This window comes from Miniopterus schreibersii, assembly GCF_964146895.1.
Source record: "Miniopterus schreibersii genome assembly, chromosome: 9".
In the NCBI taxonomy this organism is placed as follows: Eukaryota; Metazoa; Chordata; class Mammalia; order Chiroptera; family Miniopteridae; genus Miniopterus; species Miniopterus schreibersii.
Genome location: NC_138118.1, coordinates 53534810 through 53606898, shown reverse-complemented (window position 1 = coordinate 53606898; position 72089 = coordinate 53534810). Strand labels below are relative to the sequence as shown.

General features: G+C 35.8%; 1 pseudogene across 1 annotated transcript; it reads left to right on the top strand.

Moving 5' to 3' along the window:
* Positions 1 to 45423: 45423 nt before the first annotated feature.
* LOC308561613 (keratin, type I cytoskeletal 18 pseudogene) lies at positions 45424 to 51648 on the top strand (annotated as a pseudogene). The gene is made up of 2 exons: positions 45424 to 45456; positions 50389 to 51648. The product of its transcript is annotated as a keratin, type I cytoskeletal 18 pseudogene (transcript).
* Positions 51649 to 72089: the final 20441 nt, after the last annotated feature.

Sequence of the window (72089 nt, the reverse complement as noted above, 5' to 3'; positions counted from 1 at the left end):
AACAAATAATTTATTATTATTATTATTACTATTACTGCTAATTGTTTTTGATAGAAAATTAAATTTTAACAATAACAAATTTTACTCTTTTGGTTTTTATATATAATTAACAGGTTTTTTAAACTCCTAACCTGTACTTAATTTTAAAATAAAGTATATAGGTAGTATTTTAAATATAGCATACATAGTTAAAATAGAATTCTGGAATTAAGGATTAAAAATTTTGGCATGTTAGTTGTTACCACTCTTTCATTTCTGATTTTATTTATTTGGGTACACTCTCTTTTTTTCTTGATGAGTCTGGTTAAAAGTTTGTCAATCTTGTTTATCTTTTCAGAGAATGAGGTCTTAGTTTCATTGATCTTTTGTGTTGGTTTTTTTAGAGTCTATTTTGTTTATTTCTGCTCTGATCTTTATAATTTCCTTTTTTCTACCCACCTTGGGCTTTGTTCGTTTTCTTTTTCTAGTTTTTTTAAGTTTAAAGTTAGATTGTTTATTTGAGGTTTTTCTCCTTTTTGAGATAGGCTGTAACGCTATGAATTTCCCTCCTAGGACTGCTTTCACTGTGTCCCATAGGTTTTGAATGCTGTGTTCTCATTTTTATTAGTTTCAGGGTATCCTTTATTTCATCCTTGATCTTGTTGTTAACTCGTTCATTATTTAGTAACAGGTTATTTAGCCTACATGTTTTTGTGTGTTTTTCAGTTTTTTTACTTGTGATTGATTTCTAGTTTTATACCATTATAGTCAGAGAAGATGCTTGATATGATTTCAATCTTCTTAAATGTATTGAGACTTGTTTGGTTTCCTAACATGTGATTTAGCCTCAAAAATGTTCTATGTGCATTTGAAAAGAATGTATATTCTACTGCTTTGGGGTGAAATGCTCTGAAGATGTCTATTAAATCCATTTGATACTGCGTGTCATTTAAGGCCCTGTTTCCTTGTTGATTTTCTGTCTGGAAGATCTATACATTGAAGGCAAGGGGTTTTTAAATCCCCTACTATGACTCTTACTGTCTATACCTGCCTTTATGTCCATCAAGGTTTGCTTTATATATTTAGGTGCTTCTATGTTGTGTTCATAAATGTTTACAAGGTTTATATCCTCTTGTTAGATTGATCCCTTTAGCATTATGTTGTATCCTTCTTTGTGTCTTATCTTAGCCTTCGCTTTAAAGTCTACTTTGTCACATATAAGTATTGCTACCCCAGCTTTCTTTCATCTTTCAAAATGGATGTACCATTTTACACTCATTTCAGAAATAAATGAGTTTGTGTTGCTAGACATTCTCCTCAACATCTGGTGGTGTCAGTGTTTTGAATTCTGGGCATTCTCATAGGTGTGTAACAACCTTCCTATAATTGTTTATTATTTTTAGGAGTTTGTTGGTGTTGTTGATTCATGCAGATTTTCTATAAAGACAATAACATTATCTGCAAATTAAGACCATTTTATTTTCTTCTTTCTTCTATGTACCTTTTTTTTCTTGTTTGATTGCATTAGCTAGAATTTCTTGCACTATATTGAAAGGAAGTGTTGGGAGAGGATATCCTTGCCTTGTTCTATTCTTAGCAGAAAATATTCTAGTTTCTCACCATTTAGTACAATGTTAGGGTAATGATGGCCTCATAGAATGAGTTGGGATATATATCCTCTCATTCTATTCTCTGAAAGTCACTTTAGAGAATTCACATAATTTCTTGCTTAAATGGTAAAATTCACTAATGAACACATCTGGTGTAGTGTCTACTGTTTTGAAAAGTTATTAATTATTGAATCAATTTATTTAATAGATATAGGATTATTCAGATTGTTTATTTCTCTTTGTGTGAATTTTCAAATTGTCTTTCAAAAAATTTGTTCCTTTGTATCTAGATTCTTAATTTTGTGAGTGTAGACTTGCTCATTGTATTTCCATATTATACTTTTAATAACCATGGATATATAGTGATATCCTCTTTCATTTCTGATATTAGCAATTTGTTATCTCCCTACTTTTTAAATTAGTTTGGCTAGAGGTTATTTTTTTATTTTATTGATATTTTGAAGAGTCAACTTTTGGTTTGGTTGATTTTCTCTATTAAGTTTTTTAATTTATTGTTTTTTGCTCTAATTTTTACTATTTCTTTTTTTCTGCTTATGTTGAATTGAAATTGACCTTCTTTTTTGGTTTCCTAAGGTAGAAACTTAAACAATTGATTTTAGATTCTTATTCTGTTCTGATGTATTCATTCAATGCTATAAATGTCTTTCTAGCACTGCTTTCATTGTATCCCACACATTTTAATATGTTCTCATTTTAATTTAGTTTAAAATATTCCAGAATTTCTCTTAAGACATTTTTCCTTGGCCGATACATTATTTAGAGGTGCATTGTTTAGTCTCCAACTATTTGGGAATTTTCTGGCTTTTTGTTATTTATTTCTGGTTTAGTCCTTGTGGTCTGAAACATTATATAATTTCTGTTGTTTTACATTTGGTAAGTTGTGTTTTATAGTCCAGAATGTGTTCTATCTTGGTGTATATTCTATGTGATCTTGAGACAATACCTACTTTTCTTTTGTTAGATGAAGTAGTCTATGGATGTTTATTATATCCATTCAGTTGATGATGTTTTTAAATTCAGTTATGTCCTTACTGATTCTCTGCCTGTTGGATCTACCCATTTATGATAAAGGGTTGTAGAAATCTCCAACTACGATAGTGGATTTCTCTCTTTCTCTTTCAAGTTTTATCAGTTTTTGTCTTATGTATTTTGGTGTGCATACACATTAGGAGTTATTATGGCCCTGGTCGGATGGCTCAGTTGGTTCGGGCATTGTCCCGTACACCAAAAGGTGGCAGGTTTGATTCCTGGTCAGGGCACATACCTAGACTGCAGGTTCAATCCCTGGTAGAGGTGCATATGGGAGGCAACTGATTAACATTTCTCTCTCTAAAATTCAATAAAGAACAAACATCCTTGGATGAGGAATTAAAAGATAAAATTGTTATGTCATTTTGGAAAATTGACCCCTTTACCATTATGTAATGCTCCTCTTTGTGCCTGATAATTTTCCTTGCTCTGAAGTCTGCTCTGTCTGAAATTAATATAGCTACTCAAACTTTCTTTTGGTTAGTACTAGCATGGCCTGTCTTTCTTCATCTCTTTACTTTAACCTATGTCTTTTTATATTTAAAGTAGATTTCTTTCAGTTGGGTCTTGTTTTTTGATCTGCCTTGATAATCCCTGCCTTTTAATTAGTGTATTTAAACCATTAATACTTAAAATGTATGGCTTAAAATATAGTCAGGTTAATATCTACCATATTTGTTACTGTTTTAAGTTATTTGCTATTGTTCTTTGTTCCTATTTTTAAATTCCATTTTTTCCTGCCATTTGTGGTTTTAATCAAGCATTTTATATGATTCCATCTTTTCTCCCTTGAAAATTCAGACATGATATACTTGGAAAAATTAACTGGAGTAAATAGGCCTTTACTGATATACTGTTATGTTGTGGGGAAGATGGAATCCATTTGCTGATATTAATTAGAAGTTATGGTCCTAAAAGAAATGTGCCTCTACTTATGTTTTGTATATACACCGGCACACACACACACACACACACATATATATATAAATTTTTTATATGTCGTTATTGATTTCAGAGAGAAGAAGGGAGAAGGAGAGAGATAGAAACATCAGTGATTAGAGAGTCATTAATCAGCTACCTTCTACATGCCCTTCACTGGGGATAGAGCTGCAGCCTGGACATGTGCCCTGACTGGGAATCAAACCGCGATATCCTGGATCATAGGTCAGTGCCCAACCATTGAGCAATGCCAGCTGGGATATATATTTATTATATCTGATTTTTGTATTAGGGCTCTTCTAGCTTTTTTAATGAATTGGAAAACAACTGTTGTCTTTCCAAGGTGTAGATCTTTGATTATATTTTCTAATTTCAGATGGCAATTTAAATTTTCTACTCAAATCATGAGTCAATTTTGGTTCATCCATTTCATCTACATTTTCAAATGTTTTGGAATAAAGTAAGCATTTATTCTTTTTCTTGTTTTAGAAATATAAATGCTTTATAGCTAATCACATCTGAATCATATTTGCCAAATATTGCTTATTTTAATGGTGTTTTAAACAACAGTCTTCATTTTTATCTATCGGTTTACTGCTTTTCTTCTCTGTTTTGCTTTTTCTCTTTATTTTCTTCTTCTACTCTTTTATATTTACCTTGTTCTTTTTCTATGTCCAATGTCCAATTTCTGTAGCTCCAAGAGCCATTTTCAACAAGTCAAACAGCCCTGCCCACTGTCATTTCCATTTCCTCAATGCCATTAAAACTTAATCTTACACACTGAGTGAAGACTCAGAGGCCTTATTTTGCTTTCAAAATTGTTCTAACATTAGCAAAAATTCTAGTGAACCTCTATGCTGCTCATAAAGCTTACCTTTCCCCTAGTTTCACAATAAAAAATCATATTTCCACCTTCTGTGTGTGTGTGTGTGTGTGTGTTGATCAAAAACTTAGCAAGGCTGTTTTGCACTTTATTTAAATCCATAAAAATAAGCAAGTCTTCATTCATATGGGCTCACTGAAATGTCATACTTTTAAACAATGTATAAACTTGAACAGTGATCCTTTCAAACACTATATGGTTCCCTTTCTTTCTAGGCGTTTATAGTTTTTCATCTCTACATATTTTCCACATGGTTGATTTGTGTAATAAACTCTTCCTCCATTCCAATTCTGGGTAGGAAACATAATCTTTATTTGAATAGATATCTGTACTCTCATGTTCATTGCAGCGTTATTAACAATAGCCAAGGTCTGGAAAAACCCAAGTGCCTGTTGACAGACACAAGGATAAAAAAATATGTTAAACAAACAATGGAATAATATTCAATCTTAAAAAAGAAGGAAATTCTATAATTTGCAATAACATGGATGAAACTGGAGGACATTATGCTAAAAGAAATAAGCCAAACAGAAAAAGATAAATACTGCATGGCATCATTTATATGTGGACTCTAAAATAAACAAACAAACAAAAACAAACTGACTCTTCCTCCCCAGACATTTTTTTTCCTCAGGAATATCTAGCAGTCTCTACCATGAATCACATCTCATCCCCTGACCTGACCATGTCATTCTCATGTACATGGTTATCTCATATTTATCTGTTATCTTTTGTACCAGATCACACCACCATAGTGCCCATGTACTTACTGGCATACTTGGATTATAGTTTACCATTCTCTTTTTTCCTCTTTGTTACTCATTCTTTCCACATCTGGCACCAGAACCTCAGTTTTCCTTTGGAAAAGTTCCTTTGCTTCAGGTAAGTTGGCTCTCCTTTTCCAAACTTTGTGATTTGGCCTAGCTCACAAATTTATATATACTCCGTTTGTCTTTAGTATTTATTTCTCTATTTAACATCATTTTCCCCCCAAATTTTAGTCTGGTTATGTTTTTTATTGACTTTAATAAACCTATCTTATGTTTGACTAATGTAATGTACCACTGAAGTAGCCTGTCAAAGGATGCCTAGAGGCTCTAGTTTGTTAACAGAGTAAAGATAATTAGTGAGAGGAACATTGGATTCCCCATCATCTTGGAGAGACCATAAGTCTTCCCTTCTCACGGGACCATGACCTACCTCCTGGAATCCCACCAAAACCCACCCTGAGTCCCCCTCCGAGCTCTTGGCACAAATCCCTTGTTCTCTCTGGGCCTTACCTTCTTCACAGGGGATAAAAGCCCTGCCTCCCACATCTGGGTTAGGGATTATATGAGATAAGATCAGTGCTGGTAACATTGTTTGTTACTTTTTTCCCATCATCTCGCCCCCTAACCTGAACACACTGTCCTCATGTACATAGTTATCTCCTATTTATCTAATTACATTGTCCCCCTTAGGCTAATTGATGGCACAGCCTAGGCCATTCCACTCTCTGGTGATTTCAGTGTCCTCCCACCCAGAAGACAGTCAATACTCCAGGCTCCTGATGCTCAGAAAGAAGGAGGCCAAGGAATCATGGAATCAGACTTAGAGATCAGAAAATGGAGGGAAATCCCTTAAAATAGTGATATCAGGCTTTCTAGCCCAAGATACAAGAGGAAGTCAACAGGATGGTCTTAAGAAGAAACAGGGCAGAAAAGGCAGGCAGAAGCAGACCACTCTCAGCCAAGCGGTGGTCCTTCACTCTGTCTTCACCTCATTTGTGCACACAGAGAACTTTTGCCACCATTTCCAAAACCCCAGGCCTTTCTGCACTCTGTGTCTGGTTCCCCAGTCCTGAGGTTCTAAGAATTGGAAGAGTAGAATTGCTTATGCCCAAGTCTGCAACACCATTCTGTTGCCTAAAGATGTCATGAGCCAAATATGTGCTCAACCCCAACTCTTGCAGGCCTGGAGGACAGAGGTGGGTAGCTGGTGTGAGAGATGGGAAGTTAAATATTAGCACATCCCCAGCCCAGAATCCTTGAGTAAAAGAAGGAAAACCACGAGGACTCCAGGTAGCCTCTTAGCCTTTTCCCTCCTCGTCAGGATCAGGCAATCCCCTCCATTTGCAGGTGTAGAAAGACACTCAGGAACAATAACTTTAGGCTTTCCCTTATGAATATACATATTATTTGCCTTCTTAGGGGCCCAGGGGAACCGCAATAGAAGGAAATCCTTCATCCATGCCACCACCTGGTGGGCAATCCACAGAGATTTTGAAGAGGAGGCCACACACAGGGATGGCCTCAAGCTTCCTCCATGTCGCCTCCTCTCCAGCTCCCAACTCTAAGCTGCTAGGGTAGGGGTGGGATGGAGAGCATCAGATGAATTTAGGGACATTTTCAGGGTCTGGAAGGAACAAGAGAGATTTTCTTAGAGCTCAAACTCTAATACATCTTGAATTCTACAATCTGATGAGAGAGTGGTAAGCATAGGTCTTGCATATATTTTGACCAGTTACTCATGCCCCTCTCCTCTAAAAGAGAGTAATAAATTCCAGGCTATGTCCTAGCATTGTTTCTCTTCATACCCTCCCAGTCCCAGGGCTCCACATATTAGCAGAACAGAGGTCAATGGCTGATGTGATAAATGCACAGAGATTATAACCATGATCACATTTTCTCTTCTTTTGGGGTTACTAGAGTGTGCAGATCCTTTCTGTTTCATTCTTTCACTCATTCATTCACATGTGAATATATATGTCCTGTATAATTCTCCCAGAGAGATTGTTTGAGGACAGGGAGTAGAGAGATATAAGTCATTGTTCTGACCCACCAGCACCTCTCTGGTGAAGGTTCAATGATACCACAATCCTTCCAAGACCCAACAAGGTGCGTGGCCTTTAGGCTTCAAGGGTACAGTAGACCCTTGAATAACATGGGTTTGAACTGTGTGGGTTCACTTAGAAGTGGATTTTTTTCAATTGACCCACTCAGTTCAAGTGACCAGCACAGTTTAATTGGCTCTAGCAGTTGAAATTCACATTGTTCAAGGACCAACTGGCGGATGAGAATCTGCGTATGCCTGTATTTTTTACTGCACCACCTCTGCGTCCTTGACCCCCACACTTCTCAAGGGTCAACTGTACTCACAAGAACCTTGCATAATTGAATTGGATCTTAAAGATAGGAAGCATCTGTGTCCATGCCAGCCTCTCCTCTACCACCTAGCATCCTGGGGCCCCACAGGCAAAGATTCTTGAGACAAAATGCTCCCAAGGAGCCAGGCCTGAAAACACAGCATGTACAGACAGAGGTGCCAAAGACAAGAGGAAAGGGGGAGGGGGAAGGAAAGGATGGAGGGGAGGCTGGGGGAGGGACACAGCTGGGGAGGCCATGGCAGCAGATTCAGGCTTATTTATTCTGCAGCAGCAGGTTCTGTTCATCTCAGCTCTGAGCGCATAACTCTTGTCTCTGGAACCATCTACAGAACTTTCTCCACAGGCAGAGAATGAGCCCCTTCTTCTTGGGCAGCAGCAACTCCATGTCATGTAGGGCAGGCTCCTTATGGGACTGAGGCCAAGACCAGGCCCTGACTGGAGTCAGCCTTTTAACCACATGGGCCTCCCCAATGGACGGCCTGCCCTCTCCCTGTAGAGGTCCCATCTCCTACCCTGGCCCATACAGGAGTCTCTCAGGGAGGTGCCCCAGATAGGCTGAAGAGATGCCTCTGAGTTTGTTACACTTGGCAGAGCTGGGACTCCCTCCCTGAGCCCCTCAGGCAGGAGCTCCTCAGGAGCTATGCAGACATACTCCCTGCCTCCTCCCAAATTACCTGAAATTTAAAGAGCTAGGCCAGCAAAACTGCCTGACCTCTGGGGCCTTGCAGAAACACCTTTACTTTGCTTTCTCTCTCAGCCCCCAGGTCAGTCCAGAAAGGGGAGGCCTTCAAAGAGACTGGAGAAACCTCCCTTGGACTATGGGACACCTGGTGACCTTTTACAGAAAGACCTGGATGGGTCAGACTAGGTTTAGAGACTCCAGGCAGTGAGGGAGAAGGGAGGAGTCAAGCAGGCCCTTGGGGGTTAGGGCCCTTAAGTGAGCCCACCTTTCTCACAGGGCTTTTCCTGTTAGCTTCCCCCCAACCCTTTCCTGTGCCTGCCCCTGATGGGGATTTAGCTTTTCTTGACTCTTCTAGTTTCATCTCCCACCTGGCCCAAATAGGTATACAAATATTGAAAACTCTTAGTCCCCCTCACCAACTGTCGGTCAGCAAACTTTTTTTGTAAAATGCCAAGATAATAAAGGCAAATATTTTAGGCTTTGCAAGCTCAGGAATATAATCTCTGACACACATCCTCCGCCTCCCCCTCCATGGTCTTCTTCCTCTGCTGCCACCGCGTCTTCTTTTTATAGCCATTTAAAGATGTAAAGTCTATTCTTAGCTCATAGGCTAAGACCAAAATGGAGCTGTGGGCAGGATTTGACCCCTGGACAGAGTTTGCAGCCCCCTACTCTTGACCTCTAGAGACCCTCCCCAACATGACATATATGTAGTGGGATGCAAAATAAAAAACAGAATGCCCAGTTCAATTTGTATTTCAGATAAACAACACATAATTTTTTTGGTGTAAGCATGCCCCAAGTATTGCAAATACTTTCTCTGGCAATGTCCAGTGGAGGCAGTGTTTATTCACCCACTCCCTCCTGCCTGCTGGACCCTTAACAAAGTCTTCCCAGGTAGGCTTACATCATACCTGTGAGGCAGGTATTATTTGCATTTTACCAATGGGAGAAAAAAACAAAGCTCAAAGTGGCAAAGTAAATCACCCAGGGCCATACAGCCATGTAGTGGCAGAGGCCAGATTCAGACCTACTCCCGGATGCCAAAGCCCACTGTCTCTGTCCTACTACACTCCCTCATTGAAACTGGCAGAGTTCCAAGGATGTAAAAGGACTTACACAGTCACCATGAAAAAGGACAGCAGAAAGCACAGCCTATGCTGGTCCCACAACAAAGAACTCTGACATGAGTGAGCTGGGAGCCATCCTGAAGATAGTTCAATCTTTACGTTGGGAAAAGACAGAGGCCCTGGCTTATGCAAAGTCCCATGGCAAGCCAGAGATCCAATGGGCCTGGGTGTCTGGGCTCTTAAGAGTCCCAGATGTGTGTGGGGGTCACCCACTAGCTTCAGAGTCAGTTTTTTCCTTGTCTGTCTCTGGTTCAGAGGGCTGGAAAATGCAGAGAAGAGAGAGAGAGAGAGAGAGAGAGAGAGAGAGAGAGAGAGGAGAGAGAGAGAGAGAGAGAGAGAGAATAGGGCAGAAGCAGCTTAGGTGCAGAGTGGGGTGTCTCTGTAGGTGGGGTAGGACCACTCTTAAATCTAAAGGGTAAGCAAGGCTCCTGTTCCTGTTGTCAGGTCCTAGTGCCCTGGACAAACAGCTAAGCTTGATTAGCTGCCTTCCCACCCACCCAGAGGTCATTGGTTTCAGGCTGGGTGGGGAGAAGGCACTAGAACCCTTGAACCAGGACCTTTGTGCCCATTAAGCCAGTGTTTGTCTGCCTGCTGACCCACCCACCTTCTCTGTCCTACTGGGCTCCAGCCAAAGCCCCCAATTCAGTCCTTGGTGGAAGGGACAAGACAATGAGGCATTTGCATGTGGGGGAGAACACAGGAAGACATAGTCATTCCAGTTTCTAGAATTCCCTTCCCTTCCTCAGCTTCCTCCACCTGGTGCTGCTTTTTTATGGGTCATCCGGGCAGACGGGAAATTGAGAACAGACTCAAATGGGTGTGGAGGGCTGGGAATGGATGGGGCAGTTTGCTGGATACAAGCTTCTGCCAACAGCGTCTTTCAGATCTTGGACACTGCATCATGTACTTGCACAGTGGGGGAAGGTGGGCCACTGAGTGGGTGACATTACCTACACTGGAAAGGAAAGAAAGACTAATAAATACTTGGTGATGTGGAAGTCAGCCTTCACATTAAAGTGAAACAAATTGAATGTGACATATTAAAACAAACTTAGACAGTAGCCTATCCAGTTCAAGAATTAGAAATATAATTTAAATGGTACAAAATTTCACTTTTATTATAAACAAGTAACATCGTCCAATTGTTTTATATGCCAAATTGTGAAAAAAAATGACTATTCACCGAAGGGCAATTATTGCTGAAGTGTGATTCTTATTTCTCATGAAGGCAGACTCCTAAATAATTCCATTTTCTCACATCCACTTGCCAAATAACTCTCAAATGTTTTCTGATAAATGTATTTGCTATCTGATTATTCCTGACTTCAAAGTAAGCCTTGACCACCAATTCATCAACGCAATAGAAAATTTGAAATGGTGATTCCAAAACCAGATTTATTAGCAATGATTTCCTAGTCGTCAACCAAACTTCATCTCTTGAGGGTAAGAACTCTGTTTCATTCATCTCTGTATCAGGCTGTAGTCGGTCTATTGTTGAGCACATAATAGTCATTTACATATGATTGTATAATAAAGGAAGGAAGGAAAGAAAGAATAAATGGGTTGTGTAACAAGAACATCTCCACCAGCCTCTGCACTCCCAAACATTGTCAGCTAGAGCCAAGGCACAGAGCAAAAACAAGATGAAATCACTGAAAATAATTGTAGCACAGAGTTAATCATACACTACATGCACATCCTACATTTATGCACTACAGCATTGCCAAGAAAATACAGACCTTAGGCTTGGCTTTTGACAACCTTTACAATTATCTCCAACTGAATAATTTCTAACCTTCTCTGGACTTCCTGCTCCCTATTTTCAATTTTCTACTAGATAAACTATATAGAGAAGTACCTGGGGATTCAAACTCAATAGGGTGAAAGCCAAATTCATTCACATATACCTCAATTTGTGAAAAGCCCAGAGGTGACACTAGACCAAAGTTAATTTTTAGTGTCTTCTATCAAATCTCTCACAATCAGTTAATCATATAATTTCTTCTTCATCAACATATTTTTATTTCCCTTTTTGTTTTTTTTCTCTACCTTATATTATGCTTCTCTAATTCTATCTTCCTCTTTAGTCTTTCCTGAAACCATTGAATTCTAATTAAGACTTCTGATCAATTTTTCTAAATCACATTTAGATCATGTTATTACACTGAAAAAAACTGGCTACCAAATTAAATATAATTTGTTCAAATTGTCATCGAAAATCAAAGCCTGACTTAGTTTCTGGACTTTAATCCTAATAATTGTCTACTTGCATCCAACAGGCCAATCCACCTCTCCTGAAACAAGTGCTCATGATGTTCCTTCTCCCTAAGAAGTCACCTTCATCCTGAGCATTGGAATTCTATAATTTACAAAGCATGGAATCAGTTACTATCTGTATGAAGCCTTACTGACATTTCCAAACAGATGTGGTCCCTTTTTCCTCTAAATCCCCTAAACACTCTTTTAAGATCTTAATTATAATCTGTCTAGTATGTAGCTATGTTTGTACTTTCTTACACTCATCTAATATACCCACGAACTACCTTATAGTAGCAAATCTTCTCTATTCCATTTTCTACCTATTAAGGAGCATAGCTCTGGACCTTACACAGAGTAGTGAAAAAGTCACTAAGTGAAATTTACAAGTCAGCAAACTACATAAAACAGCCGGTCAAATCTCTAAGAGCCTTTAGTTTCTACAAATACCTATGTTAGATCCTACTTGGGGAATCCCTCACCCCAGTGTGTAGTAATTATACTGTGACTCAGTAAACATTTGGATGTCTGACTGGAACCATCTTTGTGGTTTGGCATTTTTTGAAACAATATATTTGAAAGGATGTTATCAGTGAAAAGACAATTTTCATTCTTTTTCCACACAGGTACTAACCACAGAGAGGAGTCCCAAATGACTAAAGTAGTGGAAATATTTATTCTTGCCAAGTTATTTTTTGTCTAAAAGACTGGTGACCATCCTGTCACTCATGCTTGCCGCTGAACCAGGGAAAGGAAATGAAAGGGAACCACGGGTACAGTTGGGCAAGTGGCCCAGACATACACCTACACTTATTGCCAACTATAAGATGATGAAGACATGACCTAAGTCACCAAACTGGATATTTTCCTGGTAAAGATAAACGTAATACTTAGCAGGTTACATATAAAATAACAATAAGTAATTTACTAATAATATATATGCTATAATAAAAGCCATTTGACTTATTTTACAAAAACTTATTTTTAAATAATATTGCTTATCTGAAGGGAAAAACTTATGGTATATCATAACATAAAATATATCAAAAATTTTACTGAACTATATTAAGTAAAACAAACATTTATTATGTTGAATAGCACTAATAATAGCACAAACATTTGGTAGAAATTAAAAATTATAAAACGCAGCACATATTAACAATTTCTGTAAGCTAATTATATCTAAGCATTTACTGTTGTATATTTATAGACAGTTTGCAAAGAAACTACATGAAGTACATCAAGGTTTTACATCATTTTAAGTGAAATTATTAATAAGGCAGATGCTATCTATATCCTCGAAGCAGAACAAAATAAAAAAGAAACCAGATAGATAGCAAGGACATTTTCTTGATACATCATGGACTCTGAGTCAGGGTCTCTATCTTACTTATCCTTGGATTCCTGGACTGAGCAAGGTGCCTGGAAACTGAGAGATACCTAATAAATAACAATTGAATAGAAATTCTTTCTTCTACATTTGAATGTATAACAACCCTGATAGATTTCTTATTTGTCTATAATTATTAGCTCCATAAGAAATTTTTCTTCATTTTTTATTATAAATTACAATTAAAAGCCAGCATTGTTTAGAGTATGCATTCTACTGATAGCAATAATAATTTTACCTTAGTAAAGTTAAATAATATACTTTGTCCAAAGAATTAGAAGCAGCATTTACAATCCACCATGAACAGATTTCAAGATTGATACCTGAAACCAGCCCTAGCACTTGGAATTAAGAAACAAATTTTGTGAAGCTGGAGGAAGAAACTGAATCACTGCATATCCTGAGAAATATAGTAGCACTGAGGATCACTGATGGATATATTTTTAAGAGCATTTCCATTACACCTATTATTTGTATGGTGTTAGAATTTTGTTTTATCCTATATTTTGTAATGCTATGTTTATTTATGTAAATGTACACCAGATACATTTACTGATACATGGCCTAGGGCAAAAGAAACAAAGGAAAAAATACAAATGGGACATCAAAATGAAAAGCTTCTGAACAGCAAAAGAAAACAGCATCAAGATGAAAAGGGAACCCACTGTATGGGAGAACATATTTGACAATGATACATCTGATAAGGGGTTAATTTCCAAAATATATAAAGTACTCATACAACTGAACAAAAGGGAGACAAACAGTCCAATTAAAAAAAAAAAAAAAATGGGCAGAAGACCTGAATAGACGCTTCTCCAAAGAGTACATACAAATTTCCAAGAGACACATGAAAAAATGCTCAACATTACTAATCATCCAAGAGATACAAATGAAATGACAATGAGGTACCACCTTACATCTGCCAGAATGGCTACCATCAATAAATCAACAAACAACAAGTGCTGGAGAGCATGTGGAGTAAAAGGAACCCTAGTACACTGTTAGTGGGAATGCAGACTGGTAGCCACTAAGGAAAACAGTATGGAGTTTCCTCAAAAAATTAAAAATGGAACTATCATTTGACCCAGGAATATATCCTAAGAAGCCTGAAACACCAATCAAAGAATATATGCATCCCATGTTCATAGCAGCACAATTTACAATAGCTAAGATCTGAAAACAGCCCAAATGCCCATCAGCAGGTGAGTGGATAAAAAAGCTGTGGTATATCTACACAATGGAATACTATGCAGCTGTAAAAAAGGAAGGATCTATTACCCTCTGCGACAACATGGAGAGACCTGGAAATCATTATGCTAAGCAAAATAAGCCAATCAGAGAAAGACAAATATTATATGGTTTCACTTATATGTGGAATGTAATGAACAAAATAAACTGACAAGCGAAATAGATCCAGAGGCATGGAAGCATGCAACAGAATGATGAGTCTCAGAGGGGCAGGGGAAGGGGAGAAAGCAGGAGGAGATTAACCGAAGAACTTGTATGCTTATATGCATAACACATGGACACAGACAATAGTGTGGTGAAGGTCTGGGACGGGCTGGGAGTGGGGAGGAGGAGGTCAATGGGGATTGGGGAAGGGGACATCTGTAACAGTTTTAACAACAAAGATAAATTAAAAATAAAATAAAATCAATGCACACCTGATAATCATGCATCTTTATAAATGTCCATACATACATACGCACACAGAGTCTTATATCATCTTTTTGTCTGTCTCAAACACTACACTATGATTTTTTTTACAGGCTGGAAATGAACTGTATTCAACACTTTATCCATCATTTAGGTAATTGCCATACTTTGAGTGAAAGGTTGTGGCACATTGACAAGGTGGTAAATGTAGAGACTGTGAGAGCATCTGGACTTCGTAAACATTGAAATCTAGAGATGACAGAATTTGCTGATGAAATTGATGTATGGTGTAAGATAATGTCAGCTTTGGCTTTCATAATTGGTAGAATGAGTTTGTCATTTACTAAGCTAAGAATGATAGGAAAATAGATACTTAAATAATTTTGCTGATAACATTTATGAATATACTGTCAACAACCATCTTTTCTTGCTATACACTTCCTGTAATCCCAAGAAAACCCAAGGAACAGGATAAATAAAGCATATTATAATCATTCAGGTTCTCCAATTCAGCATTGAGTGATCTGGCATTAATCATGTTATCTCTTGCCTAGAAGACAAAGAAGAATTACCCAGCTCTAAATATTTAGTCTGTTCAATCGATCAACACCTATGAAGAAAAAGTCTAATATTTATTAATTCTGCTGATAATGAAGTTGCATAGACAGCTCTAAGAAATAGATTTGATTGGACTAAAAAAGAAACTGACCCGTGTCATACCTGCCAGACCCTGTTAATATAGTGATGTATAGAAATATGATCTAGTTTGTAATGTTAATACAAGCAAATTTATAAATTCTGTGTCAGTGGCCAAATAGCATAGTAAAATAGTTCCTTCCTTGCTATAGAAGTGGGTGAAACTGACATAGAGTGCGGAGTGCACCCTTACTACATATACTTTGACTTAAGTGACTTCAACAACCATTCACATTTTCTCTCTTGTAGTCTCCATATCATAACTTAGAATACTGCTGACCATCAGAATGCCATAAATACAGATTGCCTATTTTGCTCTGTTTTAGATTTTTATATCAGAACATACTTTTGAGCAAGAACCAACTTATTTTTATAATGGTAATGATAAATTTATACTTTATAATTCTATTCATTCATTTTTGCTTACATTTATGAATACAATCAGTAAAGGGTCAAGTTTATATGTTTAAAACAATTATTCTCACTACAAAATAAATTGATGCATAAAAAAATAGATTCAAACTCAATCTTCTATGAGCATGTTTACCTGGTCTAAGCATTTCTGATTAGACCCATACAATGGAGAAAAGTAAAATTAACATTAAAAAAAGACTTTACACCTAGTAAAAATAGTGAAGGACATTTTCACTTCTAAGAAATAAAACTTTAGAACTACCTCTACATAAGACAAAATAGACTTTATATTCTCTTCTAATATAGATGAATAGGGTATACATTGGCTTATTACAACAGATAAAGAATAAACTATTTCTATGATATATATCCAATATGTTTTGGAATATATTCAGTGTTTCTGAATCATCAATGTATTTATTTGCTTATATTTATGTAGTTTTATATGTATTTTTAAAATAGGTTTGGATGCTGAAGACCATTTATCTAAATAATAAATTGGTATTAAAAAATTAGTTCCAAACTAATCAGTTTGGCTCAGTGGTTAGAGTGTCAGTCTGCAGACTGAAGGGTCCTGGGTTCGATTCCAACCAAAGGCACGTACCTCGGTTGCAGGCTTGATACCCAGCCCTGGTCAGGGCCTGTGTGGGAAGCAACCAATAGATGTGTCTCTCTCACATAGATGTTTCTCTCTCTCCTCCCCTTTCTCTCTCTCTGAAAAGCAATGGAAAAAAATATCCTCAGGTGAGGATTAAAAAAAAAGAAAGATTAGTTCCTAATAATAAAATTAGTACTCTCAAGATAAAGGAAACTTCAAGGAATTCTTAGACTAATATCAAGGGATGTTAAAATCCATTATGGACATTTTTGTAGATTCAGTAAATAGTATTTGTCATATTCATACTTATTTTCAAATTCCTATAGATATTACTGTAATTTTAAAAATATAAATTTATTTTAAAATATTATCATGATAGTTTTTGATTATTACACGTTTTCCTGATCAGAGTTTACTAAAAGTATCACTACTACTTTGTGAATATATACAAAACATTGACATTAAAAACCACATCTTTCAGACTGAAAAAGTTTAGGTACTAATTACTCCATCTTAATGAAGTAACTGTTCTTAACTGATGAAATCTAATCTTCTGCCCTTTTGTCTGTAGTTAGTGGATAAAGATTGAAAACATCTGGTTGTGATCAAATATTCATAATCCTCTCATTTAAAGTTACATGAGTCAGACTTTTTTTTTTTTTTAACATGTTTGGAAAGAACTAAATATGCACTAAGAAAAAGTAGACAGAAGGTCATGCTAACCCTAGATAGTTTTTATTTTTTTTCAAGCTTCTTCAGAAATACCAGTGCCCTATCATAGTTCTTTATCCTTATTGTACTTGAAAGATGCTGGTATTTTACACTTCAACCTAAATTAGGCTAGCATTGCACCAAATGCTGTATTTAGTTCATTATTAGTGTATAGTTGCCATTTAACACATGTCAAATACAAGTAATTAAAACTATAATGCCCCCAAGTAAAACATTAAAATTTTTGCATTCCAAAGGGCCTCATTAAAACCAGATGGCTAGTTTGGCTTCTAGAAAGACTTGGCTTAAACATAACCACTTCAAATCCATACTGTCTTATTTGCTTACATCACAGAATCACTGACTCAAGAACCTGAAGGGTCCTCCAAAGTTTATCTAACATCTTTCCAAGTAGAGTTTTATGTTAAATATCTTAGAGGGAAGCTGCCTTACATCTCTTACAGATTCGCATGCAAAAATATTCCAAGAAGCCTTCTATCATTAATTTGTATAATGTGTCAGTGAGTAAAAAAACAAACAAAAAGGCTTTTCTATTTTATTTGCTAAAATTTCTTCATCACAGACTTAGCCCATTAATTTTTGGCCTCCCTTTTGTGAAATAAAATGAGACTACTTTTAACACTTGTTGAATCAAGCCTCACCTGACATTATCTTCAATATACAGTAAATTTTTATAAGTAAAATTTACAATATAATTTATAAAGCCCACATTTGGCTAATATGCATTTTTACTATGAGCAATTTGTAATTGAGTCAATTATTTAACCACTCATTATTGAAAAGAATTTAAGAAAATTAATATCATATTTCTTAAAGTATATCCATTTAAAAAAAATAGTATATTATATAGATAATAAGCCCCTCATTACGGATATTTTGATGAGTTAATAAGTAAATAATCTTAAGTAGTTTATAAATCAAGCATTGAAAATATTTGTACTGTGTTGAAAATAATCTCATCAGATTAGATCAGTTAGTAAACAGGCTTACAATTTTTCAAACCCTCAATGATTTATCATTTGGCATGTAATCCTAAAAGCTTGCAAACTACACTGCTTAAGCAAGCATTTTTTTTCCTTCCATTTAACAGTGTACCAAAAAATAATCAGTGCATATCCTTTCCTTTCTGCCACTGTATCACAGGTCAACATAACTAAGCAGTTTAAAACACAGTCAACTTTATGACATAACACATCCGAATTTAATGGCACATAAAGGAAAGGACTGTCCTTTGAAGTCCAGGTAAATATTGAATTACATTCTATTTCCTCCCACACCTGTTTGCTCTGGGCACAGTCTATTAGCTGAGCCAGGATGCTGCTGATTATAACTCAAAACATGGACCCAAAAGACTCATTTTGTCATTTTAGCTGAGAACATGAAAACAGCAATATGATGAAGTCATTGGATCATTAGCATGCTTCATATTACATACCATCATTCAGGCAGCATAATATCTATTTCCTCAATACAACATTTGAAAAATATGATATATTTACTATACAACATTGTTTTTACCTGCTAAACTGCCTTAATACAGTAGAAATTAAATTCACACTCCTAGCACTAAGCTCAGTTTTGATGTTGTTATTGTTTTTACAATGTGAACATTTTATTTTAGTTTTTTATTTTTTGCTTTGCATTATTTATTACAGGAAGTGGGTTAAACCGAGACTATAAGTGAGAATTTTATCACCATTGTCCAGGAAGGTGGGGTACAAATACATCAGATTCATATTAGAAAATACCACTTGATTGGCTTGAAAATGGATCCAAGCACCTTAGTGCCTCTTCCTCCTATGTAGTTTTCTCCCAGCAGCTCTCCAAGACTCCACAAAGACTGATTTATTTTCACCTGCACCCCCAGGCATCTACCTGGTGGCCATTAGGGATTAGTCTGAAGGTCTATACTCTCTGACTTTTCTGTTCACTCAGGCTCGGTTCAAGTTCATCTTGCAAGTGTCCTTTGTGTGAAACTTTATGGCAGTGCCAGTTTTCAGCCAGTATGGCCAAGAGAGCCATGAGGATCAGAACAGCCACGCCTATTTGGATCAAACTCTGCATCCTATAGTCTTTTCTTTTTCCTTATCTTTATTGTTGAGAGTATTACAGATGTTCCCCTTTTTTCCCCCATTGCCCCCCTCTACTGGGTTCCCACCCCACCCCAGGCCTTCACTATGCTATTTTCTGTGATCATGGGCAATGCACATATGCATATAAGTTCTCTGGTTAATCTTTTCCCAGCCCCCTACCCCCTTCCCTCCATTTTTAATATCAATATAAGATCCAATCTTCAGTAAAATACAAAATTATGTGTTTAGAGAAGCAGAACATAAATCATTTTCCTCCTGGTGTTTATCTTTCTACCTATGTTATTATGTGGTGCTGAATGCCTGACAAGAGAGCATATTTCTGCTCTACCTGTAACAATCATAACCACTAATTATGAATAATATGGATATCCTATTTTCTTAATTTAACACTTGTCTCCATGAAAAAGCAGTGATATATCTAATAGATTCTTTCTTATTAATTTTAAGTATTTATTAATTATTCAATTATTCAATCTCCTCTTAAACTATGTGTGATTCATAAGCCAAAGACAAACTAGATAGAAAACTATATATCAAGCAACATATAAAGTTCTATATCTACTTACATAAATGTTCATCTTTAAGTAATGGAGACATGCATTTTAGTATGTAACAAGCTAACACCTTTCTCTTTACATAAAAAAAATTGCAGATTTATCATGACATGATTTTCTCAATGACCAGGACACACTGCCAAAATGCACTTGATTCAAGTTGAATCAGAGAGAAGTTTCCATCACTTAATTACTTTGCCTCTCATCAGTGATTTCTTTATTTGATGAGTTCTTCTTTGCTCTGCCATTGCAGATGGTTCTAACGCAGAGGGTACTTAGAGGCTACATGGGCTTCAGAGACTATGTTCTTAGCTCAACTTTTCAGTTCAAATTTTTGTTCTCAGCTCAACTTTTTCTTGGTGTTGGTCATTTGGTTTTGCCATAGGTAAGATTTCTTCATGTAAGAGAAGATCATAATAAAATGTCCGCATGTGGCTCTGAATGGTTTTAGCAAAATTTAATGAACTCATAGGAATGTGCTATTCTCCTCTCTAGCATCTGTATGTTAAATACCAGAAAAAAGAATTTTGGTTGCCATCACTGGGCCAATGATTGTTGTTAACATAGTGGGTAATATAATAAGTCTGAACTAAGTCAGACACTTCTTTGGCTGCAGAGAGAAAAGAAAGGTGAGAGGGCAAGCACAAGATTGGTCCCACTGGAGTCACATGCAGTAGACCAGACATGATTCCCCCAAAAAGGATGGAATTGGCAATTAATATATGAAATATGGAAAAACAATGGTTTTAAAATTCTATCTACTTCATTTCACCTCTTAGCTGCTCATGTAACACACATACACACACACACACACACACACACACACACACATACACATATACACATTTCAGCGAATAACTTCACCAAACATAATTATTTCACTCACAATAAAAATGTACTCATCCTCTCCCCAAAGAGCACAACCCAAAGACAAGTTAAGTCATCCTGCTCCAAGACCGCCTCTCTGGGTAAAATACACTTCTCCTAATCAAGTCCAGATGTGAGTCCTCACGATACCACAGCAAAATTATAATTATAAATGTAACCATTCCCATCTTACCCAACAGACAATGTTAGGAAAAACAGAAACAGTATAATAAATATTCATATTTGAAAAGTAGATATGAATAATCTCAAGGTCTACTTTTCTGTTAGTGGCATAAATTCACTTGCTTTGACCCAGTGTGAAGCTCTCCTTGTCCTTTGATCCCCATAGCCACACTCGAGGACATCAGGAACACACTGTCCCTCTAGTCAAGCCTCTGCAACCTGAACAGTCCATAAGAATAGTAGTAGATTGGGCCTGTAGATTCTTGGGCAATCTCGGGTAGCTAATTTCCAAGCATGGATTTTCCTAACAATGTAATTCTCTCTAAACCCTAGTCATCTATCAGTGGAATAATTCAGGGTAATTCTATTCACTAGGAATAAAAATAAAATCTTGTGTTATTTTTCTTAAAACTATACCTTACCTTGCATTTTCTATCTCTCAATAACTCTGGGAGTTCTGGTCAAGTCCCTATATTCCAGCATAATGGCTTTTCTCTTGGCCTCCCGCTCAGATAAGTATGAATTTATAGGCAATAATGAGGGAGGCAGAGACATACATTCTAGTCCACACCTCTTGGCTGGATCCCCTGGGATGGTACATATATCTTACAGCATCTGTAATCAGGTAAAAGAGAGAGCAGAAAGTGATATTTTGGAGGGCCCTGGATATTTGGCTCTTCAAGTTCCACCAGGGATTCAGTCTTATTTCCTGATCTGTTTCCCATCTCCCTGATCTGTCTACAACAGCTTAAAGATAGGCAAAAAAGTTTAGCACTTTATACTTCCATGAGAGACATGACTGTCCTGCTGGTGGCCCTAGGATCAAGACTGAATTGCTTTGCAGGCTAAGACTATAGGCTATAATACTCTAGGTCTTAATGACTTTTCTCTTAAAAATAAAAAAGAAATTAAAGAGTATTTTAAAGAGGTAATACAGGCACATGGTAGAAAATTTTCAAACAATACCGAAAAACATAACATGAGAAGTAATTCGCTCTATACCCTTAACACTCAAATTACAGTTCCCTGACCAGGGCAATCTTTGAAGTCCTATGGGTGTCTCCAAAAATAGTCCATACATATAATAGCATGTGTAGGTCTTTCACATGTGATACTACTGCACATCCACCAGGGTGACTGTAATGTAAATGATCAAAAATGGCAAATGTGACAATAATGGGAAGAAACTTGTTATTTATACACTACTGACTGGAATGTAAATTAGTATATAGGTGCTTTGGAGAATGATTTCTCAGGATCTGCTAAAGCTAAATCTATGTATATTCTATAAATCAATAGTTCAGGTTTCAGGTATAGAGCCAATAGAAATGTGTATATATGTGCAACAAAAGACATACATAAGATTGCTCATAGCAGTGTATTTTTAGTAGTTCTGAATTTTTTTTAAAAAAGCTAAATGCCTATCAAAAGTAGAATAAATAAATGTGTTATATTCTTATAACATTATGTATGGCAATGAGAATGAAAAAAAACTACCACTGTTGACAACAGTGTAGATTAAGATTACAAGCATAATGTTGAATGGAAGAAATTGACATTAAAAAGAATGTCGTGTATGACTCTATTTACATAAAGTACAAAGAAGAGATGAAACTCTATGCTCTTAGAAGTCAAGATAGTGGTTACTCCCAAAGGTTGACTGAAAAGACTGACTGGTATGTGCACTTTCAACTATAGTTGAAAGACAAGATGGTATGGAAGTATTCCACATAATCATGAATAATCATATATTTAATTAACAGTTAAAATGAATAAGGTAGAGTTCTACTTACTAATACAAATATAACACAAAAGAATACTAGGCTTAAAAAGAAAATAGCAAAATAAATACAACATCATAGAATATATAATTCTATTTTACATGTACATATATATTTATAATTCAAAATATCACTAGGATATATATTAAATTGATAAGAGTAGTTATATCTTGGGAGGAATAATATTCTCTTAGTAAGGATTTGAGGTGATATTTTGCTCCACTCTCAAAGCTGATTTTTTTTGTATTAATGTTTTTTGTATCATAAGTTTTCAATTATATATGTATGCACACATTACATATCAGATAAATATCCTATTAAAAATAAATTAGCAAAGGAGTGCAAGCAAGTCAATGTCCATTAATGGATGAATGAATAAGTAAAATGTGTTATATAATGGAATATTAGCCAACCTTAAAAAGGAAAGATATACTTGAGGACATTACACTAAGTGAAATCAGTGGAAAAAATTATAAATACTGTATGATTCCCCTTATATGATGTATCTAAAGTAGTCCAACTTACAGAAACAGAAGGTAGAATGGTGGTTGCCAGAGGTTAGAAGGAGAGAGTGAAAGGGGAGTTCTTTAATGGGTAGAGAGTTTCAGATTCACAAGATGAAAAGTTTTAGAAATCTGTTTCTCAACAATTGAATGTACTTAACATTTTGACCTGTACATTCAAAAATGATTAAGATGGTAAGTTTTATCTTATGTACTTTTTACCACAATTAAGAAAGTGAAATTAAACAAGCTAAGTCCCAGAATAAGAAAACAATGCTAGAGCTATATATGAATTCTAAACTTTGTTCTATTCCTTTAACAACATGTCTTAATATGTATTCACTTTAGTTTTTATTGGGCTGCCTCAACTTTTTTAAGTGGTTGCAGGATATGATGTATACAAGCATGACTAATTCCAAGTCAGCTCTTCTACTGATGGCAGAGACTCCTGATCATTATTAGTAGCCATGTAAATGGGGGGGGGGGGAAATCCAACAGAAAATAATTTTGTATTCTGTATCAAATAAAAATTTGTATTTTCTCAGACCCACTTATTTCACTTCCGGGAACATATGCTACAGACACACATGCACATGTGTGCCAAGATGTATGTACAAGGGCATTCATTGTGGCATATGTATAATGGCAGGTTCTTCTCCTAAATAAAAGGAGCAAGACTATATACATTAAGTTCAACTGAAGAAACTAATAACCTGCCAATATTTCTCATTGTAATGTAATCTAAGTCCCTTAAAGAATAGTTCCCTGTTTTATTTTCCTCCTCAGTTTCCTTGGCAGGTTAGGCATTCAGTACATTTTCTTCTGGCAACTTTGCTCCAATCTAAGGAAAACAGAGAATTATAGGTATGTTTTATTTATGAGAAGTCTAGATTGAAGGTTCATATATAAATTGACAACCACTTCCTAGTTCAATTCATTTCCATAGGTCTCAATTCCTCATCAGAGAAATGAGGAAAATTTTGTTAATTAGTTCAAGGGATTTGACCTCTCAGTTCTAGTGCCATAGCTTGTTCTAGAAGGCTCAGGCCAAATTACTTTTCAGTAGCAATGAAGATTGACGTAAGGAAAGAGGTTGGGAAATTGTGTTAATCTTGCATTTGTTATTGCCCTACAATCTTCACAGTAAGAGAAATAGAAAATAATTATAGTATAGAATAATTGGATCATAAAATCATGAATATATATATATATATATATATATATATATATATATATATATATTTTTTTTTTTTTTTTTTTTTTTTTTTTTCTATACCAAAGACTGTGTTTGGCCTTTTACATGAATTATCTCAAAACACTTAACTTTACAGGAAGGGTCCACATTTTTAAATAATGAGATTAGGATTCAGAGAGTTAAAGTGAGTTATCTAAGAACACACAGCTACAGAAAGTAGCTAAAATACAAGTCCAGATCTCCCTGATTCTGGGTTCTTTCACCATTATGTCATGTTGCTTTAGAAAAAGATAAGGCTCTACAGTTTCTAATTATATCTTCTTACATAATATCTAATCTTGAAGTAAACTTCTGATGGTTTCCTATGCTAGTGAGAGAAAAACTCATTGACATAGTGTCTTTCAATAAGAAACTTAAAACTTAATTTAAAAGTTGAAATATATTTAGAATTCTAACTTAGTTGAAACTATACATTAGAAACTGTATGACCCAACCTCCGGTCACAGAGATCACGTAAAGTTGAACTTTGAGTCAAACATGTTTGCTTACCCAATTTGGTATATGTTAAGTGGCATGTAGCTCCCATAAATATAGAGATTGCAAAAGGTCTTCACCACATCAGAGTTTGGGTAACACTTCATTTCACCAAACATAAATATAATATAACTGCTCTATTCTATATTTATGGGGCAGGTGTTGACCATATAATAATAAGCTTACTAAAGTAATGTCAACTGGCAAAGTATATCCCATAAACAATATTGGTAAATACAGTAGGTTCATGAGGAAAATGCACTGTGTATTTCTGTTTTGAAAAGAGAGGGAAGGTTACAGCCCATAGCAATTACTCTGAGGTTTTTTTGCTTCACAAAAGGTGGCTTCCAATTTCATTACCACAACTCTGGAGAATGCAATCAGTGTGGCCCACCTTCAAACTCTCCCTGCCAATCAGAGCAGAGCATCCTGCTGTGGGAGTGGAGTAGTTAGAGTTTAATGCTGCAGCTTTCAGGAAAAGAGTGAACTAGCACAATGATTGCAGCCATTGCAAAAATGGTCTTCTCATGACAAGATGTGGTAGCCGTGAGTTGTCATTGATGCTCCTTAGCTGGAAAATAACCCTTTCTGAAAGGGAACTTTTTAACTTAAATGGAACTGAGGCATTTTTACCCTAAGTACATCAATTCAAATCAACAAACACTTATTGTTCATGTAATATGCACAAGTTGCTGTGTTACTTTTTTCAAAACAATAATATATAGCATCACTATAATATATAACATCGCCATTTACTTTTTAAACATTTTAAAACATTTTTGTCACAAATTCTGCTTAATAAGTTAATTTTAAGCAAACTAATCAGATTCAGTTCTGATTTTGACCTGTTAATAACTTTATTAATTGTGTTATAATCACACCCTTGCACTCTACTGAAGCATTGTTTTACACAAAACCTAACAGGATTTAGAAGACTGATTTTTGTTCATTTACTCATTTAACTGTTATTGAGTACTAAAATGTCCTATGTATAATGTATGACTGAGGTGATTGAGTACTACATTAGGGTTTGCCAGAGAAAGAGCACCAAAGGCAGATGTATATTATATATATCTCTGTATATCTTTTATGTATCTTATATGCTTTTATATATGTAAGAGGACAATTATTATTGAAATTGGCTCACACAATTACAGAGGCTGAGAAGTCCAATGATCTGCCATCTGCAAGACAGAAAACCAGGAGAGCAGATGGTGTAATTCAATCTGAGTCTGAAGGTCTGAGAACCAGGGAAGCTGGTGTAGTCTGAGGCCAAAGCCCAAGAACCATGGAGGGGAGCAATGCTATAAGTCCAAGTCCAAGTTCAAAGACCTGAAAGACAGGAGCTCCAATGTCTGAAGGAAGGAGAATATGAATGTCCCAGCTGAAATAGGGAGAAAATTTGCCTTTTCTCTGCCTTTTTGCAGTATTCCGAGCCCTCAAAGGATTGGATGATGCCACACACACTGGTGAAGGCTCTACCCTCCACTCAGTCTACCAGTTCAAATGCTAATCTTTTCTGGAATCAGCTTCACAGACATACCCAGAAATTATATGTTACCAGCCATCTATGCATCCCTTAACTAAATCAAGTTGAAAAATTAACCATATAAGTACCAACAAATATTCCACATGTAACAGAAATAAACAAAATAAATGGTAAAACGAAATGACTGTTGTAATAAAAGTATGTAGGTGTTAGAATTTCAAAGGAAAAAACATAATTCTAACATGAACAAGAGATGATGATGTTTACAATCATTATTCAAATTACTGATACTTGATTGCCTTTAAGGAATTTCTACTCAATAATTTTCTTCTTATTTTGATGTAGGTCAGCACACCTGCTCAAATTACTATAGATAGATATTTGTGGGCTTTGTTCTACTTATATGCAGATATATAGATTTAAATGTAGTATAAAGATTTGACTAGATAAATGTATTTATTCAATTCTGTAAGGTTGAAAGATGACCCTAATAGAAAAATCTTCTTAACGTAAATTTTTTAAAATTCTTTATGGCTACAAAGTAGTTGCACTTTATCTTTATTAAAAATATGCATTATATGACTTAGAGTTTCTGAAATTAATACAGGCATATCTCAGAGGTATTGCAGGTTCAGTTCCAGACTACCACAATAAAGCAAGTCATAATCTGTTGATGGCAGAGGGTCTTGCCTGCAGTTTATAAAAAACACAACATCTGTGAAGCGCAATAAAGTGAGGTATGCCTATATATGAAAATATCATATAGTTTAGAGTATCTTTACAGAATGATAAAAGAAACTCAACACAAACACCAAAACCTACTTTTATCATGTGCACTAAAAAAGAAAAAAAAAGTTAACTGACAAGCCAAGGTCACTTACCTTCCCAGGGGAAAGAAAAAAAATCAAAACAAGGTATTTGATGGTTGTTTTTCCATCTTTTGTGATAAGGCTGTGACAATTTATGAGAACAGCTGTGCGTAGAAGTTAAGAGAATATTTCTTCTTGTTTCTTTTGGTAACATGAGTGACTCTGCCTATTTTTCCTTATAGATATTGATATGAAGGAAGTATTTGTTTAGTCCAAATATCTTATGCTACCTGAAAAAAATGCATTATTTTTATGCATTTGAAGCCATGAATTTAAATAATTTCAAATGTATGCATGACACTGGTATAATATTATGATAAACAATTTGGGTCAGATCATGTATAGAATCATCTGAGGATGTCCAAAGACCAATATAACATCTTAAAATTCCACTTTTATTGGAACCCATGCAATTCTGTGGCCATGTCTTCTACTTAACCATGCTGTTTCTCAGATAATTATAAAGTCAGACTTTGGATTATTCATATTTTTAATAGATTTTATCCCGTTGTTCTATTGAGTACAATCCTGATAATAAAAAGGTAATAAATCTCAAGGTAGTTAGTTAAGGGTATAATAAAGATGTTGATATTGAGTGTTATTCTTTATATAAAACTATTGTTGAGAATATAGGTAAGTTGTAGCTATTCTTTGGTTTAACAACAATGATAATTTAAATAAACCTTGAGATCTGTTAATGAGAGGCACAGTACTCAGGGGAGCCATTAGGAATGCCATATATACAGCAGTATACATAGCCATATATGTATATATATCAGTCTCCCTCATTTCCTGTAAACATTGCAGCTGATGGTGTTTTTCATGAGTTGTGATGTTTAGGAACAGTATAATGCATAGTCTGTTGTCAAGTTTTCACTTGGACCAAAATCAAAATCTATGGGAATAGACATTCCTGGTTACACAAGACGCAGAGTCAGCCAAACAAAATCATGATGACATATCCTTTAATTTGCCATGTAACCCATTGAACTTTTCTAGGAATACAATAAAATCCATCTAGGCAAACTTTGTTTACAGGTAGAATAACTGCTTCAAGTAGTTTCCTCCCTTCAATGTAGCATTTGCATGCATGCTTATAATAAACATTCATTTACTAGTTTATTTGAACTGTCAGAGGATTCAGTGAAATCCTGTTGAGCATAATGACTGGGTTTGCCCTTCTCACATATTTAAGGAATGTTTTAAGTTCAAGAAGGGGGAACCAACTCACAGAAGATTACTACAGTAAGTTTTTCCAATAGTGTTTATTCTGAGCAGACAGTCAGGGTACTTGAATAAAATGAGTCTGACTAGACTTAAATGCCACAGTGGTGGGCAATGGAAGTTGTTTTTAGAATACTTAAAGCATGGAGACAGATGACTCTTTATTTTCTGAGTTAACTTGCTTTAGTGACATGAAAGGAAACTGTGGGATTGGTGACTAACACAAGTGGGAAGAGTGGAAAGGTTAGAGAAAACCAAAATAGAGTTGGTGTTTAAGACATTTCCTTAATTGTTGCTTCTTGACTTAACTCCCCCTTCTCCTTTCCATCACACGTCTTTGGGTTGCTTTGAGCTTAGCTTTGAAACATTTACTACAGCAATAATTATTTTATATGTAGCATTCATAAATTTGGAGGGTCTGATTTGGGGGACCTTTAATATCTATTTTTAAGTTAATGTGAATCATTTACTGTAACAATTGGAAATATTAATGTAAGGATCTATTAGAAACCAAACATAGTATGTTAACAAAATATAAAATCAGAAGCATATTTTTCAGGGGTTCAAATTTGTGAATTTTAATTGGAAGAGTTACTTTTACAATAGACTTCTGTGATCTATTCAGCTATTTCTTTAAAGCTACATGGAAAAATGTTCAAGAAAGCTGACAACTCAAGAATGCTCTTGATTACATTACTTTCCTAGGTTCCCCTTTTACCATATTATCTTGGACTCCTCTACTGGACATTTATTTTTATTTAAACTTCCTTACATATTTTTCTAACCTATAAATGTTGGGTTTCTTCAGATTTTATGTCTTGGCCCTTTTATCACTCTCCACCAGTTATATCTGATAGAACTTTCTGTAATAATGAACATTTTCTATAAGCTGCCCTGTCTAATATTGTAGCCTCTTTTCATGCAGCTAGTGATCACTCATTTGAGATATGGCTAAGAGAATATGAAAGGTTATGAAAGAAATATCCCTCTCTGATTATGTTACCCAATATCAGCATTAACTCCTCCATATAGTCCTTTACTCTCTCTCCTTTTCTTTTTCTTCTTTATTTTTTCTCCCAACTCACCTCCTTTGGAGATCTACCTTATTTTCAAAGATTGATCTATCATTTATTACTGATGATTTCCAAGTCTCCAGGTCACTACACATTCAGTGACTTATTTACTATATATTTATTAAGCAATTAGTAGGTTTTAGTCACTATACAGACATGATTTAAAAGAGAAGATTGATATTGAAGAAATAATTACAACTGTGATGACTGTTTACCTACAGAATTTTTTGTGAGAGTATCCCACAAATACATATAGTCCTGTATGGTCATTTATGAGTAGTTTAAGGATTTTAGAGAATTGTCATTTTCCTAAAGCTAAAGAATATACCTACTTGACATAGGATTCTTTTGTACTGGGAATATCACATGAAGAGGCAAAAACACTGGCAATAGTAATAATGAAATCACCTTTACCTAAAGCTAAATATTAAGTATTGTGGTATGTTAATGTAAATTTTGTGCATTATATAGCTGGGCTTCTTTCTTTTAGAGGCAGTGTGGGGAGGGACAAGAAGAGCGTGAAATAAGTCTTGGCTCTCTGAAAGGACAGGGTGCAAAGTATTTGGAGTGCGTTCATGTGGCTGTTGTGCTGTAGTTTGATTGCTTAATGAGGGAGTTTGGGTACAATTTGGGGAGAGCAGAAATACTGCCCATAGAATTTGAGTTGCAAAACAGAAAGAACTGCTTCCTCCCCCACCACTAACCTTATATTTTTCAAAATTTCTAAAGAGAATTGAAAAAGTGTACTACAGTGAAAACTGTAAACCTTCACCTAGATTCATGAAGTGTTTACCATTTAAAATATTGCAGGCATAATAATTCTTTATGAATATGTTAGCATCCAGCACCTATAAATAAAAACATTCTTCTGTATAACTACAATATCATTATTAGATCTAGAATTATTCATAAGATAAATGAGTATACGGTATACAATCATATATCCCCAATTATCTCAGAACTCTTTTATAGTTTTTTTTTTGGCTGATACAGACCCTAATTAAATTTCATGCTTTGCATTTGATTGCTATGGCTATTTAGTCCATTTGAATCTAGAATCATTTTCTTTAGACATTCCTGTTGTTGTGTTATCTTATTTTTCATTACTTTGCTGCCTTTTGTTTGTTTCTATTTTGTTTTGAAGATTCTAGGCCATTAGTGTTGTAGAAAGTTGTATTTTCTGAATTGGCCTTATTTTATTTCCTCATAAGTACATTTAGGTAAAAATGTGTTTAGCAATAATAGCACATAGGAAATGCTGTGTACTTCCTACAGCATTACATCAGGAGGTGCATAATACCAGGTCCCCCCACTATTAGTGGTGTGATAGCACTTGAACATGTGCTTATGGGTAGTAATTGTCATGTCTCTTTATTGTAATTTTTTCACTTGTAATGAATTACTAACCTATGGGGGGATAATTTACAACCATGCAAAAATTCTCTTCCCCAGCAGTCTTTATGGTAATGGTTCCAGCACCAATACATAGTAATATCCTGAATCAGTTATTACACTAGGAGCTAAAAACTGGTTAGTTCTCTAATTTTATCATTGATTCTACACTTATTATCTGTAAAAAGAGACCTTTTCTTTTTTTCTTTAGTTTTTCTATTTTTTCAGAATCATCTTTTTAAAAGAGAAATTATAATCTATGTCATTATTCTGTTAGATTTTCAAGCTAACCAAAATACTGGGAGCCCCTTTGGGCCAGTGCTGCAGCCTTTCTTTTTTTAATGTTTCTTTTGGTGTTTTAGCACTTCTTTGCTTGGCATAAGAGATATTCAATTCTTTTAATCAACAATGGTCTTTAGAAACATGATTTCTACACTCAATTTTTCCTTGCTGCTAAGTTAACATTGGTCCTAGACCTTTCCAGTTGATGGACACAGGATATGTCCTTTGATTTTTTAGTCAGGAGTTCAAGCTAATATTTCTAATAAAAATTTAACAATAATAAATATTTTTATCTATTTTATTTTATAGTGGTACCACATTCTCTTTCGGTGAAAATATTTTAATAACATTAACATATTTATTTACTCTCCTCTACAATATACATAAAATAACATAGAAGGTGTGCCAACTATCACTACCAATAATAAAAAAACCTACTTAATAAATAGCTCTAGATCTTTATGTTCTAATTTTTTAAATTTATCTTTATTGTTGAAAATATTACAGGTATCCCCCTTTTTTTTCCACATTGATCCCCTCCACCTTGCATCAGCCCCACCCCCAGGCCTTTACCACACTATTGGCTGTGTCCATTTATATGCATATGTGCATATAAATTCTTTGATTAATCTCTCCCCACCCCTCTACCCCCCCCCCCTTCCTTCCCACTGAGATTCATCAGTCTGTTCCATGCTTCTGTGTCTCTGGATCTATTTTGTTCCTCAGTCTATTTTGTTTATTAGATTCTACATATGAGTGAGATCACATAAAACTGAATCAGGAAGGACCAGAAAACCTGAATAAGCTAATAACAACTGGTGAAATCCAAGCAGCAATAAAAAATCTCCCTTGGTTATGAGGGTGCTCTCCAGCTAGTCTTCAGTTGCAATTGATTATTCAAGATTTTTTTACTATATTTTATTGTTTTAATTCCAGTTTGGCCCCAGGAGAGTGTCAGTGTAGCTTCCACTCAGCCTGCCGCCATCTTTAACCTATCTAACTTTTTTAATACTTGAAATAGATCTTACCAAGATTGAACATTCAGAGTACTGTGTTCAAAAGTTACTTAAATCATTTTTATTGTAAGATTATCTTTTTAAATTAAAATATAGTTAGCTCATTTTTTCTAATTTGATTTAATTTTGCAGTTTGCCTTCTTTCACTTTTGATATTATTTTTCTTGATATGTAAACAATTAACTGTTAAAAATTTTACTAAAGGAAATCTTGCTCCCTGTACATCCAGCTCCCTCCTTTTCTTCCCATCCACTATAAATAAACATTTTCATTAGCTTCTGGTTTATCCTTTCCCTGGTGGTTTTGGGGGGAAAATGCATTATTTTTTTGCACAGTGGCAGCATAACAAGTTATTAACTGTACTCATGTCAAACCTTGCTTTTACCCATAAAAAGATCTCTTAGATATCATTTCATCAATTCATAAAAATTTTCCTCATTCTTTCTAATGGTTACTTTTTACTTATTTTTGTAGTTATACTATAATTTATTCAACCAGTCTGTTCTGAATGAACTTTTAGGTTTCTAATCTTAGCTATTCCAGATAGCAAGTGACCTTTGAATACATTGTTTTGTATTTTAGAAGGCTTATCTTCAGGGAGAATTCCCAAAAGTGAAATTTCCAGGTCAAAGGGTAAATATGGGTTTTGTTGGATATTGCTAAATTTCCCTCCATAGGGCTTGCCCCTTTTGCAACATGTGAGAGTCCCTCATTTCAAAAATGTCCAGCTGCAGAGTATGTTATCAAGCTTTTGAAAATTTCCAGTCCAATAAGTGAGAAATTGTAAGTTCAGTATTATTTAACTTGGCATTTTTATTAAAGGTAAAATAGTAGATGTTTTCATGTTTTACAATATTTTTCTGTATGAATTATATTCATATGTTTTGCCCATTTTCTATACACATTTTATCTTTTACTTCTTAATATTTGGAGTCTTTTCTATATTAGAGAGATTAGCTAGAATGTACGTTTGTGTGACATTATGTGAAGTTTTTGCTGTTTCTGACCCAAGTGATACAAAAGTTCTTGTTACTAGGGCATACTGTTTACCTGCCCCACTATAGAGCAACTAATCATCTTTTCAGATTCAACATAAGATTTGTGTCCTGGATGAAGACTTTTCTGAGTTCTTCCTCTTGCTTTTTCCCTAAGAAGTGAGCAATATTTCCTTCCCTCCACCAGTTAGGAATAAAAGGATAAAAGGGGAAGAAATGGCATAAAATTCTTGTGAAGATTTGGAGATGAAACCTCTCTAATAGAATGTAGAGTTAGAGAAATGGTGCAGAAGAAATGATTGGCATCTAAAAATGAGGACATAGATGGAGGCTAATGACCACCATACTCCTTGTTTCCCATGTCATTATGGCCTCTGGCTGGAACACATTGCTGAATGGCTTTCAAGACCAACTTTTTTTTTTTTCAATCCTCACCCAAGGATATGTTTATTGATTTTAGAGAAAGAGGAAGGGAGAGAGAGAAACATTGATCAGTTGCCTCCTGTACATGCCACAACCGGTGATCGAACCCACAACTTAAGCATGTTCTCTAACCAGAATGGAACCTACGACCTTTTGGTTTATGGGACGATGGTCCAACCAATTAAGCCACACCCACCAGGGCAAGACCAACATCCTTGCACATACCAAAGTTCCTGTCTGAAAGAAGTAATAGGAGGAAATGACAGACTGAAAACTGTGTAAAACTTATAATTTTAGGACATGATGATTGATTGTTTTGGACAAGGATTTGAAAAAATCCAGGAAATGATGTCTCTACCATGGCACACATCAAAATCCCTCAGAAAGCTTTTTCAAAGTTAACTTTCCAAGGCCCCACCCCAGCTCAAGTGAATCAAGCTCTGTGACTGTGTCCAGGCTGCTGGCATAGATGCACTTGTGGAAAGATGGGGATATTGAGCATGAGGTGTGAAATGGTACCCCTATATGTTCTTATAATAAAGATCTTTCATATAGGTTTATTGGCTTTTCAAGCTTATTCATTTTTTATTGTATTTTTAAATTTTTTATCATTGCTCTTTTTAAAGGATTCTTTGTACTTTCTGATGATAAGCCTTTGCCAGCTATGTGTAGGACAGATAACTTTCTCAGGTTATAACTTCTCTTTATATTATGTTTAATGCATCTCTTAAAGTATTATTTTTTTACTTAACACTGTTAAATGTATCAATCTTTACCTTCTTTTGGACATCTTCAAGCAATTTCTCTGACCTAAGTTATAATCCCTACTGTTTTCTAAAAGTTGTTTAAACTTTATAGTTTTGCCTTTCACATTTTAGTTTTGAATATCCACTTAGAAGTATTTGTTTATTATTGCAAAGTAGAAATCTCATTTTATTTTTCCCATATATGTGTGTGTGTACACGTGTGTGGATGTGTATATATGCATGTGTATGTGTGTGTATGTATAATCAGACTACTATCTCATAAGTCTGTCTGTGAAAAAAAGAAGAGACACTGGAGGAGGCAGGTCAGGAAGTGATTGAAAGCTTTCAGCACACACTTGCAAAACAAGTTCTAGGAACAAGGCTGGCTTCATGCAACTGCACAGAGCCCCATGCCTAGAAGAGCCTAAATTTAATTTAATGCTCTGCTCTTGCCATATTGAAATTTTTAATAATTTTTGAACACAGACTCCTCTTTTTAATTTTGTACTAGGCGTACTAGGTTCTACAATTTATATCTAGGGCACATCGGCAACATATGTCATTAGCCTGCCCTTGCCATTTTCTGGTTTCAATTGGTTTAGGTCTTATGATTTAAGGATATTCAGCTGCTCTTCTATTTGAGGATAGATTCTACTTCTTGTTTTTCCCTCTAATATTAAAAACTTTCAGCTGGTTCTCCAGATAAAAGGATCAATAATTTCACATGTTGGCTTTAATGAAGGATAACATATTACTCTGTGATTTATTCTAATATAAAAAAGTGATTAAAAACAATCAAAACTAAATTTGCTTATCAAAGAGGTAATAGAGAAAGGCTGTGTGGTGACTATCAAATGTGAAGATTATTGTCACTTAAATATTGTCTCAGCCCACACTGACTGAACTTCTTTCCTCCCTACTGAAATCCACCAATTAGAAATATAATTGATTTTATAGTCTTCTAAAACACTAAACCCTCCAGCAGAGACCTATGACCCTGTAGTTTCCTTCTGATCATCGACTAGCTGAAATCAGTAAGCACTGGGAATTCAGGTTGGTGAGAAGGAAAGGAGAAAGTAAGGGAAGGTGATTTAGATCCCAAGAGAAGGACACACCCAAGTCAGATATCACAGTGAGATTCTTTAGACAATGTGAATGCATCCCCATCTTATAGGTAATAGCCCTGTAAGTTATGGTGAAAAGCCGATGATTTCAAAAATCTACCCCACTTAAATTGGATATGCCTGGCAAGGTTGGATATCTTTGGTTTGAAAGTAACTGTACTTCATTCCTCATAAAGGTAGAAGTAGATAAGTGAGTAGAATGATAGACTGAAAAACCTGGTATGGGAAGCACAAGGGAGAGTAGAAGCTGGGGATGCTCAGAGCTGTGAGGGTGTCTAAGTTTGAACAGACACACTAGAGGCAGAAAGGCAAGAAAGAGCTGCCTTCACTGAGTCACGGGTCTGGGAAGTAGGAGGAGATAGGGCTTCAGATTATGTATGAGAGATAACCTGAATTGTTTCTCAACAAGGAAATGCCCTCAGACTTTGTTATTTACTCAATTTAATTGTCCCATATTTTTCTGGAGAAGTGACAATTTGAGGCATTCGAGGGCAGTTAGTTATTAAAATCTTTATTATTTTCTTCTACCAGTAGGGGGACCCCTTTCTTTTTATTCCATTGATTTTATTTTTTTTAATTTTTCAATTACAGTTTATATTCAATATTATTCTGTATTAGTTTTAGATGTAGAGCACAGTGGTTAGGCAATCATGTACTTTATAAGTGGCCTCCCCAATATTTCAAGTACCCACCTGGCCTCATACATAGTTATAAAAATATTATTGACTATATTCCCTAGGCTACAAATTACATCCCTGTGACTCTTCAGTAACTACCAATTTGTACTTCTTAATCCCTTCATATTTTTCACCCCACCACCAAACCCCCTCCCCACTATCAACCTTCCGTCTGATCTCTGTATCTATGAGTCTGTTTCTATTTTGTTCTTTAGATTCCACATATAAGTGAAATTATATGGCACTTGTCCCTTTCTGACTGGCTTATTTCACTTAGCATAATACCCTCTAGGTCCATTCATTCTGATGCAAAAGTTAAGATTTCATTCTTTTTATGGTTGAGTAGTATTCCATGGTGCACATGTACCATAGTTTTTATCCAGTCATCTATTGATGGGCACTTGGGCTGCTTCCATATCTTGGCTATTGTAAATAATGCTGCAATGAACATGGGGGTGCATACATTCTTTCTGATTGGTGTTTTGGGTTTCTTTGGATATATTCCCAGAGTGGAATTGCTGGGTCATAAGGTAATGCCATTTTAAATTTTTTGAGGAAACTCCACATCATTTTCCATAGTTTTTGCACCAGCCTGCATTCTCACCGACAGCGTGCTAGGTTCCCTTTCTCCACACCCTCTCCAACGCTTGTTGATTTACTGATGATGGCCATTCTGACAGGTGTGAGGTAGCATATCACCGTGATTTTAACTTGCATTTCTCTGGTGATTAGTGATGCTGAGCAACTTTTCATATAACTATTGGCCATCTGTAGGCCTTAATTCTTTATAAAATTTGGATATTAACCCATACCAGATGTATCATTGGAGAATATTTTTTGCCATTCAGTAGGTTGTCTTTTTATTCTGTTCATGATTTCCCTTGTTGTGTGAAACCTTTTAGTTTCATGTAGGGACCCATTTCTTAACATAGTATTTTTTCATTTCTCCGTTTTTGGAAGTCAATTTTGCTATTCATGCATGATCGCAGGCATTCTAAATTATTCCTGTTGTTTTTTGGGGCCCCACAAAAAGACTGTGCTAGTAAGGAGTGGTGCAAGAGCAAGCCAGTGAGGCAGAGTCAACAGGGATAGAACAATGAAGCTAGAAAACTGAAAAGTAGCTGGAAGTAGGATACACATTTGTAGGGGAGTTGGTGGGGGGCAGAATGACAAGACATAGTACTTTACAAAAATGAAATAAACTGAAAATCTATTCAGGACTCATAGTGGCAAACAAGAAATCAAAGAAAAGAAGATCTGAAGGTAGAAGACTCAATGGATGACTCTGGTCATGCGCTTAAAGTTTGTAGAGAGAGCATCTTCTCTGTTTCAAGGCAAGGTTAAAGCACTGATGCCTCTTTGCTCGGAAAAGAGCAGAGAAAGATGAGAAGAAAGAATTGCAGCAGTAACATGCATCCTAAGCTGTGAATCATTGTCTTCCTTCTAGTTTAGGACAGAGTTTTTCCATCAGTAGGTCAAAATCCAATAGCAGACTGTGAAATTAATTTAGTAAGTAGTGATGAACATTAAAAAAAATCAAAAAAGGCAATAAGCAAAAAGAAATCATAATAAAAGAGAATGGACTGTAAGAGTGCTAACAAAAAACTTAAAAATAAGAAGAGAATGGAAATAGAATAAATAGAATTGAAAGTATTTGGATGCATTGACTATCAAGAATAAACAACTTATGAAACTGGCTTTAATTTTATATGTATGTCTATAGACGCATTATACTCTGAACAGGAGTAAAATATACTTTAAATAGAGACTAGAGCCCTAACTTGTTTGGCTCAGTGGTTAGAGGGTCTGCCCACAGACTGAAGGGTCCCAGGTTCGATTCCAGCCAAGGGCACATACCTCTGTTGCAGGCTCAATCCGCACTCTGGTTGGGGTGCATACAGGAGGCAACCAATCAATGTGTCTCTCTCACATTGGTGTTTCTTTTTCTCTCTCTCTCCCTTCCACTCTCTCTGAAAAGCAATGAAAAAAATATATCCTCAGGTGAGGATTAAAAATATAGAGAGAGTGAGACTAGAGAATTAAGTTTTCTTCTAGCTCTAACATATTTTGATCATTGGATTCTGGGAACAGGCTTATTTCAGGAGACTGGGTGTAGGGTAAAAAAAGGGAAATCAGATGATTTCAAAAACAAACTTTATGTACACAAGATAGAAAAATTGTATTATAGTCACATAGAACTTTGTGTTTACCTTTTAAAAACTTTCAAGCATTGCTTTTACTAATTCTGCTTGCGATATACACTTATGTCAATGTAACTTTAAAATCTTTTTAGATTCACTTGTTAAGACAGGAAGTTGGAATGGAGGATATAAGGAAATAAAGAGATAAAGTAAAATTTAAAAGATATTTTATTTAATTCATAATAGAGCACCTACCTATTATATCTACTAACCATAGAATAAAAAATTCAACTTTTCTTACTGCATTCCGACATCCATCATATTGGACTTCTAAGGGGTAACAAAAGGCTGCTTGCTAAACCAAAACTTTGTGAAAGTAGTAAAACTAAATAAGCTTTTGCTAAAATATTATATACAATTCACGAGCATTTATGTTTTACTATACAAATGTTAATCCTTAACTCAGACACTGTCTCACTGAATGAGGGAATACTGAAGCCTGTTAAAACCCAGACAGTGTGGCTGAACCAGAGAAGTGTGGCAAAGTATAAACAAATCAAATGCTTAACCTTGCAATGAAGACACGTCAACATAAACATAACTGTACTTCTCATTTTCCTCACATATATTATTGGCAACACAGTGAGAGCTGGCTTTGCACTGTGAACTGAACAGAGACATTCATTGCAATTCTGAACATAGCCATTAGATTCTTTCCTAGAATTAATGAATAGTGTGAACATTCATATTTCTATGTTCCTAGGTATCTTCTTTATGCCCGAAAGTGCTAGCCAGGTTTTCTTAAAGATCTACATCTACAATCACAACAATGAAAGAAAACTAGAGAACATGTCAATTAGCTTTTGTGGTATAACAAGCTATCACTAAAACTTATTGACTTAAAACAACAAGCACTTATTACTTCACATGATTTTTTTAGATTGCTTACGCAGTTATTTCTTTCTCAGCAGGCTTGGCCAAGGCTTAAGGGTCTAGAATGGCCTCACTTATATATCTGACAGTTGCCAAGTTGATTGGTCTGCAGAGTCCTCCTTCAAGAAGGTTTCACATCCTCCAGGACTTCCCTGGACTTCTGCTCTTGGTAGCATCAGGGTTCCAAAAAAGCAACAAGAGACAAAATCTACTGCATAAACAGTTTTCCAAGTCTCTGTTTACATCACACTTGCTAATTTTCTGTTGTTCAAAGCAAGTCATATGGGTAAGTCAAGAATCTAGGTATAGAAAATTGACTCTATCTCTTGATGGAAAGTTGCAAGTTGGAAGAGATGTAAAGTTACAAAGCATTTTACATTGATTTTTGTGTGTGGTGTATGATATCGTTCAATTTCATTCTTTTGCCTGTGGATATCCAGTTTTTCCAATACCATTTGTTGAAAGGACTATCCTTCCTCCATGTACTCTTGGCATCCTTGTAGACTGTAAAATATCAATTGACAGTATGTGTGTAGGTTTATTTCTGTTTCATTGTCCTATATGTCTGTCTTTATGCTTGTATCATACTGTTTTGATTACTGTAGTTTTGTAATATATTTTGAAATCATTGTGATTTCTTCTTTTTTTTTTCAAGACTGCTTTGGCTATTCAGGGTCTTTTGTGGTTCCATATGAATTTTAGTGTTGGGTTTTTTTTTCCTATTTCTGTAAAATTTTTTATTTCCTATAATAGTATTGAATCTGTAGATCACTTTGGGTAGTATGGACATTTTAACAATATTAAGTTTTAACTCATGAACACATAATGTCTTTCCATTTATTTGTATATTCTTTCTTTTCTTTTATTAATATTTTATAGTTTTCAGTGTATAAGTCTTTCACCTCTTTGATTATGACTTGGCATTATAAACCTCCTAGAAACAAACATAGGGGAAATGTTTTTCAATATTGATCTTGGCAATTATTTCTTGGCTATGACACCAGAAGTACTGTCCTCAAGCCCAAAAATGGATGTGAAACTACATCTAACTAAAAAGCTCTTCATAGCAAAGGAAACCACAAAATGAAAAGACAACCTACAGTAAGGGAGAAAATACTTGCAAACACTTATCTGATAAAAGGTTAATCTTCAAAATATAAGGAATACCCACAACTCAATAGCACAAAAATGACAAAATTTAAAAATAGGCAAAGGACTTAAATAGATGTTTCTCCAAAGAAGACATACAAATGGCCTACAGGTATTTGAAAAGGTGCTCAACATCACTAAACACCAGGGAAATAAAAATAAAAAATATTGTCTCATACCTGTTAGGACAACTAGTGTCTTTTTAAAAAAAAAAAAAAAAATGCAAAAGATAGCAAGTGTTTGTGAGTATGTGGAAAAATCGAAACCCTTGTACACCATTGGTTAGAAATGTAAATTGGTGCAGCCATTATGGAAAAGAATGTTGAGATTACTCAAAAAATTAAAAATAGAGCTACCATATGTTCCAACATTCCACTTCTGGGTATATATCCAAAAGAATTGAAATGAGGATGCCAAAGAGATTTGCACTACCTTATCACTTCAGCATGATTATGATATCCAAGATATGAAACAACTGAAATATCCATGGACAGATGAATATGGTATGCATACAACAGAATATTATTCAGCCTTTAAAAGAGGGAAATCCTGCCATATGCAACAATATGGATGAACCTAGATGACATTATGCTAAACTAAATAAGCCAGTCACAATTATGCATAATTCCACTTATATGAGATATTTAAACTACTCAAACTCATTGAAGTAGATAGTGGTGGCAATTGCCAAGGGGCTTGGAGGAAGGAAAAATGAATTGTTCAATGGTTATAAGGTTTCAGTTATGTGAGATGAGTAAATTCTGGAGAGCTTATGTACAACTTAGTGCCTGTAGTTAACAGTACTGAATTGTAAAAATACACACTTGTTAAGACCACAGATGCCATGTTAACTGTTTTTAACACAATTTTTTAAAAGTTACATTGCAAAGGTAAATGTATAGAGGGTAAAATATTTTGGTATTTTACCACTGGAATTAGATGGATATAATTTTGGGGATGAAAGCTAAATAAAAATATAGAATTTATAACAGTATTAAAGAATATATTTCCTGACTCTTTTTTTAATTCCAACCAAGATCTTATATAGAAAGTTTACTGTCACTCCAAAATCAGTCTCTTGATCTGAAGGAAAACAAGAATCAGATTAGAATTTAAGATTCTATATAGCTAATATTATGAAATTCTATCTGATATTTATATTAATACGGTAAAAAACAAGAGCCAGATTAGATTTCTAAGTTTCCATATAGCTAATATTATAACATTCTATATGATATTAATGAAAGAACACTCTTTTCTAGGCCCTGACATCATTTAGAAGTTTAAAGGAATATAGTAGTTTTATGTTCCTTTTTGTTATAACTTTTCTTCAGTGAGAGATAGCCTTCTCCTGACCTCTTGATAGAGATAGAAGCAGCAATAGTTCAAGTCCAAACCTGCAGTCTATCTACTATCTAATCTTTCCTCTGTAGGGATATTTCTATGTTTAGCTCATGCTGGTAGTTCAAATTTTAGTGATGAGTCAGTAAGGTGTTTGATAGAAGGTGGCAGGGGAGAGTGAAGATGGAAGAGTGATGCAGAATACTTCTCCTGGCATCTTAAAATCAATTACAGATTTAGGAAGTTCCTTATTTTGCCTGTGAATAAGACCCACCTTGGACTTTACCTCATGAGTATTTGGAAACAAAGCTGAGTTATTTACAAAATGGAAACTAAAGATCTCACAGTGTGAAGCCATGATCATCACTGAGCTCTCTGTTGGTAATGACACAACATATCAAAATCGCCATAATTTAAAATATTGTCATAAAACAAACCTTTATTTTATAGGCAGACACTAAGCCTAAAGGAAAGAGATCATGCTACAGAAAGAGATCCCTGTTACCTCCATATTAATTTCCAGTGGAGTGCTTTTGACTGTGCATAGTTACAAATATAATTGTGAGACTGGACCTCCTAATACAGCCAAATGATTCAGTGTATAGTGTAGCCATTAACAAAAGCTCAAAAGCTGGAGTCATTACACTTGACTTTGAATTCTAGTCTTGCCACTCGCAAACTGGGTCACTCTTTGCAACTAATTATTTAATAATTCTAAGCCTAAACTTTCTAATCAGTAAAATTGCAATAATCAGCAGCAGCGGCATCACCATGGTTTGGGAAATATTAATATATGTCATATAATAGCATATTCTATTAGCTATTATTTGTAGTTGTTAATTTTACTCAGAAAGATAATGGAAGAGTTATGCTTCTTATCTCTCACTGAACATAAAAAAAATACAATAACAGCTAACATGCAGAGATCGAATCTCAATGCCAAACATATTTCCACAACACTAAAAAATCACAAATACGTGTAAAGTTTAAAAGAATTCATAAGACTAATTTCAAAAAGCCAAGTTCTCCAAACTCTTCCAAACCATCCATGTACTTTGATTTCCAGTCATAATGATCTGGTAGCTTTTCAGGTGTTTGGTCTTGAGATTGGTGACTAACCCTATTCTTTCTAATATAAAGTTAGACAATCAAGCCAGAGTTTGGAGGATCATTTTCCATACAGTCATTCCAAGTAGTGAAGCAGACACACAAATGAATGCACATATACATGTATAGTCTCGAAATGAATAAAGTATTTTATAAGTTGCCATACTTCCCGTTTATTGTCTGAAATAATTGACCAGGTGTTCAAGGAAGCCAACTTTGAGGTTTTCTAAATTCTTCCCATCCTCTCTAAACCCTTGGGGCAATATTTACCTCAGTGAAAGATCAAATTCCCTCAGAGCACAGGAAGAGAGCTGTTTATTATAAGAAGTAAGTGCCAAGCACACTATTGGAAAAACAGCAAAGGTTATTACACCCTGTTCCCCATGAATACCTCAGAGGTTTTTGGTGTTGCTGTTAAAGTTTATCTGATTGCATGTAAGAAGACTGTAGTGCAGCACTGAACATTTCGCATGAATATAAATATCACAATAAGTAAGAGCCCCCTTTTCTAGATTCACTACCTATTCTGCCTAACCAGGTCAGTCCCAACAAAGGACAAAGTACTGCAGCAGAGAGCTTTCAGAAATAGCACGTTTTCCAAGGCGTGATATCAACCAAGTGTTAGAAGTTCACCTAGCATATCACTTTGCCAATATGCATGGTCAAGAAAAAAGACATATTTTGAAACAGTCTTACTCCCATGCTAATGAAAAAATTTGAAAGCCACAAACGGTTGAAGTAACAAATCTGGAAAACAAAAAACCTTTATATTATGTTTATAAAAGATATTTTTTAAATAAATGGATAAAAGTATATTTGCTATACAGAAGCATTTGGTTTTAACTATAACCTTGCATTGATAGCCCTTCAAATCTTAGTTCCCCACAATATTGGCTATCAATTTTAAAAGCATCTCTCACCATGTCATCTGCTCTAAGAAGACATCATTAACTCCTCAAAAAATGCAGTAGAGCCCTGGCTGGTGTTGCTCAGTGGTTAGAGCACCTCATGGGCCTGTGCACCTGAGGGTGGGGTTCCATTCCTGGTTGGGGTTGGTGTCAGAGAAATCGGTTGATGTGTCTCTCTCACACCAATGTGTTTTTTTTTTTCTCTCTCTCCCCACTGCTCCCTTTTACTCTCTCTGAAAAAGCAACGGAAAAAATATCCTCAGGGAAGGATTAACAACAACAGAAATGCAGTAGAGATCATAATCTTTATTAAAGCTTACTGACTTGTACTTCATTTACTCCTGCTCTAAATTCTCAGTGCTGCTTTGAAGGTAAGGTGATTTTAACACCATTAGGATGATATTAGCTCTTTTTCTCTTGCTTTAAGGTAGGATTATATCAAAATTTCCAAAAGAATGACTTTGAAGTTTATGTTTATAACCCAATAGAAAAATTGAATGCTTCTCCCATAGTAAATTTTGTACAGACTTAATTTATTTAAGCAAAAATTACCAACTTTTTAAGTAAAGAAGGACAAGCTAATTTTAATGTCATTATGTCAAAATAAGCTCATTTTTCTATATATAATTATCTATAAAATTATAAAGAATGAAGCTTTTTATACAAGTTACCTTCTTTTATGATAGAAGGTAAATTTGAGAAATTCATCTTTTGGCTATGTTTTAATGTTTTTAAGTTATATCTTTAAAGAAAATAGCTAACATTTTAAAAGATAACTGCAAATGGTTTTATAAACAGTCTATCAGATTGGTTCTTGTAAACAAAATAAAAACTTAAAAAGATGCAGACATTTTGCCTCATACATTAGCTGGTCTCATGATTTCTACTATGTAAATATTTTCAACTACAATCTACTTGATTTTGTCATTAGAAAAACTGAAAAACCCGAATTAATGTTTTTGTGGTTGTGATTCCTATCCATATACAAAATATAAATAAAATAAAAAAATTCAATCCAAATAAATATATATTTATATATATATATTTCAACATCTTTCATATGTTTTCCTATAATAGGGTTATAATAAGTCTTCTTAATAAGTGCCTAAATGGTTGTGTTCACATGATTGAATACAGTTAGTAGCATCAGTGCTTAATAATGAACAAGGATAGTGTATCTTTCTAATCCTGGCTTAAGAAATTGGCAAAGAAATTGCTAATGGTGGCCTTAATTTATTATAAATAATTAGCTTATACCTACTCTTAGAATATATAGTAATAAAAAGGAGCAGAGTGATATTTACAGTTTTGCAATTCAACTGAATTCATTAATATGTAAGAGATTTTGTTTTGGAATTTTTTTCTTCTTGAACATTGAAGATTTCTTATATCGACTGGACCGTAACTAAACATCAACGTATCAATTAGTTGGGAGAAATATCCTAGAACAAGGGGTGGGGATGTTGTTAAATTTAGTACCTAATCAAAGGGCCTCCTGAGATTGATTAAGTACTTAGCCCCAATTCTTCAGCCCTCTGGGTATTCATCCCTTAGCAATAGCAATAGGACTTTGCAGTTGTTTTATTATGAAGTATAGTCCATCTCCCCCCTGCCTGGCTCTGGGCTAGTCTTTTGCTTCACTTTGATCCACAGAATGTGGCACCATGGCAGGTATAAGCCTAAGCCTCAAGAGATCTGTATGTCCCTGCTCTCTCCTGGGTTTTTGCCAGTTCTATGTGACCAAGCACAAGCTACCTTTTTTAGAGGATGAGAGCCCATATGGAGAAAAGCTGAAATTTCTCAACCAACAACAAACCATCTCCAGAAATAGAATTGCCTAACCGATCCAGATGCATGAGCGTGCCCACCAAATCGGAGACACTGGCCAGCTGAGCCCAGCATAAGCAGTTGACCCAAAGATTTACAACAAAAATAAATGTTTATTGCTGTATGTCACTGAGAGTTTTAGTAGTCACACAGTATTGTTGTGTAATTGTTCATGGATAGCCCATTTCTAGATCTTGTTCTGCTGCATTCCTCCAAGTTTCTTCACATTGATCTCTCATCTGAGGAGAGTGAATTAAGTGGAAAAAGCAATACTATGTAGAAAAACAAAAAATCAGGACTAGCCCTCCAAGTCTCCTATGTTATATACATCAACTTAGTTGGAATCCTTTCAGTAAACTTAACTGAAAAAATAAAATATTCTCAATGTAATATATTAGACATATTTGCACTGCAGGGGGGGGGAACTAATATGAAATCTAGGATCTGAGAATTTTTTAATTTCTCAAATGCTAGTATTTCCTAAGAACACTTAGATGTAATAAAGTTTCATTTACTTTCTTGCCAACTTTAGAATAATAACTTAGTTTGTTCACATTTTAAAGTAAATGGGAAGTATTCTACAAGAAAACAAAAGAGGGTAGAAAAGGAGAAAGAATAAAAGCAAACAATGCATCCAGTCAAATTTGTGATCATTTAAAAAAAATAGAAAAAATATATATATTCACTTTAAAAAATTATGTTAAATTAGACACAAAGCATAATTGGTTTGGCATGTTTCCATTGGAGAGTTCATCTTCCCATTTTTGGTAACAGTCATGTAGTGTTATAGTTAATAGTAAAATAATTTGCAAAGTTTTTTGTTTTGGCTTTTTTTTTAATCAAATATTCAACAACAGAGCAACCTTTAAGTTTTATGAACCAGCAAAACAAAAAAATTGGAGACAACTCTGGTTTTATTTCTGGTGTCACAGCAAGGGCAATGGGTCACACATTTTTGAATCATATACATTAACTCATTAAAATATTGTTTTGCAAAAACCTATTGCTGTGTGAGTTTTTGCTTTTCAAAAGCAAAGACTAGATCTTTGTTTATTGGTACTGAAATTTCATTAAGTATCCCTTTTTAGAAATTGGTAGTCAAGCTGTTTAATTTGTGATCCTAAAGCAGACAATGAGACAGAGACTGGTGCATATAGTTTACTTGGGGAGTGATCTTAGGAAACACAAGTGAGGGAGGAAGGAATGATATAAGTGTAGAAAGAAAGGGAGAAAAGCCAGGAAAGGATATATTAGTAAGAGGAATGCTGCTGTGGACAATGGATGCTCCATTCTATTGGCTCCCCTCTGAGAAAGTAGAAAGCATGCCTCCAAATTATCCACCACAACAAATCTGTTAAGGGCTGCCCCTGGGGGTGTGAAGTTTAGCCCAAGTCATTGTTTTGGAGCTGGAGAAAGACTCAGAGAAGCAGACAGATGCAGGTATTTGTAGTGGGGCTTTGTCACCAAGCTGAAAGTTGTTTACCTCAACTGTAAGGGGATACGGAGGAGAGATTTAAGAAAGTTTTCCAAAGGTTTGGCCAAAATTTGAACACCCCCAAAATATTTATGTTTGAATCAAAACACAGAATCCATGAAATTGTAGATAATACTGAGCATAAACAAAAGATCCGCATTATTGTGCTAGAAAAACATTCCTGTAAAAATGGTATTTTTTCTCAATTTTTTGATCAATTCATTCTAGTTCCATGAATATCTTTATTTTTCAAAGGTCTTAATCTTTCAGACTCAACTTTTCTTTCCTTCATGTACAAACTTAATAAGGAATTTTAGCACTTCTTTAACAGTATCTTCAATTGAAACTCCGAGTCAATGACTGAATTATTAATTAATTTAAGCAATGTTTAAAAAATGGTTATCTTGCCCTGGCCAGGTGGCTAAGTTGGTTGGAACATTGTCCTGCTACACCAAAAGGTTGTGTGTTCAATCCCCAGTTGTGGCGTGTACAGGAGGCAACTGATCAATATTTCTCTCTCTTTCCCTTGCTCTTGCTCTAAAATCAATAAACATATCCTTGAGTGAGAAAAATAAAATAAAGGTTATCTTGAGTAGAAAACTAAAGTTAATTTTTTTAAACCAATGACTAAAGAAAAGATATATATATAATATTTATAACTCATTAAACATTAATAGCTAACTCATTGACCTGAGCTGCTTATAGCATGTTAAATTTCCCTTTTTTTTTTTTTTTAACCAGATCTAGAATACTTAATTTGGCAGATCTGATTGATATGATGTGACTAATTTTTTTAAAAAAAGTATCTTAGAGACTATTGGGGAAATTTGGGCTGTGAGGCACAGCAGGTCTGGAACTACCTGCAGTGACTGGTAGAGCCATCTGGTCATGGTCATTTAGCACATTCCAGGTTAAAAGCCTCGAAATCACAGTATCTCAGGATCTTTACCCCCTCTACTTTTTTTGTTTTGTTTTGTTTTTTGTTTGCTTTTAAAAATTTTCTGTAGCAGTTACACTGATGTATTCATATTAAATTTGACTATTCATTTTTATACTTTAGTATTATTACATATACCTTGAATGTTTATAATGTGCAATAAGAAGTAATCACAAATCTAGAACAGCTACATGTCTTTTGCTTAGCAGTCCTTGGCTTAACTAAAGGAAGTGTATTTTTGTGAATGGACATTACAATTTGGGCCAATATTTTGGAAACAGAGAGTCTAGCCATTGTGTCTCTAAGGCTGCTTGTTTATATGCTTGCACAGTTTATTAGTAAACACAGTTGAATAACTGAAATTCAAAGCAAATTCTTGAGCAAACAAATTTGACCTTAGTTATCATGACACTGCATTCACCCTCCAGTGAATCTGTCTTTCCTTCTCACCCAGCAAACTGAGCATTAAACTGAGTGACAGTATATTTATTAAGGCCTTTTTACACAGAACAACCATACCCCACTGAAGATTACTCACTGTTGATAAACCTTTGACCTCTGGAAAATCATAAAATTTTGGCTTCTTTGTCATTGCTTCAAATGCAGAGAGGAAGTGTTCAATTAATATTGTCAAGCTATATGATATAGAAAAAAACATATTGTTGACTCAGATTTAAATTATGTCAAAAAAAGAAAAAAAAAACAGCAGGAAACTGTTTCAAACCAATCTGGACTTTTTCAACTCCAGCTTCCTAGTAGTAAATTCATTTATTTTTTTTAATGTATAAACTGAATGCAGTTGGCAAATCAGTTGCATCCATAACTATTGGCTCAGGAAATATATCTACTTTAACAAATTTCTTTCATATTTTCTCCTGCTCTGTTTCATGTTCAAGTAATAATTCATTTGTACAAGTGGATAAAAACAGCAAGTCCAAAAGGAGAATATATAGTAGGAGGGTGTTTAGGAATCAAAACATTTTAAAACAGTACAGCTGTTCTGATACTGTTATCATGCCAGCTATTTCTGATGGTTAGGTGACTGGAAGAGGCAGAACAAACTTTCAGTGCAACTATTTTGCTAACATGTTTCCACCACTGTGGTATGTATTTATCTTTCAGTGTGATGCACACCATATGCACACACTGAAAAGATGCCAGGAAAATACATGTGCTCTTCAAAAGATAGAAGCTTATGAATGCAATTCTTGGTACTTTCTACCCACTGAGAGGAACTTGAACACCATGCAGGAATCCTCATTCAAAGAAGTGAATGATGCATTTCATATAGAATAGCTTACATTCATTTTCTAAACCATCCGAAACTAATGCCATGAGTCATACGAAGTCTCAGGAACAGCCTGGCTCCAAGCCCTGCGACTGCATAGCATTCGCTCCTCTCCCCCACCCTGCAGCATTACTTGCTACCTAGAAGCTCAGATCTGAGACTAACAATCCTGAACAGCTCTCCCTGAAGGGGATACAGCGTTGTAGCATTCTTTCTCTCGGGAGGCATACAGGTAGAGACTGAAAACACGGACTCAAGCTAAACCGTGTGTAATTATTTCTAGCTGTGTGACTCAGTTCAGGTTTCTGCGTGTGCCTCTTTAATGTTTCATCATTTGTAAAATGTGTGTTATAATAGTTTCTATTTAAGGGGGATGTTGTAAAGATTACATGACTGAATTAAGAATAGTGCCTAGCCTGAAGTAAATGTTCCATAAATTCTTTTATCACTAATATGAAACATTTCCTTTGCTTATCTCGTAACCACTGTTGACTTCCTATGCAGATGTGCTTGTCTCTTCCTACTCCACGTAAAATAATGGGCTAATGTGAAAGGCCACTTTACCACCATTCTCCCATTTTTATAGTATTACACATTCAAAAAAATTAGAGAACTGATCCTTAGAGAAGGCAAAGTAAGCTGCATAAATCAAATGTGGAAAATCTGTGTATGAATCTTTCTAGTCTTTTACACCTGAAAATACGATAATTGATTAAAGCACAGCTGACAAGAAACAACCTAGCTGATCTTAATATTTTCTTTAAATTCCTGCTATCGCACTAATCCTTCTATCAGGCAGGGAAGGGCAAAAGTAGGTTTACCATTGTAATACAAATAATACAATAATTAATAATACAAGAATAAACTCTGTGTTTCCCTACTCACATATATAAACCTACTTTTGTCCACTCTGTATTTGTTTGTACATTCTCTCTTAGTTACCAAAAACTCCTAGAATGTAGGAGCTGCATCTAAGTCATCTCTGAATATTGATACCCTATACATACCTACTCAGTAAGTGTTTACTGAATTAAAAATAAGGCAAGTCAGGCTGCTGCTTGAGCCTGAGTCTTTGTTTTTTGTTTTCCTCCCTGATTAACAAGACCTCCAGCACTGGCTCCAGCTTCTCTAAAACTACCAGATCCTGGGCTCCATGCAGTTGCCCAGCCACCAGCCCAGGCGGCCAGCAGTAGGGCCAGTGTCTGTGCAGGAGCCTGGGGCTGGGGCTCCCAGATGTCAGTGTCCCACTACACCAGCGTGCAGCACGGCTGGGGGTCCAGGGGCCTGCCTGTGGGGGTGGCAGTAGGTCTGGTGGGCATAGGGGATATCCAAAATGAGAAGGAGACCATGCAATGCCTGAATGACACCTGACCTACTACCTGGAGAGGGTGAGAAGCCTGGAGGCTGATAATCAGAGACTGGAGAGCAAAATCTGGGAACATCTGGAGAAGAAGGAATCCCCGGTCAGAGACCAGGGGCACTATTTGAAGACCATCAAGGGCCCAAGGGCTCAGATCTTTGTAAGTTCTGTAGATAGGGCCCATATGGCTCTTCAGATTGACAATGCCCATCTTACCGCTGACTTCAGAGTCAAGTATGAGACAAAGCTAGGCATGCACCAGCCTGTGGAGAGTGACATCAATGGACTCCGAAAGGTCATTGATGACACCAATATCACTCAGCTGCACTGGAGACAGATCAAGGTTCTCAAACAGGAGCTGCTCTTCATGATGAACCACTAGGAGGGGGTAAATGGTCTACAAAACCAGATTGCCAACTCTGGAGCTGTATGTCCCCAAATCTCAGGATCTCAGCAAGACTATGGTGAACATCCAGGCCTAGTATGGCAAGCTGGCCCAGAAGAATTGAGAGGATCTAGACAAGTACTGATTCCAGCAGACTGAGGAGAGCACTACAAAAGTCATCTTATAGACTGCTGTGATAGGAGCTCCTGAGGTGATGCTCATGGAGCTGAGATGTACAGTCCAGTCCTTGGATATCAACCTAGACTCAATGAGAAATCTGAAAGCTGGTTTGGAGAACAGTCTGAGGAAGGTGGAGACGAGCTATGCTATGCAGATGGAATAGCTCAATAGTATCCTGTTGCACCTGGAATCAAAGCTGGCCCAGACCTGGGCAGAGGGGCAGTACCAGGCCCCTGCTGAACATCAAGGTCAAATTGGAATCTAAGATTGCCACCTACTGCCTCCTGCTCAAAGAAGGAGAGGACTTCAATCTTTGTGACACCCTGGACGACAACCACTCCATACAATCCATCCAAAAGACCACTACCTTCAGGACTGTGGATTGTGGATGGAAAAGTAGTGTCTGAGATCAATGACACCAAAGTTCTAAGGCACTAAAGGCAGAAGTGGGACACCTTTTGAAGGAGCAGGAGGCCAATAAAAAGTTCAGGGATCATTGAACATTAAAACCAGTAATAATAAAGCAAGCCATATGTTAAAGGGAAAAGATAACTGGGATCTAAAAAACTGTAGTATACAGGTACTATATAGGCAGGCAGACAGCTCTAAGATTCTTGAAGAAGGGAGGGACTGGACAGAGAAAGTTTCCATGAGGACAGTGAATAAGTATGTTCTTGAAATGTAAGCGCTGACAGGAAAGAGTCAGGCAGGACCTGAGAGACAGATAAATATATTTACTTCATCCATGGGAGTGTCAACTTTAATGTTTTGCATTTTTTCACAGGAATTAATGCGATCTTATTCATAAACATCTAAAACCATGGTGTCTAGGGAAAAAAACGTTTCACTATTTAACCTGATTAAGTTGTCCCAAATGAAGTGATAAAAGAAGAAAAGAAAGTGTCATAAAAAAGAGCTTATGAGGGTGAGTCACCTGTCAGTTAAGAACAGATGCTGGTGATTGTCTTCTCAGCACTTTTCAGATAGCGAGGTTTAGCAATTGTTCTTATGCTAAATATTATAGATAACCCTAACTTAGGTTGAAAAGGGAGTCAGAGAATATAAAATTCCCCTTGTTCAACATGAATTATTCTCAAGTTCATAATTTCAAACCTCTTTGAATTCTGAACTATCTCCCATCTAGTAGTGGTCAAATATCACCCCCTCCCAAAAGTATTAAAGAATTTTGAGTTTATCTATATGAAATCTGTGGATTTATTTATTCTTAATGGAGAACAAAATACAAAGCAGAACAGTACGTGTGAAGACTCAGCCAGTTAAAATCCAAAAGCACCTCTCAGCAGAGAAAAGCATGATCATAGTGGAGCAAAAATCCTAGAGATTTCACTACCAATACTCCCAGTTTTTAATGATAAAAACTGAAGTCCTGTGAAATGCTACAAATTATGTAAGGCTGTAAGTGCAGCGATAAAGCCAAAAACTCAAAACTCTGGGCTCATACTCCAGGTCCACCCACTGCAATGAAAGGGAAGCTAATATTGAGAAATTAAAGATATTAGTCTTCCAGAGACCAAATGAAAGGGTAGAGCTAAAGTTACTTAAGTAAATGGGGGGAAAATAAAATGAGATACACCAGTTAGAATAATTATGCCCTTAGTTCACAAGATCCTTGGAAGAAATTGATGAAGGAAAGAAAATATCAAGTAGAAGTTACTGAAATGAAAATTCATATATGTATGCATACCTGAATAAGTGACATATAGTAGCTTTGAATATATTGCACAGTTGTTCATTTCAGTTGGACATATGAAGCATCTCTGAAGTGTAGTGGACTGTGTGAAGGGGAAAGTTACTACAAAATATAGCAGTAAGAATAGAGAAAAAGAGTTTCAAGAGCTTCGATTTACTATTAGTGGTAGCATCATAAAGGTATCATAAGACATGTTTCAATTTCCCCATTACATCAAATGTCCCTTGAAGAAGTACCTTTGCACATTGGTGTGGAAAATTATATTCTGTGTGATGATTCATAACAGCCAGGACACCTTCTATTTAAATACAGGGTGGCACAAAAGCAGGTTTACAGTTGTGAATACATGAAACACAGAGTTTATTCTTGTATTATTCTTATTTATTAGTTATTGTATTATTTTCCATACAAACCTTCTTTTGCCTCACCCTGTATATAGAGAAAAAACATCTAGGATAGAATTGGCCCAGAATTAGACTTATAAGTCTAGTGGAATGGACACTTGGTTCATAAAGTAAACTGTAAGCTCTACAGGAAGTTGTGAGCAGAAGAGAGATGAGAAGGTAGCATCCTGATAATATATTGTAAGGCAAGGAAAAATGGGTATACATCAGTAGAATGGGTTGGGGAAGCGCAGAGAAGGAGATTATATATATATATAAAATAATATGTTATATTCCAACTAGTTAGTTGGACATGAGAATGGGGACTAATAAATAGATAATAATTCATTATATAAGAAGGCAAATAAGTGATGGAGCTTTAGAACAATCATAGCATTGGTTAACCAGCTCTTAACCATCAGTTTTGGGTTGAAAAAAATGCAACCAGCCCTGCTGGGCGTGGCTCAGCAGTTGAGTGTCGACCTACGATCCAGGCGATCGGGGTGCGATTCCCAGTCAGGGCACATGCCCGGGTTGTGGACTCGATCAATGACTGTCTCATCATTGATGTTTCTCTCTCTCTCCCTCTCCTTTCCTCTCTCTGAAATCAATAAAGATATATTTTTAAAAAATGCAACCAGTCTCTGGATAGATGACAAGAAATAGGGAGAATTTGCACATCAGATATTTATTAATGAGCACATAATATTTTTCAGGCAGTAATACTAGCAAGAAAATTAAGTCTTCAGTCCTAAAGGAACAAAAAAACCAGCAAGATTTTTAAGGTATGGGCCTAAGCATAATGAATCCAATAGATGCCTAGTAATCAACACTAAGACAGAGGTTCCCACAGGTATCAATGCTGATATTTAGAGCATTGAGGCCACATAGCTTTCTCGCTGTGCTCCTGGACTATAATTTCCATTCCTTCATCATTTTTTTCCAACTACAATTTTTTATAGAGAATATACTCTAAACTACTATACATATTTGTCTTATTTCTTTCACATATGTATAGCATACTTCCCTGGAAATACTGTGAGAAGACAGAACATTTGCTGGATACACAGTTGAAAACATCTGGACTGAGCCTCTGTAATATACCAGCTCTTTGGCCTTAGTGAAGGCTCTAAACTTCTCTTCACCCTACAATGGATTCAATAATTCCCACCTCACATGTGTTTTCTAAGAATTGAATAATCCAATACAAGTGAAAATATGTTATAAAGTCATGCCTTCTATCAGCGGGTTTTTAAAAATATGGCAATTGAAAGTTTTCCCCCAGATGAAATCTGGAGTGAAATACCAATAACAAAAATAACAATATTTAAATGCATTTTAATAAAGTAGATCCTAAGTCAAAATATATAACATTTACTTATTTAAAAGTTTAGTGACAAGAACATTTACTATTCAGATTTCAATTTCCTTTATATTAGTTGCATAGAATCAAGAACACTTGGGTACCCACAATAAAGTAATTGCAAACAACATTACAAAACTAAATCCTAATTATAACACCACATTTTACTGTATAATTAATTTAAAAAGTTACAGATGGCACATGACAAAAATTTTAAACAATAACCACGTTGTAAAAGAGTATGCAATAGAATACAAAGCAACTAAAAGCAAATTTTAAGGACCTCTTACACAGAATTACCTTGTTAACAGTTTCTTATGTATCATCCAGAAAGAGTCTGTGTATATAAAGCATAGTAACCAGATCTTTTTAAGATCTCTTCGCAATATTGCATGCTATTGAACTAAGTAGATCTAGAAACTTTAAAGTGAAATAATAAATTCTTTGTGAAGATTTAATCAATTGCTCTCAATCCTTAAAATATCAAAATAATATAAGAAATACATAGTATTTAGAATTTCTATATGTCAAATGTTACAATAGTATCACAATACAGTGTGTTATGTGTTTACTTTTTAATGAAAAACTATCGCAATATGAAGAGAGTGTGCTCACAGCACACACAGCTGAGATTTGTTGGGCATTTAATGGGACATAGTGTAGGTGTATCTGTATGTGGACTAGGATATACGTTTTACATGAGTGCCTATGTGAAGTGTAAATTGAAAGGAAGACCTGTGATAGTTACATTATAAGAAATTCAAATGAATTTTAATGTGGTTTTAGTAGGAGAGATTTATTTTAAAGTCTGCACAAAAATGAGAGCCAGTGCCTATTGCCAGTTAACCTTGTAAGAAAAGTTAATCTACTGGTGTTATCTAATGTACTCAGATTAACTAAATTACTTAACTGAATGTTTTCAATACAGTTTTAAGTGTTTTATATATATAGTTATTTGATAAAATTCAAAGTTTAAGACTTCAAAATCTTTAAATTGCATGAGGGAACCATAGTTTTCCAGTTAATTTGGTTTGAAAACAGTATTTTCCTAATGTGGTTATATCTACTACATTATTGAAGTTTCTGCTAATTCTTTTGCTATTAATTTTTAATCTCACAAGTTCAGAGTCAATATTTTAGAACTACATTGTTTATTCCATGGTTTCTCATCATATAGGTACTTTAAAAATTAATGTAGTAGTTACTTAGTTTATTAATTCTATGTCAAGCAACCTGAATATCACATGATCTTTTCTTGCTTTTTATTTCCAGCAATGTGGCCCAGTTTCAGCATGTCTCTATTACCACATACTCAATCCTAGCAAAATTAGTGTATTATTTCTACAGTGACCTTCTCCACATTAGAATATCATAAGTAAACATAACCAGATAAATAAATAAGATATGAAATAAATGTATGTTTCCTTATCTCTACTTAATATATCAGTTAAGAAATAATAAAATACTAAAATAATAACCAAAGGTAAATACTCCTAATGCTTAATGTAGTAATATTATGTAGCATTAGGTACTTATTAATGATTCAGCCTGCATCCATTTTGAAAATTCCCATTTGAAAAAGAGACAAGTTTTAAATAATAGATCATGTCCTTCCTTGTAAAAATAATAACTTTACCATATATACAAGGAGTTAGACTATTAGTATTGTCTTTTGTATAATGTTTAAATGAGAGAAATGAAAGTGTTGGGTCTTTCAGCATCTGTGCATATAATAATTTAAAATAAACTTCAAGAATATTGTCAAGTAATGTGGAATTTCAGACAGCTATAATTGACAATTGATACAGTCTGGATTTAAGCGGTTCAAGATTCAGTAAGAAGAAAAATGAAAAAAAAAAAAAAAAAAAAAAGCATGTCTATAAATACATAAATCACTGTGGGAACCAATAAATCCCTCCACCAACGCAGTATTCCTTCTTTGTCTCACGGAGCAGTCAGGGTGGAGATCCACCATGGAGACACATGCAGGCCCTTGTCCCTGCATTTATACATAGCTAAACATCAGCTTGCAGATGGAAACTTCAGCATCAAGGCCCTGAAACATTATTCTATGTATGTAAATTGATACTTCCCTGTCCATCCCCAGAGGACTGCCTCAGAGCTGGAGCTAATACCCTCCTTAGTATTTGTTTCCATGGTGAAATGCATTAGTACACAATATAAGAGAAGTCTGCATATCTGTGAGGCACAAAAAGTTAGCAAACAAATAACATCTTGTAACTGTAGTTTTGAATAAAAACTGTAATTTTCCTCTTCATTATCAATTTATTGAATTCTTATAATGATTAGCACATAAAACTAAAGTTTTTATTAAAAAATATTGAATATATATGTAATATTCAAGAATATTAGCTTAGAATCATAAATTGAACATTAATACATAGCTTGGGAATATTTGAAATAATAAAAAGCTTGAAGTATGCATGTGTTGTGTGTGTGTGTACATATGCAACTTTCAATATCTGAATTTTTATATTTGCCTATACAATTTAGATATCCAAAGCACTTCTCATGTTTTATTATTAACATTCTCACTGAAAAGGATATGATTGGAGAAAGTAGTTGTGCTTATTGTTTAAGAAGTTGCTCATGAAAAAAATCACAAGTAATAAATATAAATTAGAATAAATCAAATGGTGACATAAGTTATATACATTCACACAAAGTAGCTCAAAATAATAATAATAAAAATTATTTATGTGTCCGATAATATGCCTGAGCCTCAAACAAGATTTCGGTCAGTCCACAGATTCCTGTGAGCTTAGCTTGAGCAATGTTCAGACCATCAGCCTTCTTTCTCTTACATTAAATATATAATTTTTCCTTTCTTGTATGCACTTTTGTTCCAAGGTGCTTGGATGCAAATCTAGCATTTTAAATACTCTTGTATCGATTTGGTTAAAAAGTGTTAATAATGGCAAGAAGGAGGGAAGAAGAGTATTAATAATGGAGGGAGAAAGGGAAATTGAGAAAGAGAGAGAAGCAGAGGAAAAGAGAACAGGGACAGAGGCACAAAAACAGAGAAACAGAAAAGAACCTAAAAACATCGCTTGTTTGGGAATCCCCAGTGCACCCATCTAAATTGGTGGGCCAGTCGCATCTCACTCATTGTAAACCAGCGTGAGCTAGTTTCCTGGTACTTGTGTTTAAGAGATTCTGGGTTACTACTGAGAGTCACTGAGGGATTTCAATCAGGAGTAACAGAAACGTGTGTATTTAGAGTGACTAATTCTGTGGCAAGGAAGATGATACACTAAAGACCAGGAGGAGTTTTTTGCAAGAATCAGTGAACAACGTTACTGGCTAGAATGAAGCCTTGGTTCCAAGGAGGTAAAAGAAGACATCTAAAGTAACCCTCAGTCCCTTGCCTTGAGGGTTTGGTTTATGATGACACCATTTGAAAGGAGGAGTAATGGGGTATAATAGCTTTGAACAGGGCTAACAATAATTTCTTTCCAGGGCATGCTGAGTTTGGGGTATCTGTGGGCTAACCAAGAGAAAAAGTAATAGTTTACATAAATACCTAGAGCTCAGGGGTGAAAAGTCTGCTTAAGTAAAAAGAAATATACAGGGGTGGGCAAAAGTAGGTTTACAGTCATCAGTACATGAAACACAGGGATCATTCTTGTTTTATTATTTATTAATTAGTGTATTATTTATTTGTATTCCAACCATAAACCTACTTTTGCCCATCTCTGTATTTAAAAGATATCAAAAGGTGGCATATACTATACAGTGAATAGTCAGACATTAGAACAGCAAAACTGAAGAGAGGTATAATAACTGATGACCTGAAAATCTATGCTCCAATATCAAGTGAAAAAAAAGGATTATACCTCAGCTACAATGATAACAATGCAATAACACTTGTGCACAGAAAAGTCTGATAATTCATAAAAAGAAAATGTGAATTGTTGAGTTTTAGAGACCTACCATTTTTAGAGTTTTTGTTTCTCCTTCTATATAATTGTCTTTTCCTAAAAGTAGCATGCACAAAAACATTCAACAGAAGCGACTCCCCAAGCTCTCTTTCCTATGTAAATAACCACATGTACCCTATTTATATCTAGGAAGTTACTTCTATTAAATTCAGACACATCACTTCTTAGTTATTCTTTCCAGACTGTGGAGTCCTAATGATTTAAGCGTATCTTTATAAAGAAACCTTTCCGATCCTTTGATCATTCTAATTGGGCTTTAAAAACCTTTCTTCTCCGTTATAGCTTTGCTGAAGTGTTAACAGCCAGTCATCGCGCAACCCATGTCTGCTCCTCAGAAGGCAAAGCCCAGGTCCTATGCATGTTTTTACTTATAAGTGATAGCAGAGTACCTGCCACTGACCATTGTTTTTAAAATGTTGGCTAAATCAATAAATAAGCACTTAATATATGCTATGTGAAATAAGCCAGTCAGAGAAAGACAAGCACCATATGATTTCACTCATATGTGGAATTTAATGAACAAAATGAACTACCAAGCAAAATAGAGACAGACTCATAGATAGAAAGCAGGCAGACAGTTGGGGGGGGTGTTGAGCAAAAAAGAAAAAGAGAGAGAACTCATGGACATGGACAACAGCATGGTGATGGGGGGGGGTGGAAGAGGGCACAGAGGGGACAAATGGTGATGGGAAAATAAAGTTAAAAAAAAAAAAAAATTTAAAACCAGAATTCTTGATATTGCCAGACCATGATGGCCTTTTAGATCTCATTACCTCATATTAGACTAATGTCAGGAAATTATCCAGAATTATACAATTATTTTTTCACTATATATCCGGTACTGGCAAACTATGGCCCATGTGCCAAATCTAGCCAATTGCCTGTTTTTATAAGTAGTTTACTGAAACACTGCCACACTCATTTTGTGTATTCTCAGTGGTTTCCTTCTCACTATAAAGACAAAGCTAAGTAGTTTTGACAGAGATCATATGGCCCATTGTTATCTGACCCTTTTTAGAAAATGTTTACCAATTCTGGATCTATATCAAAATGATATCTCAAGTTTATCATTTATGTGTTCAATTACAAATTTTTCTCTATATGAGTTGGACTTTTGCCCATATAAACATTTTCCTTCTTTCTGCTCCTAACATTGTGAATACTCTATAGTTTAACTCCACTTATAACCCAAAAGAATTGTGTCATCCTCAAAGCTTAAAAAGAAAAATCACTGAATAGATCTTTTACAGATTATTTATGAAAATTGTAGATAAATGTTAGTCAGGAATCAATTTTCAGGGGTTCTACTATGATTGGTTCCACTTCTACTTAAAACAAGCAATTGTGTAATTTATACAAAGTGCTCGTTACATAATATTTCATTTATTTATTACAAAAATCTCAATAATTATTATAATTCCAATTATTATTATTGCCTTCAAAGAGAGGGGATACAAGTTAATTGTTATTACCTTGCTCAAGAACGCAGAGCCAGAGAATGACTTATTCTCCCTGACTTTGATTAAGACAATAAAATCATAACTAAAAACTGTCCCCGACCGGCGTGGCTCAGCAGTTGAGTATCAACCTATGATCCAGGAGATCAAGGTTCAATTCCTGGACAGGGCACATGCCTGGGTTTTGGGCTTGATCCCAAGTAGGAGGCCTGCAGGAGGCAGCAGATCAATGACTCATCATTGATGTTTCTATCTCTCTCTCTCCCTCTCCCTTCCTCTCTCTGAAGTCAAGAGAGACATATTTTTTGTCTGTCCCCATTGCCATTTTCTTTAATCATTAAAATATACCTTGGGTAAAAAAAAAAAAAAAAAAAAAAGTTTTTTCATTGGTAAAACTGGGTAAATACATTGGTTTGTCTTTCTTCTATATTTCTCCTACGAAACAAGAAATAAGAGTAGAATACTCATTATAATATTTTCCCTGAAGGTAAACACTATACATTTTGTCTAAATGTGAAAAAAATCATATCTGCTAATAAGATTTTATGTTCCAAACAAGAGGAAAGCAAATAAGGTATGTTTATATTCTGCAAAATAGGTGCTCTACATAAGATACTGTTTGTATGTTTATGCCCCACCCTAAATCATGTAATAGGGTAAAATGATGTACAAAGGTGTAGAATAGTGACCCCAGGCTGGTGAGTTGCAATTATTATTAAGAAAAGCAAGCCTGCTTTTGATTGATTAGATCAGCGGAAGAGCCCAAAGCCAAGAGAATTCTGCTTCAGAGTATTACACACTGAGGCAAATTTAACATTACGTTACTTTTTATCTCTTGTTACTCCAAAATGGGAGTGAAATGCAATTATGCTAGCAATAGCAAAATTCTATTTTCCAGTTCAGCCCACACTTGGAAATTTCTAGAGGTCAGTCTACCTCAAATGTCCCCCAGGTAAATCTGAGGGTTATCTTTATAAGTGCTCAGAAATATAGTCCTCTTAGCTGACTCATGAGGTTTCATTCTTTCACCTCCTATTCTTGCTGCTACTAAGGCCCAACGTGCCTCTGAGTCACAGTGTTCTCTGTTAATTCTCTAATCTGAATTAGGTGGTTCTCACCCAAATGATCAAGGCATTGTCATCCTTTCCCAGGCCAAATCTTCCAACAAGCTAACACTTTGTAATACAATTTACAACAAACCCCAGTACACATGTTGATTAAGAGAAGATAGTACTCTCTGTATCACTTACCCCACATTCTGTTCATAGATTCTAAAGGAGCGCGGCCTATGTCCCCTCATTTCTTTCTAACTGTGTGTGTGTCTGTGTGTGCATGTGTTTTATCAACTCTTTTCCCCCCTAAGGCTCTGTATGAAGCTTAGTGTCTAAGAACAATGGAAGCTTCAGAAACTAAACCCTTCTCTACTCAAGAATGCCTCCTCTCATTGACCTCTTGAGTTTTATCTGGTTTCTTTAGTTTCTTCTTAGGATCAATTCTTTGTCAAAAGATTCCTTACATCTTCATGCACACAGCTCCTGCAAGCCCATGTTATGAGCCAGCCTTCCTTCTCATTTACTAGCTCAACACTGATTTTTGCATCAGATATGAAAGTTAGATGAACTTCAAATCTCTCATTCATTTTCTAGTAGAATATCTCGCTTGCATTTTACCTCTTGTAGACATCCTTTGCTCTGATTCTCAAAATAACTCAAACCTGAAATATAACTCCTTTTCCCTTAATTCTTTAGAGAAACCACCAAAACAGTCTTGCACGTATCACTTGCTTAAGATTTTGAGTGTTCTCACAAGTTGGTTGAGCACTGTGTCTCTTGGAACCTCTCTTTCCATGATCTTTTGCTGACTCTAGCCTCTCTCTGAGCTGTGGCCCCATTTTTAAACATTCTCCTCTTATCTCTCTGATTTTCCATTTTTTTTAGCCATATTTACCCACAAATGCCATTGAAAACATATTCGCCATCAAATTTTCATATATGGCTACTTATATATCCCCCTTCTTCTCATCTTCAGCCTCTGCATATTTAAGACTCAATAATACCCTCACTAAAATCAAAGACTTTCCACTCCAGGTTTTCTTTCCTTCCAACAATAGAGCCCTAGATAACCTCTTTGTTTTTGCAGCACAGAAAATGTAGTAAAGGTTTTAAAATTCCACTCTTTCCTTCCCTCCTTCCCTACCAGTTTCTGTAAGCATAAAGAAAGCACATCGATGTCAGTTCTCACAAATATAAACTATATTATTTCTTTCAAAGGCAGAAGCCCAGACAGTTTCATTTTATTTATTTATTATTTTTATTTTTTAAATATGTCTTTAATGACTTCAGAGAGAGGAAGAGAGAGAAAGAGAGATAGAAACATCAATGATGAGAGAATTATTGATCAGCGGCCTCCTGTACGTCTCTTGCTGAGGATCAAGTCTGCAATGCAGGCGTGTGCCCTGACTGGGAATTGAACCAAGATCTCCTGGATCCTAGGTCAATACTCAACCACTGAGCCATGCCAGCCAGGCCAGGAAGTTTTATTTTAAATAATATTTTCACCTTTTCCCCCTCATAGGAGGGATTATCTTTCTTTTCGAGACAGTAGTTGATGTGAAAAATTAAAAATTGTCTTTGTATCATATTTGCAGAAATTATACTACAAGTCTAATTCATTTATAAAAAAGTAAGGGCACCAATAGAATAGTCTCTCTTCTATTCCATTCTATTAGAGATACACAGTTTCCTGGTGTATCCACTTGTAATTCTCAGTAACTTTTGAACATCTGTACAGCACCCCATTCTCACTGTCTCCAGGCCCCACACTAGCTCTCATTTGTGCACCTCTTTAATCTCATGATTAAAACAACAATGAAATTTGAGTTCAAAGACATTCTACCCTGCTTTGCTTTGAGACTTCTTTAAATGTCTAATTTGCCCCCTGCTGCTAAAAATAAAGTTGGCCAAAAAGAAATATTTTGAAGGCAGTAATCAAGGGTGGATATATGGAAGGGAGGAAACATAATTAAAATACAGATATGCTTCCAGTCTTTCAGAGAACATACATGATACTAATCCTCTTATTTTCCTTTTGTCATGAAGCAGCACTCAATTATTTTCTCCTCTGTATTGCACTCAGCCATTTTCCCCAAATTGATGCTTGCTAGAGATAATGTGTTGCTGTTGAGTCTCACATGAAAAAGAATCCATCTCTGTGTGTTTTCTGCTAAGAAACAAAAGATGCTCCATTATAAAGGCTTTCTGTTCCTCACCTTGAAAGCTCCAAAATGAAGCCAGAATTACCCTCTAGAGGGCTAAGTGGTAGTATAAAAAAAGTGAAAGCACACTAATAATCTCTGCTGATTTGAGACTTACAGTGTAATCTGAACTCTTTAGTGGATAATTGGGCCCTTTAAAAATGTTTGACTGTAAGAAGTTTGTTCAAAATTATAGTAAACCTCTTTGGACTAACTAAAGAGATCTCATTTGCATTTTGGAGAGTTCGACTCTGGGGAAATTTAAAATGCTTTAAACAAATGGTTGGAGTTGGTTAGTTATAAAAGCAACTTCTGCGTGGGGGCTTGCTCAGTGTGGTTCCCTGAGTAACATGGTCCACAGGAGCCACATAATAAATGAATTCTCTGTCTGTTCATTCTACTTCCTCTCCATAAATTTTAATTTATTTCCAGGGAGAGAAAAACCTGTTCCATATGTCTGGGTAATGCTGCTTCAGAGGCATTCACATAGAGATTACAGGCATAGTCTCTTGGTATATCCCAGTAATTCTCAGTGACTTTTAAACATCTGCATAACACTCCATTCTCACTGTCTCCAGGCCCCACACTAGCTCTTATTTGTCCACATCTTTAATCTCATGCTTTAAACAACAATGTGATTGAAATTTGAATTCAAAGACATTCTTCCCTGCTTCTCTTTGTCCTGGTGCCTACTTCCTTGCAGTTAGTCCTGGGTACAAAGCACAGTAATTAAAGACACAGTTCTTCAGGATAGTTACAGTATGTTGACGAAAATAAGAAACAAATGCAATGTTTCCAGTCTTGTGGAAAATGTATATTTCAATGGAGGAAGAAACCTAACCCTTTGATAAGTCCCTTTGTTAGAAATGAGTTGGACTGATCCTTGCGGTATAATGTTGCAGAAATAAAATAAAGCCACTTTCTATCTTTTCATATCAACTCTTGTTCTAATTTCAGTGTTCCCACATGGGAAGATTACCATCGAAATAAAGAACAGTTTAAGCAAAAGAGAGGCCCTAAGTATCATAGTTAAATAGAATTTCACCAGAGAGATCATAAACGTAGTGAGTACAGGAGCCAAGGACGGTGTTATGCATTATTTTTCTAGCACTTAACACAATGACTGACTTACAGAGGGAAAAAATCATTTTGAATACTTATGACTGTCAGTCACAGTTGTCCTAAGTACTTATAGGTAAGTTTGTTGACCAAGTAATCCTCAAAATTATATTATGATATGTGTACTTTCACCATCTACATTTTGCAGATGAGAAAACTGAAGCTTAAATAAATTAATTTACCCAACATTCCTCATCTACTAAGTTGCAGAGTCAATACCATTTCCTTCTGAGTTTCAGTCAGTTCCATCTGACTATAAACCAAGTATTCTTATCAGTCTATACCACAGAGAAAGTGAGACAGAGATGAATGAGTCAAACTGAGAAACGGCGAAAGGTAAAAATACAAGCAAATAAATAAAAACAGAATGTGTAGATCAATTAGTTGTAGGGGTGGTGTTAAGATGAAAGAAAGACTGAAGGGCTGTGCTGGGTTTTGGTTTGGTTGGTTCATTGGATGATGATCCTTGTTACTGAGTTAAGGAATGTAGAGGGAGGACAGGCTTTTAAGGGGAAGGGGAAAGGATAGGGTGAAGACAATCATTCCATTTTCAACACTTTGGGTTTAATTTTTCTTTTAGACATCCAGGAAGAGAGAACATTAGGTACTAGGATGTGCGGCCTAGGAATCAGTATAGGAGTACAATCTAGTGAAATAGATTTGTGAGCCATCAGCATATAGAGTTGATTCCCATGTTCATGGTAGTTATGTTCTATAGCGTTGCAACAAACACGGAATTAGCAAATAATGAACCATTGCTTCCAGGGGAAATAAAGGGATAGGTTCTGGAGAGCCTCTGGTCACAGTATGTTTGTCAACACATTAATGTATAATCTTGTTTATTGTATTTCTATTTAAAGATTCTTTATTTAATATATTTTCTTACAAATATTTAATTACATGTAAATACTAGAAGAGAAAAGTCTAACATTTTCCTGAGTAATGTTATCGTATATTTCTTTGGCTTCAGCCTCACAGTAATACTGTCCACATGCTATTTTATTGTTTTGTTGTTGTTTTTAGTGATGGTTAATTTTGTGTCAACTTAGATGGACTATGGTGCCCAGTGACCAAATATTTAGTCAAATATTATTCTGGATGTTTCTGTGAAGGTGTTTTTTAGATGAAATTAACATTTAAATCAGTGAACTTTGAGTAAAGCAGATTCCCCTACATAATGTGGAAGTTTCCCATTCAATCAATTAATGACAATAGAACAAAACTGACCCCTCCCACAAAAGAAGGTATCCTGCCAAGACTGCTGCTGGACTTGACCTGTGACTCTGCACTAAGTCTTCAGCCTGGCAGTCTACCTCATCAGATTTTGGACTCACGAAGCCTCCACAGTCACATGAGCTAATTTCTTAAAATAGATCTCTGTCTATATATGTTCACATTCTATTAGGTTGCATTTCTCTGAATAACCTCTCTGACTAATACAGTTTTCATCTCATGAATCCAGAGATTTAGCTACTTTTCCATAGTTCACAGCTTCCTCACACACTATACATGTTACTTTAGCACTTCCCTGAGCTGCCTTACATATATATTGGTGAATTTCCTCTTACTTTTTCTGAATGTACTATATTATGGCTTCATTAACATTGAACTCATGGCCAGCAGTACTATAACTCATGCCTGAACAAAGCTTTTCTAACAGATGTATTTTCTCTATAAGGCACAACGCAGACTTCTTACACTTGGGAACATTAGACAGCACTTCAGCCCTACTTTTGTTAGACATTTTAAACAACATCACTAACAAAAAGCACTAAACCAGCTATGAAAAAAACACTTGTTTACCATATGAGAACTGAAACAAGAAGGCAGAGCATAAACAAACAAATAAAATAGAAAGAGACTCACAGATGCAGAGAACAGAATGATAGTTGCCAGAGGGGATGGGATGGAGGGACTGGGTGAAAAAAATGACGGGATTGAGAAGTACAGATCGGAAGCTACAAAAGAGTCATGGGGATGTAAAGTACAGCATAGAAAATATAGTCAGTAATATTGTAATAGCTATGTATGGTGTCAGGTGGCTACTGTAAATGTCAGGGGGAACACTTTGCAAAGTGTATGATTGCCTAATCACTGTGTTGTGTACCCGAAACTAATACAAAACAATATTGAATGTCAACTGTAAATGAAAAGATTAAAAAATAAAAAGTAAAAAGAAGGTAGACAATGGCCTTTTACCACCTCATCTGGGCAAATGTTCCTTGGGAGACTCAGATTTTTCACTCTGCATTTGTTTGTGATGAGGATGGGGCAGCAAGTATTGACTTGAGGATTACACATAACTTTTAGGAAGTAAGTGATATTGCATCTATAAAATCTGCAGATAATAAAGTACAACTAGGTTTTAAGCTTATACCTCTCCTTATTATCTTGTATATACGAAGTGATTTTCAGGTTTTTTAGATAGAATATATAAAATTGTAAATTAGGAAACATATTAAAATATAGTAGGCAGGAACATAAGATGAAGGAGAAAGCAGAACATACACCAAAGGATGCCATGGCATGATTTTTTTTAAAGAGTATGTTCTTATTGATTTTAGAAAGAGAGGAAGGAAGAAGAGAGAGAAATATTGATGAGAAACATCAATCAGCCACCTCCTGCATGCCCCTACTGGGGATTAAGCCCTGAATGGAATTGGCAACCTCTTGGTACATGAGATGATGCTCAACCAACTGAGCCATACTGGCCACTGCACCATGGCATTATTAAAGCCAGACCCCAGGCGGAGAAACAAGACGGCGGCATAGGTAAAAGCTACACCCGCCGCTTCCCGCAGCCACATCAAAATCACAACTAAAATACAGAACCACCATCACCCAGAGCCTCCTGAGATCTGACTGAACAGAAGCCCCACAACCAGGGAGCTGAAGCAGCACCGAGACCGGTAGGAGGGGCAGAGATGCGGGCAGATGCGGGTTGGATTGCAGAGACGCGGCTGCGGGCCCACACCTGGTGGCGCAGTTGAAACCCCGGGAGGACATCTTGGTGGTGGGGGTTTCCCAGAGGAGTGAGGGGCCCCAGCCCCACAGCAGGTCCCTAGCCTAGGGCTCCAGGGCCAGGAAGAGACGTCCCCACAACTCCAGGCTGTGAAAACCAGCGGGGACTGTCGCTGAGGGTCGCGGAGGCTGCGGGAGCCCCAGCAGCTCCTCCTAAAGGGCCCGGCACGGATTCACTCGGACGCTCCCTCTGAGCCCAGTGCCGGGCAGCAGCCTGAAAGGACCTGGGACACTTGGGGGGGGAACTAACCTGCCTGAGATCCGGGCGAGAGCTGGAGGGCGGCTTCCTCCCAGTCAGAAGGGCTGGCAGAGGCCATGGCTCCTTTGACGAGTCCTCCCCGCACACAGCCGGCAGGCAGGCGCCATATTTGAATCGCCAGCACCTGACTCGCACCTTTGGCCCCGCCCCGTGATTCCCGGAGGCCCCGCCCCTCCCCCCTGCAGCTCATCCAGGCCATTTCCAGGGGCTTTTCTGTGCAAGTGGCCTCTCGAGCCTCATGCTTAGGACTTTCCTAAAATCTCTCAAACAAGCAGCAGCAGGCCCCATACGGCTTGATAAGCGGCCCCAGGCCTGGCACTAGCGGCAGCTGCATTGGCTCATAGCTTGGCTTCTCCTGGGCACCTCCAAGCCCAGCACAAGTAGCAGCCAACTACAGTTTGCTGAGTAGCTCATGCTGGGTGGCCCTGGGCAAGTCACTGGCAGAGGCTGACTTTGCACCTCCCAGGAGGCCCCAGAGACAGTGCACCTGGTGGTCAGACTCGACCACGCTGGATTACAACCCTACCACAGCCACGAGTAACACACTCAAGGAGCGCACTTGGTGAGCACCAAAGCTCCACTGAAATAAATCCCGCTCCATATGGGTGTCTCCGGCACAGCAGCTCTTTGGCAATAGTTGCAGCTGGTCCCCACAGCTGATTGGTCTGGGGGTCATTCCTCCCAGTGACACCAATAGCAACCAATGCTCAACTACAACAGGACAATGCACACAGCCCACACAGGGGAGCACCTAGAAGGCCCAGCTCAGGTGACTGGGGAGGCTGAGCCACTGGACCCTACAGGACACCTACTACACAAAGCCACTCTACAAATTCCAGGAGACACAGCAGCTCTACATAATACATAGAAACAAACACCTGGAAGCAGCTAAAATGTGGAGGCAAAGAAACATGTCACAAAGGAAAGAACAGAAGAAATCTCTAGAAGAGGAACTAAATGAAATAGATTCTAGCAAGCTAACAGATAGAGAGTTCAGAATTTTATTTATAAGGATGTTTAAGCAGACTATTAGGGAAATAACTGAGAAAATCGATGACATAATAAAGTACCAATTTGAAATGAAGGCTACACGAACTGAAATGAAGAATAATTTACAAGGAATCAACAGGAGAGTAGAGGATGCTGAGAATCAAATCAGCAATTTGGGACATGAGGAAACAAAAAACACTCAACCAGAAGAACAAGAAGAAAAAAAGAATCCAGAAATATGAAGATAGTATAAGGAGCTTCTGGGACAACTTCAAGAGGCCCAACATTTGTATTATTGGGGTGAGAGAAGGGGAAGAAAGAGACCAAGAAATTGAAAACCTATTTGAAAAAATAATTACAGAAAACTTCCCTTGCCTGGGGAAAGAAATCGACTTTCAAGTCCAGGAAGCACAGAGGATCCCAAACAAGAGGAACCCAAAGAGGCCCACAGCAAGACACATCATAATTAAAATGCCAAAGGTTAAAGACAAAGAGGGAATCTTAAAAGCAGCAAGAGAAAAGCAGTTACCTACAAGGGAGCACCCATACGACTGTCAGCTGATTTCTCAACAGAAACTTTGCAGGCCAGAAGGGAGTGGCAAGAAATATTCAAAGTGATAAAAAACATGGAACTACAACCAAGATTGTTCTACCCAGCAAAGCTATCATTTAGAATTGAAGGTCAGATAAAAAGCTTCACAGATAAGAAGAAGCTAAAGGAGTTCATCACCACCAGACCAGCACTACAGGAAAAGTTGAAGGGTCTTCTTTAAGAAGAAGCTAATGAACTAAAGAATCTGATGAACTAAATAGATCCAGAGACATTGATGCATGCAACAGACAATCATATCTCAGAGGAAAGAGGGAAGGGGGGTGAAGGGTGGGAAGAGATTAACCAAAGAAGTTATATGCATATATGCATAACCCATGGACACAGTCAATAATGGGATAAAGGCCTGGGAAGGGGGTGGGAGAGAAGTAGAGGGGGTCAATTGGAGGGGGGAAATGGGACACCTGTAATACTCTCAACAATAAAGATAAATTTTAAAAAAACAGATCCCACATTTTACACTGAGTTTCTGGGTGTATAGAATTAGATGATTTAAAGACCAAGCACAATCTGGGAAACACTGACATTGAAGGGACAGATAAAAAGAGAGCATCCTTATGAGGCCAATTGCATTAACAATGAACTTTTCACACTTCCTAATGCGTACCACTTTTCTGGCCTATGCTAGATAGTTTTATTACATGATTTTCTCAAGCAAAAGAATATGTTGTATTAGAATATGTTATAAATGAATACATTATATTAGCATCAAGAGGACACTCTGGAACTCAACATCTATAAAATTGCTATCCTAGTAACTTTGTGAAGTGGAAACTAGTACTGTAGGTAGTTATTATTTCATGGTAAGCAAAATATAATTCAAAAAATAGTGCAGAAATCATATTGGTGCATTAGGTTTAATAGTAAGATATTCCAAGTATATAAAGCATGAAAGGTAAGTTAAAACCAGTGGTTGCTGGCATTATCAAGCACCTGTTCTTAAAAGCCCCCTGTGCAGAACTCTGCATGCAGAGATGCCTATCAAAATTGATAGTCCCAAACTGGCCATGTTGGAAGTATTTACACCATAAAAATCAGCAAATTATCAGGAATGTTTTTACCCTGAAAAATTAGTTACTGGCATAACCCTGACTAAAATTCACATAACACTATTTTGTTCTTTATAAAATATGTACTATTTTAAAAATAATAGTGTACATTATTGTTGTAAAATGTACAGTTTGCCCTGTAAATATATATTTTAATTGAAGATCTACGGAAATGCAAAAAAATTAATGCTATCGATGTCCTCTGCAATCAGTCATTGATTTTAGGTTTACGCTTCTCAGAACATAACTCACTTTCTTCTATATATACTGTTGAAATATGTTTTAAAAATTAAACTCTTGAATTATTACTAGTTTTATGAAATGCTACCAACATATGGACAAAAAGTATTTTGTTTTAACTAGGGATTGACTTAACCGCTATCAGCTATTACATTATCTTTTTATATAGGACCCATACCTCTGAACAATTATCTAGACTCGCTACTAAAAATTATCCCCAAAGAAAAAGAAGCCTAAAATGGAATGTTGCATATGCTTTTGCTTACTTTATTAAAATGTTCATCTTATTATAATTTCTTTCTAATAAAGAAAGTGATTTTAGTAAAACATTTTCTGTTTATTTTCTGAATTTTTACAATCAGGGCATTATCCATTCACAAAGACACTTTTCTGCAGTATATTCCTAACTATGATTTTACAACATTTTCTTGTTCTTGACAGTCTTTTTCTTAAAGATAGAAACAATTTTTTTCTAAAAATATAATTAGAACTAACATTTTTGTAAACACAATTCATGCTTCATGATAGGAAGTGGCATCAGATATATTTTATATTATTTAAGAAGTATGTTGCTTAAATTTATTTTTATTTTTTAAAATTTATATTTATTGTTGAAAGTATTACAGATGTCTCCTTTTTTTCTCCCATTGATCTCCCCCCTGCATCCACCCCACCCCTAGGCCTTCCCCATACAAATGTTTGTGTCCATAGGTTATGCATATGAGCATATAATTTCTTTGATTAAAATTTTTTTTTTAAATTTTCTTTAAATCCAATCCTATTCTTACACTGACACATAATTTTAGAACATTTTCCTTTTTGTATTTTTGACAACTGACAATAGATTCTAATTTCTTTCTTTCTCTGAAACTCCTCACCAATAAGTTATTGATCTGCAAATGTGCATTTAAATTAACTTAGGTAATTAGTAGCTAAGAAGTTGAGCCATAAGATTAAAAAAAGTGTTTTGAATATATGTAGTGAAAATATAATGTAGTGACCAAATCATTTCAAAACAATTGTTATATTTAAGTGTTCTCAAAGTACATTATGTAAAGATATTTTCTCCAAATTAATTAGTTATTTTGAGTTTACAATTTTTTGTAAATCAAAACTACAGAAAAGATAACTTGGCTATTATTTAATCTTGGCCTTACTGTCTCAACATGCCATTACTAAATGAGTTTTAAGCTTCCTTTTTTGGCTCTTCTTGTTTTACATTTTCATATCTAAAAAAAATAAATAAATAATGACATATAGCAGTGACACATGTCTCCTCTTTCCAGATGTTTTTTGTTCTCAATCACAAAAAGTATGTGCAAATGTGTGTGAATTTAAATTACAGAAAAGGAAACTATTTCAAACCAAAATATCAAAGTTTGGTTTTCCCCAAATAAGGGCAATATAATTTTTTTAAAAGAATATAAATAAACACTTGGGAAGTTGGCTGTGGTTCATGGCA